Source organism: Castor canadensis, chromosome 4, assembly GCF_047511655.1.
Source record: "Castor canadensis chromosome 4, mCasCan1.hap1v2, whole genome shotgun sequence".
Taxonomy (NCBI): domain Eukaryota; kingdom Metazoa; phylum Chordata; class Mammalia; order Rodentia; family Castoridae; genus Castor; species Castor canadensis.
In genome coordinates, this window is record NC_133389.1 from 51,347,345 (window position 1) to 51,418,572 (window position 71,228).

The following is a 71,228-nucleotide window of genomic DNA, read 5'->3' on the forward strand; positions in this document are numbered from 1 at the left end:
CCAAAAACCCCAACCTCTGTGAAATTTCTGATGTGGAGTCGGATTCTTATTTCCCGGTAGAGTTAGGCAGCACAGGTAACAGAGAAGCGTTAGAACACGATTCTTAAAGACCTATTTAAACTTCTGCTACCTCATGTTTACCTTAATTAGAAGAGAATTTTTATTTCTTTTGTGGTGCTGGGGATCAAATCCAAGACCTCAAGCATGCTAAGCATGCATTCTACCACTGAGCCAACCTAGAAAGCTGTGATGGTTGAAAATAAATGAAAACATGAACTCATAGAGAAGAACAAATATGAAATTCTCACCAGGTGTCATACTGAGTGTAAAGTGTTCGTCCTTGGTAATTGCTTCTGGTCAGTGTTCTGTGGTTTTGTGAACTTACATTTATAGGCAAGGAATACATGATTTAGATAGCATTTTCCCTCAAAAGACATTCAGTGGTTTGAGAACTTGCACGTGAGTTAACCGTCCAGCCTCTGGCGATGAATCAGTCCTTTTGTTTAACCCACTGCTACAGAATTTAGATTAATGTCTAAGTTTGTGTTTAACCTGTCAGAAACCAAAGAGCTGGATAGATATATGCACACGGTCTCCCTGGAGCCCCCCGCCAGAAGGCGTGCGAGAAAAGGACCAAGTCATTAGTGCGTGATTAATGTTGGTAGAAAGTAATATTTCTACCATTTTATGGATGGAGCCACTGAGGCACCGAGAGGTTAAGTGTCCTGCCCTCCAGCCGAAGGCTGCTTAGGAAAACCCAGCACTCAGGCAGCTTGCCTATGGTTTGCACCTGATTCTAGCCAAGTCTACATGTTGCAAGTGACGGTCAGCTCACACGGGGACGATGCTCATCTCTGTGGAGGGAAGGGAGAGCTAGCTTCCCCTGTCGCCATGGCCCCGACTCTCTTGGACCTGCTGGCTCTCTGCTGATCGCTGATGGCTTCAGTCCATGAGGATTCAATCAGCCTCGGGCGGGCCGGGGTGGGGGAAGGAGGACTGTAAATCTGGGGGAGCTCCAAGTACTCGGGGTCTTGAACTTTATCAGGTTTGAATGTGTGATTGTGAAAGTAAAGAGCAGAGAAATGACAGCACTCAGTAAATCAAACGTAGAGAAGATCAGGACTGTCAAAGACCAGAAAAAAACAGGCTGGGGGCACAAACCCGCTGAAAACCCGCAGGACAGAGGAGACTTTTATGTTCCCTCCAGACTCTGTCTTTTGGAAAACAAATCTCTTTCCCTGTCATTTAATCTAGAGAACAGTATTCTTTGTTAGGTCCCATAGATTTCTTTAAAAAAAATATTCATTGTTCAAATTTAGATCTTGTCTTAGAAGACAGGGTGGAAGGAGGAGGAGAACCAGAAGGAAAGTGAGATGGAAAATGCTGGATTTTCCTCTCTAGCGTGTTTCAGGCTTTGGAGGCACGGCTTGGCGGTAGTGCGTTTGCCTAGCATGTGTGAGGCTCTGGACTCTGTCCCCAAGACTCTCCCTCCCCCTCCAGTGAAGCTAGTAAAGTGGACTAATTCCTGCATATATGGCAAAACCAAATTGAAAGGCAAAAGCATGAGAGCAGCATAAAGTTAGCTGGCCAGGTCAGTTTAATTGGTTTTTTCTCTGAGTAGCTAAGACCACTAGCAGAGGCCGGCTGCCTGTGACTCCTTCCTGTCTACTGGCAGAAAGGAGTTCACAGGGAGGACTGGGACTCTCCTTGGAATGAGGAGAAGCCTCCAGGTTATTATCTGTGTCCTGGAGAAGACGGTGCAGTCTGCTGCTGGCATTTGTAAGGGGAACCAGGAAATGTTTCCTCTTCAAAGGAACCAAACAAGTAGAGGACCTATGTCTGCCTCGCCCCCACCCCTTCCTACCATAATGCAATAAATTCAAGTCCTCGCTGCTTCTATGCCAGTGACAGGTCCCAAAGTCATATAGCTCTGGGGACAGTTAGTTCACACAAGAAATTGAAATTTGGTGGAGTAAATGCAAGTCCGTTAGCAACAACAGTTCACACTTACACAGTGCTTTTTAGGTAGGAGGTACTATTAGCACTTTATATAAGAAACCTTTTTTTTTAGGGCTGGCGGAGTGGCTCAAGTGGTAGAGTGCCACCTAGCAAGCGTGAAGCCCTGAGTTCAAAACCCCAGTACATCAAAAACAAAACAAAAAAACCCAAAACAAAACTTTTTTGGTTTTCTTTCTGGGGTTGGAACTCAGCCAGGGCCTCACGCTTGCTAGGCAGCCACTCTACCACTTGAACCATGCTTCCCATCCTTTCTGCTTTAGTTATTTTTCAGATGGAGTCTCCTGCTTTTTGCCTGGGGCTGGCCTGGGACAATAATCCTTCAGAGTAGCTGGGATTATAATGTGCACCTCTACACCTGGCTTGTTTATTGAGATGGGGTTTCACTAACTCCTTTTCCCCCATGACCTCAAACCTCAAATGTTCAGATCTCCATCTCATGATTAGTAGGGATTACAGACCTGTACCACCCCTCCTAGCTCTAAAAAAATCTTTTAATCCTTGTAACAATCCCAATCTGTAATCCCTGTTACAAATGAGGAAATTGTGCCAGTGAGAAATGGGGCAATTTGTGCTGTTCACACAGCAAGTGGTGCAGCAGGATTCAAAGCCAGGCATACTGGCCTAGGGGCTCCTCAAAATTCTCTCAGTGTGTGAACTGGAGCGACTCCCATGTTTTCAAACCCTCTATGAAGCCTAGTGGACGATCTTGAGTACTTTCCTGGAGAAAAGGAAAAAGACTCAGCCATCTCCTTCCATGTTGGAAGCTGTCTGTGGGACTCTGCTTAACTGGCTTTACAGAGCTGCCAACCTTCTAGACTGTAAACACTTCAAAACTAGGAGCCACTGACTCTTCTATTTCTTCTAGGTGCAGAGCACACTCAGTGCGTGTTGTGTCGGGCAAGGGACAGGAAGCCAGAGGGCTGCGCACTGGTAGACAACCCTTCCGTCCTAGTTCTCTGCATATTTGCAACATAGCTGAATGGAGAGGTCATATTTCTGAGCATTGAATGTAGTAACTTTTAAAATTTCATGGGCACTTCCCTCCTCCTGCTTTAACTGACTCAAGGCAGGGTCTTTGTAACTCAGCAAATCTCCAAAAGTCTATTTCTTCCGTTTTCCAGGTTCCCTTCAGCAAACTCAGCTGTGCCTCTCTGAAATAACAAAAGCAAACTCTACTGTGCAGAGAGCAAGGTCTCTGCACTGAGACAGCTCTGGGGCAGTGGTATCTGGCCTAGCCTGGGTGCCCACGGGACCCAGGTCCTGCCCTTCCAGAGCACTGGAAATCTGCCTTGCTTTCTTGGGAGCAGAAATGATTTCCTTCTCTTCTGACACCCTAACTGGATTAGGAGTAAGGGTTAGAAAAAGTGAATACTTTGCACCTTACTTGGAGGGGATGAGGAAAGAGTGGGTCTTTGACTTCCCATCCCAGCATAAGGTGACAGAGAGAAGATCCTGGATTGCTGTTTGGAATTGGGAGTCCTGTCTGCCAGAAAACAGATTGGGGAGGCAGAAGAGTGGGAAGAAACGCCACCATAGGAGACCCCAAGAAATCTCATCTGCACCTCTCCCCTCCCCCAGCTTCTCAGCCTGTCCTATTTCAAAAAGGGAGAAAAGACAGATGGGCCTGCTTGATTCCCCAAGCCCACTTCAGAGTTCCGAAAACTAGATACTCAGTCCCTTTGTGGAGAGGAAAGCCATTGCTCCAGGAGCAGGGACTCAGCCCAGCTGGCAGCCCTAGACGTTATGTTAGCGATACCAGTAGTAATTAATAATGATAATAATTATCGCACTTTCCTCACCCAACCCAACCTGAGGATGACTGATGAGTGGACCCATGCCTCCCGCCTGCACCTCAGAGTCCTCACCCAGTTAGCCTGGGTCTAAGCCAGCTGTCCAGTTCCACCCAGCAGGTTAAGCTGGGGTTTAAAGGAAGCAAGCCCCCCCAAGAGATACGGGGCATCTCTCTGCCCCTAGGAAGGGGGCAGGTGGCAGGGGCGGTTTATTACTGAGTATTAGAAAAGAATATAAAAATGGAACGGTGCTTTAGGCCCCACTGACCTTGGTTTAGTTTTTCGGGCCAAGGGCAGGCAGCAACGTTTTAGGAACCCCCCCCCCCCCCACACACAGCTCCGACCCCAGGGCCCTCCCCGCCCCGCCCCACAGGCCTGGCCCTCCCAGGCCCGGCAGGGACCTCCTCGTTTCCCGGATGGCGGTCACGGGTCCCGCTGGGCCGCCGAAGTCGCGATCTCTGGGTGTCAGGGCGCAAGCAGGCCGCGGGCAGGGAGGCCGGCGCCGGGGAGGAATTTCTTTATCGGGATTTGAGAGTCGCAAGCTTCTCCTTCGCTTCTTTAAGCGATCCCAGAAAGACACCTTTCGATCTTTTGTCAGACATCTTGGCCCTTAATAGCTAAATTTATTTGGTTTAAAGCGGCCATAGACGCAGGGAGGGAAAAATCTTTCGTCGGTCAATGGGTGGCCCAGATAACGAGCTTTAAAAGAGGGAAGAAGAAAGTAGAAAGGTTAATGGATGAGGGGGGCAGGAGGCGCCCAGCGTGGGGCTTTTACAGCGACCCTCTCCCGGCCGCCCCCTTATCGCGGCCCTAACTTACCCGCGGCGTATGAAGTACATTAAGTCACGTAAACAGCGCGCCGAGAATGCCACCGCGGTGACCTTTCGTGCGCCGCCGCCGCCGCGCGCCCACCTCTGCGCCGTGCTGGCGACCGGCGGCCTGAGGCTCCCCGGGCTGCGCCCTCGGTCCCTGCTTCCCGCGGCCCAGGGGGCGGGGAGCCCGGCGACCTTCGCGCTTCCGCCACCACCTGACAGCCCCGGACGAACTGCGGGCCTCCCAGCACTGAAAATGGAAGGGAGGGGACGGAGGGAGAAAAAGGAAAGAAAAGGCAGAAAAAGGGAAGGAAGCGAAGTCAGCATGGAAAGGAGGAGAGAGGAGAAGGAGGAAGCAAAAAAGAAAGGGAAGATGAAGGAAAAGTAAAGAAGGGAGGGAGGGAAAGAAAGAAAAGGGAGAAAGCAAAGAAGGGAAGGAAGGAGGAATGAAAGGAAAGATGAAGGGAAAGAGAAGGAAGAAATCAAAGGAAGGGAGAGAGAAGAAAGAAAAGGAAGAAAAATGAAAAGTAAAGAAGGAAGGGAGGGAAAGAAGGAAGAAGGAAAGAAGGAAGGGAGGGAAAGAAGGAAGGACAAAGAAGGAAGGGAGGAAGGAAGGAAAGAAAGGAGAGGAAGGGGGGAGGAAAATCGCGGCAAGTCAGTCTTCTGGTGGCCTGCATTGGACTGACCGCCGCTGAATGGGGCACATGTCTATTGGGCCTGGACGCTTGGCGGGAATGAGGGGGTGCCAAGGTCACTGTGACAGCGTCCCCGGAGACAGAAAATATGGAATAAGCGAGAGGGCCCCATAAATCTGTTCTTTAAAAGACTATGTTTTAAGCCAGAAATTGTATTCCTTTTTCTTTCTGTAACGTCTCCGGAGCAGGCAAGAGCTTTGTGAAATGACAATGACAATATAGTGAGCTCGAGTTTGCGGGGGTAAAGGTGTGTGGTGACGCAGGGGTCTGCCGCTCCTCTGGAAGCCGCACGCCACCCAGTCCCCAAACACCCCTTGAGTTTGGGCAGCAGAACCCCGCCCCTTGCCCAATTGGCTACTGTGCTCTGGCTGGATTCGAATGTCGATGTGGCCGAATAAATGAGCCCTGGGGACAGGCCGCGCCCCGGAACCAACCCTCTCTAAGGACGAAGAGGACTGCTTGTCTCCAAGGGGCCTCACCTTGGATCTAAATAATCCCGAGAGAAACGGTTTCGTTCAAGATTAGCAAATCCCAAAAGAGGAGATGGGAGGAGAGAGAAAAGAAAAAGAAATTAAAGAAGAAAAAACGCTTAGGAAAACAAAACAAAACAAGAGCCTGAAAGAGAACATCTGTCTACTTGAAACACTATGGGGACCTTCTCTAGCTCCCGGGTGTCTCCCCAGGTTAGGACACGTCTTTCTCCCCCGCACCCCGGATCCGGCTGGCGCTCCAGACCAGGGAAGGCGCAGGGAGGAAGCGCAGTGAGCGGGCCTGGGGCCCTTGGAAAACGTGCCTCTGTCGCGGGGGCGTCGTTTCCAGCAACAGAGCCCCCGCCTCGGAAAAAAGGCAAATCGGAGCAGTGAGGCATTTGGTTTTCTCTCCTAATCAGTAGTGCAGGTTAAACAGTTTTGTTTTTAAATCAACTGACATGAAAAACACTTTATCCATTCCCTCGTTTAGTTGGAAAACCAGTCTTAAAAAAAAAAAAGTAGCAATTTTTGGTCCTGAAAAGGAACAATTGCCTAGTTTTCTCCTTTGTTTTGGACACTATTACAGTGATTGGGAATCTGGAAGGTAAAATACTGGGTCCCTTTCCCGAGCCCTTAGAGCCCGAATGTTGTCGAATCCGTCAGCGTCCGTCCTGCCGCGCACCTCTGTCCCCGCGGCGCCAGGGCCAGCGTGCCCTCCTAAAGGGGCTGCCAAGCTGCGGGAAGGGCAGGTCAATGGGGTTCGTTATTGTCCCAGAAAGGCCACTCAGACACCCTCATAGTTGCAAACAGAAAGCGACACACTGGACAGGAACCAGGCTCGCGCCGAGGCTCGATTTTCTCGGGGGTCAGGCTTAGAGGCCATTCACAGCCTGGACGCAAACGCTCCCGGCATTTATTATATTATCATCATCGTCATCATTATTTTAAGCAAATATGAGCTTTAAATTTTTTCTTTTAATAGCAAACTTAAGAACATTTCAAAACCAGTTGGATTCAAAGGAAATGAAGTGTCCAGAAGATTAATGTAACTGCTTACAAATATGCTTTGTAGAACCCAGTCCACTAAAAATTTCGGTCGGAACTCACCAAAAAACCAAAAGCAAGATATTTGAAGCCAAAGTGGGAATTTAGGGGCGGGCCGACGCCGGATATCTCTTCTGGTAGTTGCATTCGATCGAAGTCGGGTTAAAATTTAAAACCTCTGGATCCTGTTCCAGTCGTCCGCCTCTCCATTCCAGAGTTTTCTACCTTCAGCCTTTCGGAAATGCGGCCACACTGAAACTGGGAGCCGCCGCAGTGATTGGGGAAAGCAAAGAGGAATGTAATAAAAGTGACTAAATTGGACGAGAACGGTTTATGGACCTTCTCAGTAGCAATTTAAAATTCAGAAGTGTTCAGCAGCATTTTACAACGAAGAAAGAAAAAAAAAGGGAATTCTCGCCAAGTTCCTGGATTCCGCGCCCCCTCCCCCGCACAGCCAAGCCCTTTCCCCTTCCCCACCTCCCCACCCCGGGATCCCCAGGTTCACAACTCAGGGTGCCCTTCGCTACATGGTCTCCGTCTCCCGAAATCACACTTCACAAAGCAGCAACCTACCCCCGTTCAACTCTGCTGAGGCGCCTCTTCCTTCCCCTACGGGAAAAACCACAAAACGATCAAAACAAAACCAGAAACCAGAGCGCAAAGTTTTCAGAAAGACTGGCTTTTTAGAAAATAATTTACCTCGATTTACCTGGGGAAGGGGGGAGAAAAAGGTGTAAAAATCCATTCCTATAAGACAGCTGGTCCTGCCCTAGTTAAATCCTCTCTGGCAGCCTTCTGGGGTCACGCCTGTCGGAAGAAATCCTTTTTGTGAGCGAAAGGGAGCGAGACATATATCACAGCTCCTGCCGCGGACGAGCCGCGCGCGACTCTCTGCTGACAGATCGGCGCTGATAACCTCGCGATGTTCGTTTCCAGTCCCTTGGCCCGCTAAGGATCATATCAGTTTGTACACAGTTGTGATAACTGTTTGGAGAGAGCAAAGAAGGGGTGTGTATGTGACGGTGGGGGTGGGGACGCGGTAGTTCCTTCTGGCTCCAGGGAAGGCACCCCCCCCTTTTCCAACGACTTATCTATGACTTACCTGAAGTCCAGGGAAAGCTCAGAGGAACCGCGACAACAAAACTCAAGAGAGCGTCCCTGGACACGACTGGTATAGAGGAAGCCCTTTTCCATCCTGTGCCCATATACGCACCTCCGAGACTTAACCTCTGTGTACATGACGACCACGAGTTTAAAGTTCCCAAAGGTTAGCTGGGGAATGTCATCGTGAACTTCCCGAAACTTCCCAGAAATTTAGCATACGTTTTAACAACAAGAGAGAGGTAAGGCGTGGGCACCCGAACTTTTTTTTTTTTTTTTTCCAGATCGTAAGAGCCCCATCCCCGACGGCCACTGGGACCTGAGCCCTAGCGTCCCGAAATGGGATCGGGGAAAGTTTAAGGTCGGGGACACAACTGCGGAGCAAAAGGCTCATGTAATGTGGAGGAAGGAGCGAGGAGGGCCTACGGGACAAAGCACTTCCCTCCTTCGTTTTGGGGGCGCGCTGACCCTAGAGCTGGCGCGCCCCTCCGTCCGCGCGGCGAAGCGGGGCTGTCCACAGTGAACGCCTCCCTTGCCAAGGCTCCCTCCCCTTCCCCGGTGTGGGCGTGTGTGTAACTGGGGGCGCAAGAGGGTGCTCCTCGGCTGGATGGGTGTGGATAGCCAGCCAGGTCGGGCGTCCTGTCTCCGCCCCTCCCCCGTCGTCCCGGGGCTCGGCGCCCCCTGGGTGGACTCGCCCCCACTCCCCGGACAGTGCTAGAGGCTCAGCCCACGCCCGCAGGCTGCGCCGCGCTCATTGTCTGCTGGGGCGGCGCGCTCCCCTCCCCCTCGCTGTCCCCTCCCCACCACTTTTCTCTCCTCCCCTTGATCCCTCCTCCTCTTCACCTCCGCGCCCAGCTGCCCGCAGCGCGCAGTTCCGACCCACAGCCTGGCACCCTTCGGCGAGCGCTGTTTGTTTAGGGCTCGGTGAGTCCAATCAGGAGCGCAGGCTGCAGTTTTCCGGCAGAGCAGTAAGAGGCGCCTCCTCTCTCCTTTTTATTCACCAGCAGCGCGACGCAGACCCCGGACTCGCGCTCTCCCGCCGGCTCCCTCGGCCTCTCTCCGCGCCCGGGAGCACCCTCCGCCGCAGCCGTTCTCCATGCGCAGCGCTCATCCGAGGTTCGGCTGCTTCCTCCTTTGCTTGCTCTCCCTTCTCTACTCCCTTCCACCCCTACCAGTCGCGGGCCCCTTGGCCTCCGGCTTTCGGGCCCTTTCCCGGTCGCGATCGGCTCCGAGGGTGTCTCCCTCGTCCCCTCCTGGAGAGCTGCAGCGGCTCCCAGGTTCCCGGGACACCGCGTACCAACTTCTGGTGTCTTTTCCTCTCTCCTAAGTGCTTATCTGCGCGTAGCCTTATCTCCGAGTTATCTCAGCGCAAAGGGGCGGGAGCCGGTAGTCAGGCCGGCAGAGAAACTTCTTTCTTGCTATCTTGCCCAGGTCTGTGTGTGGGCATTAATTTTAGTGTGGTTATCTCCGATGAGCCGAAGCGATTTCGAAAAGCTGCCCGGAGGAGGCCCGCCCGGCTGCATTTTGCCTCCTTCCCCACCCCCTCCAAGTCTCCCTGTCATTCTTCCTGCTCTCCCCTTTGGGGTGGCCTCAGCTCTGGGGCGGTCTCACGCCCCCCCCTTGCGCTCCCCCCTCCTTTTCTCTGCGCTCTGCTCCACCCCGCTACGTCCGATTCCGGAACGGTCTGGCCTTTCCGCGGTTGGGGATGACCGTGGGGTGGGCCGGGGTGGCCCGGCCGGCGTGAGTGCGCGCGCGCTGGTGGCTGCAGGCGTGGGCTGAGTTTAAGGTGTGAGGCCCGCGGGGAATCGGGTGGGCGTGAGACTCCTGTCCCGCGGGTTTCCCGCACTACTCCTGTCCGGAAGATCCGGGACAGCCATCTCTGCCCTGGCACCCCGCTTTCCATGGGCTGAGTGGTACTTCTCTGGGGTTCGCGTTCGATCTGGGAGCACGGTCCGGAAGCTTGGGAAAACGCGGCGGTTTCGTTTTCGGGGACAGGTTGCCTTTGCTAACGATTTCACGCAGAGACTTCTCAGGCCGAGGCATTCGTGAGAGGGGCACTCACAGGGACCCGCACAGCTACTTAAATTCTTTTGTGTGTCATGGGCCCGAAGGGGGACATAATGGGGTGGAAGGAAAATTTCGGCGGACTTCGCCGTCACTCCTGGGATCTGGCGCGCGTGCGGAAGGAAGGATGCTGTCCAGGGGGTAGGCGGGGTGGGCGCAGGGATCCAAGCTTTGCGGGTGAGGAAGAGACGGGTATGTAGGACTTGCCTCCGAGGACCCAGTGACTGGTGCGTAGGCTCCGTTTTTGCCCCGCGCCCTGGGCAGAAACAGGACCGTTGAGTTTAAGAGGGTGTGGAGGTGAGGTGTGGCGGTCAGCCTGCGCTTTTGGTAAGCCTTTTTTATCTCTCTCCCCTTCCCTGACCGCCCCCCCCAACCCCGCCTCAGGAGCTAGAAGCCAGCTTGGAGCGGCGCCGGACGGTGGATGGCCTTGACTGACGGCGGCTGGTGCCTGCCGAAGCGCTTCGGGGCCGCGGCTGTGGACACAGGCGATTCCCGGCCCTTTTCAGCGCGGGAGCCCTCTTCGCCTCCTTCCCCTATCTCCTCCACGTCTTCCTCCTGCTCCCGGGGCGGAGAGCGCGGTCCCTGCGGCACCGGCAACTGCAGGACGCCGCAGCTCGACACAGAGGCGGTGGCGGGACCCCCGGCTCGCTCGCTGCTGCTCAGCCCCTACGCCTCGCATCCTTTCGGGGCTCCCCACGGACCTTCGGCGCCCGGGGTCGCCGGCCCCGGGAGCGCCCTGTCTAGTTGGGAGGACCTGTTGCTCTTCACTGACCTCGATCAGGCCGCGACCGCCAGCAAGCTGCTGTGGTCCAGCCGGGGCGCCAAGCTGAGCCCCTTCGCACCCGAGCAGCCGGAGGAGATGTACCAGACCCTCGCCGCCCTCTCCAGCCAGGGACCGGCCGCCTACGACGGCGCGCCCGGCGGCTTCGTGCACTCGGCGGCGGCGGCCGCGGCGGCCGCGGCGGCGGCCAGCTCCCCGGTCTACGTGCCCACCACCCGCGTGGGTTCCATGCTGCCGGGCCTGCCGTACCTGCAGGGCGCGGGCAGCGGGCCCGCCAACCACGCGGGGGGCGCGGCCACGCACCCCGGTTGGCCCCAGGCGTCCGCCGACAGCCCCCCGTACAGCAGCGGAGGCGGCACGGCTGGCGGCGGGGCCGCGGGACCTGGCAGTGCGGGTTCGGCCGCGGCGCACGCCTCGGCGCGCTTCCCCTACTCGCCCAGCCCGCCGATGGCCAATGGCGCGGCGCGGGACCCCGGGGGCTACGCGGCTGCGGGCGGCGGGGGCGCGGGCAGCGTGAGCGGCGGAGGGGGCGGCCTGGCGGCCATGGGCGGCCGGGAACACCAGTACAGCTCGCTGTCGGCGGCGCGGCCGCTGAATGGGACGTACCACCATCACCACCACCACCACCACCCGAGCCCTTATTCGCCCTACATGGGTGCACCGCTGACGCCCGCCTGGCCCGCGGGACCTTTCGAGACCCCCGTGCTACACAGTCTGCAGAGTCGTGCGGGAGCCCCGCTGCCCGTGCCGCGGGGCCCCAGCGCAGGTAAGGGTAGCGCCGCACTGGGGATGCTGGGGCGCGAGGGGGTGTGCAGCGGCTGGATTTGCGGGCGGGTGGCGCTGATGCGGTGATGCCTCGGTGCCTTGGAGAAATGGGGGGCTTGGTGAATAGCGACTGGGGATGGCAACTGGGAAAAGAGAGGAGTCTGGGAGGTTGCTGATTCGCTACTCATACTAGATTGGAAGAGAGGAAGAGTGAGATTACCACGGTGGGGTAAATTGGGGAGACTATCACCCTCTTTCCAGGGGCACAAAGTCTCATCCAGTTTCACTTCCAAAGACAAAGACTTGGTGTGTGTTTCAGGAGGACAGTATTTCATTTCACTCCACCACAGTAAAGGACCTAGGGCCTAGGGATCCAGTAGGTATCCTTCTCCCCTCAAGGGACAGAGGGAAAGCAAAGATAGGAGGACACCAGATTAGTCAGCCTCCTGACTATCCTGAGGGACGGTGGAGGGGCCTATAGGTTTAGCATCACGTTAGGCGGTGGTCTGGGGTTGCTGCTCTCGTGGCCAAGCTGGGACCCTGGGATCCTGGAGCTGGGCACTTCAGAGTTTAGCCAACCAGTTTTTCAGTTTCCAGTTCCACTTACACTTTCCTTCTGGTGTCTGGGGACCATTTGAGGCTAAACTGGGAAAACAAAATCGCCAAATACTTGGAAATACTTCATTTTGGAAAGTGTTGGATTCTGCTGTAGCAAGGAAGAGTGTGGGCCCTGTTTGGTTTCTTTTCTCTGCTGCAGCTTTCAAGTCTTCTTGGTGTGTTCACAGGTCTCTCTTACCTGATATTTTGCCTTTTTGACAACCTTTTGTCTAAGGAAAAGCAAAACTTTTTTGTTGTTTGAGGGGAATGTGGGGGAGAGCCCAGAGTCAATCACAGAAGTAGAAAGGAAAAGGGAGGCACATCAGTCCTACCCAGGTGTCTTTGTGCCCAGGTCTGGACTTACCCTGGGAGCCTCAATGTCCTTTTAGGGGCTTGATTAGTTAGGTATGATGGGGCGTTGCCCACCTTGTGTTCAGAAGAGTGCTAGAAGTGCTAGTGCCGGAAAGTGAAGGAACTGATTTGAACAGCTCCCTGCTAGTAACCTTGGGAGAAGACTGCGGACTAACTTGTATCTCAGATGTCACTCTTTTTCCTTCTGCTGCCCTAGAGAGCTCTAGAAGGATTTTCACCCTCTGTGCGTGGAGCCTGGGGCAGAGTTGATGTGCCCTGTTAGGATTTGAGAGAGCAGAGGACTGTCACTTTTTCCTCTATATAGTGACCCATGTTTGACTCCCAAGAGCAGAAGGTGGGAGACTAGAAATCTAGAATGGGAAGGGCGTAGTAGGTTGGGCTTTGAAGCTTTTGTCAGTTTAGGGGGTCCTTGTCAGGAATTCCACTGGCTGCATTGTGCATGTGCGAGGGGTGGGGGTACAGTTTGAGCTTGACCCTGCTCTGCTGTTCTCCACACACCTTAGCTTGACCTCCAGGTTCCTTTCCCCTAGGCTGACAGCTTGTTCAGTGACCTAGACCTAGTCTAAAGACGGAACCGAGGCTTCAGATGTTGACAGTAACGGTTCTGTTTGAGAAATCCTTTTAAAGCATGATACCGATGCAGGCAGGGTGGAAGTTTTCTTTTACTTTACATGCAGCCCATGCTATCCTTCTTTCATCTTCTGGGCACAACACTGCAAATTTGGAAAATCTTCTTTTGTAGACTCAGTGTGCTTAAAAATAGGATAGGTGGTGAAGGTATTTGGGGTTATACAGATTTTGCGTGAAGAGCTTGTTAAGAAAGCCTGGTATTTGGGGCGAGAGGGTGAGGTACCCTAACTTTGATTGTCCACACAGGTGTTCTAATGCCAGCTTGTAGCTAGATTTCCTGGTTTTTCACTTGCATTTGTTTTTCTTCTAACACACCATTTTTGAAGGCAGACTCTTTAATTGATTTGAGCAAACACCAGCACTAAAACCCGTGTGCTGTGCTTTATCAACCCAGAGGCTTCTGGAAACTCACTGCTGCCCCTCTCCCTCACTGGATGGGTGGGGTGGACTCACTCCCTGCCCTGATGTTCTCCTAAGTGCACAAAGAACTGCTCCATTTGCTGGCCCCTGGGACCACACTCCCAGGGACAACTCATGCAGCCACTTAGGACAGAGTCAACCTTCTAGCACAATCACTTTTTGTCACTTTTATAAAACTGTTTTTCCCCCCTCCCATTTAGAGTTAGAGAGTTGTTACTGGCCAGCGTGGGGGAGAAGTAGAAAAAGAATGAGAAAACTTATTGTCTTAGATTTTGTTTGTCCAAATAAGTGGACTTTAAATTTTGTCTTTGGGTTTTCAGATGTCTAAGAAGTTCTACCTGGGGCCCTCACTGTCTTCTCCTGGGAGCCTGCCCTTATTTTCCCTGCAGAGGGGAAGCAGGCCAGGGACAGAGCTGGGATTTCCAGGGAATGCCCCACTCTAGGAGAGGGGCTCTGCTAGGTAACATTTTAAAGTCAACAACAAAGACAAATACCTTGTTTAACTTCAGTGTCCTTGAAGTCCTGAGCGTTTTTACTGATTGCCCAGTCAATAGTGGCTTTTAGGGAGGAGAAGAATAAATCTTTGTGAAGTGTTGTAAGTTGCAGTGTCCCCATGACAACTTTGAACTCCACTCCGTGTAGGATGCTAGTTTCTTTTAAACCTAAGAAATAACTCAAGAAAATGAGGAAGGACACTTGTTTTGTAGGGTAAATGTTTTCAATAGATTAAAGCATTTTAATGCTAAACTCATACTTAAATAGCTTTGCCATACTGTTGATGGTAGACACAAACTTTAAACTGAGAAGAAAAAGGGATAGAAAGGTTTGCTGGCATACCTAATCTTGAAATAAACCGCTAAAGTGTAATGTTTATTTACTTTAAAATGTGATTCAGAAATACCTCCTCAAAAATACCAAATTAGAATGTTTAAACCCTCTATAACAGAAACAGTCTTAAATAGTAGGAGACATTTATTTTTTAAGTCTATATTTAATAAGTACCTATCTCATTTTAGAGAATCAGACACTTATTTTTTCATATTTAATCTTGAGGGGAAGTAATAAATGTTATAACCATTTGTTCTTATTTAGGATGTTTTTTAGTAGGTTTAGGTTAGTTGTGAGTTCTAAAAATGAACTAAAACAACTAAAAGATGTAAAACAAACATATTTAAAATAGATCAGAAATAAAAATTTTAGTGTAGGGAAACAGATGTATTTTATGTGTTGCTAGGAAGGTCTTAGTAATTTTTGAAATCAGTAAAGTATCAACCTTTGATAAAGCCTTTACAGATAGAAATCAGAATATTTTAGTTTGATCCTTGAGGCATGAAAATAAAACAATCTGTGTGCTTAATAGTGTTAGTATTTTCTCCTCATTTCTAATTAATTGACGCAAGTGCTCCAAACAGTCGTTTTAATTTCACTTGTCTATTTTTTTAATTGGAGAAAGTAGCATAAGAAGGAAAGGTGGTGGAGATAGAAAATCCTTGGGCAAATGACTTGAGACAAAAGTTTGGAATAAGGCAGGGTGTCCTGGGATGTCTGTGGGTCGCAGCGGGGGTCAGTAGTCAGTGTTAATATTGTGTGGCGCGCTCGGTTTTGGCAAGCGATGTACTGTAATTATGATGGATTTCAGTTTTAAAAGCCTGGGGACAGCCTGAGAGGGGTCAGGGGACCACGTTGACATCCCCAGAGCTCATCTCTGGATTCGGAGGTACTCTCTTGCAGCACTGCCATGGAGTTTTCCTAGGCTTTCTACTGGGGGTGCCCTGGAAGGGGTGTGTGTGTGCAGGAGCGTGGGAAAGAAGGACAGCAGACCACAGGGACACGGTTCATCCAGGGGACTCTGGGCTTGGAAGAGGGAAAGAGGAGGAAGAGGGGGACGGGACGTTGGGGTGCCCTGCGCGGCCTCACCGGTCCTTCATCCTTGCTGTCGCCACAGACCTGCTGGAGGACCTGTCCGAGAGCCGCGAGTGCGTGAACTGCGGCTCCATCCAGACGCCGCTGTGGCGGCGGGACGGCACCGGCCACTACCTGTGCAACGCCTGCGGCCTCTACAGCAAGATGAACGGCCTCAGCCGGCCCCTCATCAAGCCGCAGAAGCGCGTGGTGAGTGCGGCCGCGCGCGGGGACGCACCGCGCTGGCCCTCGGGGACACACCGCGCGCGCGGCGCGTGGCTCCTCTTTCTAAAGTACAAAAGCTGCATCTGTGTCTCTCGCCGTGCGCGTGGCGCACGCGCGGAACTAATTCTGGAAGGATGCGCAGGTGGGGAATAGGGGTGACACTGTACCCAGCTATTGCGGGAGAAAACCGGGTCCGGTAGGTCTGTCGGGGACTCTGTGGCTCCCTTTCTCTGCCCTCGGTACATGATAGCCTCGTTCAGAGTTACTTTGTCCTTCCTACCTGGGGGTCCCTCGCCACTCCACTCCCAGGGACGATAGGTGTAGCCCCAAACTTTTGCCCCTGAATCTGATGAAAATGTATTTACTCTAACCTGGGTTATTTTGGAACTGACTGTTCAGAGAACCACAGAGAAGTTCAAATTGAGGACGTTCACAAATCTGAACACATTCTACCATCTTTTGGAAATTATTTTCGTCAGGAATCACTCTCACGTTGTCTTTGTTATGTGTGCTTATTATTAGCAAGAGACAGTATTTACAAACTAAAGCTTTCTCCACCCCTGCTCTAAGGCTAACATTTGTTTAGCCTGAATACTCACACTCTACATATCTTTTAAAGCCAAATATTTTACAGTTTTATGCCAGACATCTTAAGTATCCAAGTAATTTATTTAATTGTTACACTCTAATTAGCAGAACAAATGCTACACATGTTGGTTGTGTTAAACAGATTAGAATGAAATTGCATCACAATATAAGTCTGACACCTTAAAGAGAAGCAATTAGTTTTATGGTTGTTTTGTTTTTAATGCATTTAAAATAAAGTGGCCAAGGTTAATTTAATGTCTTAAACTTGTTCCAACCTCCCACAACTTAGATTTTTCTTTAAAAGAATTCTTAACTTCTGTGTGTAACTCTGGTTTTTCTTCTTTTTTTTTTTTCCCTCCTTTTGAGGCAGGGTCTGACTGTGTAGCCGAGGCAGGCCTTGAACTCTTATCTTTCTGAGTGCTAGGATTATAGACATGCCCACCATTGCCCAGGCATGCCCACCATGCCTGACTGTTTTTCATTATTATTATTATTTGAGGTACTAGGATTTGACCTCAGGGCCTACACCTTGAGCTATTCTATCAGCGCTTTTTTGTGCTGGGTATTTTTGAGATAGGGTCTCAAGGGGCTGGCTTCAAACCACAATCTTCCTGATTGAGCTCTACCTTTGAGTAGCTAGGATTACAGGTATGAGTCACCAGCGTCCGGCTTCAGTATTCTTATATGCATCATATTAAAAAAACCGAAAAAGTAGTAAGTAGGGAAATGTTCCAAGGAAGTTCCTTGTTTCATGATTGCCTGAACAATGAAATTACTATTTTTTTTTTAAAAAAAAGGCACATTGAACGGAGTACTAGTGAGCTCTCAAGATTGAGCAAAAACTTGGGGTAATAAAGGTAGCCATTTAAGTTCCAATTGAATTATAAATTTGACCTGGTAACATTCATATTTAGATAGTGCCATTTATTTTGTGTACTTGCCAGTAAAAAGAATTGTTACTGACAAGAACAGTTTTTAACATTTCTGAATCAATAAGTTTTCTTTCTGTGTGGCAGGTGTCTTGACTGTAACCAGGGTCAGCCAATATGCTTCGTAAATGAGTTATAAATGATACCAATTATAGGGTGTGTTACTATCAGTTAGTTCTCTTGTGGGCTTCTTATTTATGGTTTTGATGGAACTGGCTTAGTTTTCAGAAACAGAATATTGAACCCAAGTTTGTTTAGCCAGCAGTACAGAACCAATCACTGTGAATTTGAACTTTCAATCCATCGCAAGATAGGAGACTTATGGTGTAACTTGAATTCCTTGTCAGTGAGGAATATAACTGAGATCACTTGTTACAAGGAACTTTTATAACCCGTTCACCTTCATTTCACATGTTTATGAGGACTGGCTTCACTTATGATTTGCAGTTGACAGTCATAAAATTCTTTGTTATAATGGCAAATTCTGATAACAAGTTTGTTTCACGTCGGCTCCAAATTCCACTGGAAAATGTCATAAATGTCCTATTTATAAATGAATCTCTCCATCCCTCATTAACTGAGTTCACATTTATGGAGACAAAGAAGTGCTTACCCAGAAAATTATTTTCTTTTAACCACAACAGGGGGGGCGGGAAGGAAAAGAAAAAAAGTGGCCTTAATGTAAAAAGTTTTGTAATGTTTCTATCTTTTTAGCAGAGCATTTCCCTAAGTAGATATATTTGCCGAACGAATTCATTTCAGCCATATTTTAAGAAGCGATTGCTAAGAATTGTTAGCACTGACTCTCTAGAAGTGTGGAGCTAAAAGGCTTGCTAGTGTCTGTTTTTACAGCATAGGTAAGATAACAGGATATGAACTGTAAATGCGAAATTCAGTTTCATCATTTAGATTTTCCAGCCAAGAATTTAGAAATATCTGTCCTCTGATCTGGGAATATTTAATACGTGCCCAGTTTATATTTTCTTCATTCTTTACCATTTCTTCTCTTAAGTTAAACAGTCTAGCTAACTGAAAATTTGCTTTGGTCCCTGAATTTTCCTAATAAGTTTTTCTTTTTAAACTGAAGTTATGGCATTTTTTTTTTTTTGTAATTTAAAACATTTGAAAGAAATGTAAATTTGGTCATTTAAAAGCAAATGTTAACTTCTGCCCTTCTGGGGAGGGAGTTGTATTGTCTTAAGTTCTCATTCTTTATTATTCACATGTAGCAATTTGAAGGAAATTTATTCCTTTTAAGGAGGTTATGGGCATAAAGGGAACGTGGAAATGGGAGTGTCACTCCAGATAAGTGGCCTGTCCTGGTAAGACCAGTTAAAAGTTGTATATGATACCGACAGGGTAAATACATTACGTTTGTATAATCACTGAACATGAAGAAATGTTAGCATCAAGGAAAGCTGTAAAGCTTGCTTGTGCCCTTTGTAAAATGGATAAAACAATTTCAGGCAGTGGGAAATCAGGGCGATAATTTTGGACTGTATTTCTTCCTTTGCCAAAAGTTTTATACCTTTCCTGAGATCCGTTTCGGCTCATCTATACAGGCCCTTCTAAAGTTTCTATTTCATTCCTCTGTCTGAGAAGCAGATCTGTTTATCTCCAGTGTTCAGGTGGAGACTACCCAAAACCACTTAGCACATTGGTAGCTTGTGGTGGCATTTCATGACTCGCACATCTCAGATTTGCAACAACAGAGCTCGGATGTCCATGGTGGGGGGCGGGTTGGAGACACTCATGTTGTATTGCTATTTCTGATATGTTTCAGAATGTAACTCTATGTGACCAGCTTTTAGAAAAATCTCCTAATCCCTCTTAAAAAGTAACAGCAATAAGTGGAAACTTTTTTTTTTTTTTTGGCGGTACTGGGGTTGGAATAAGTGGAAAACTTAAGAAACCACTGGTGAACCTCTCCATGCTAGATGCTGTTGAGAGTTTTGCGTGGTCAGCACGTGACTGTTTGCCAGTTACCCTGTAAACCAAAAGCAATGGGCTGGAGGAGCGAATCAAATGTGTGTGATCGAGCACACTAGCAGACCCTCAGTTTCTTGGTCCACCTAATTAAGTTCCCCCTCCTCCAAGGACAGCTCATATATAACAGGAGACTAGGGACATGCTGGCTGACAACAGGGACACGATACATTAGTGTACGTGTGTAACGTCCATATAAAAATCATGTTTTCTGTTTTCTTGTGCTCTATTCTAGCCTTCGTCACGGCGGCTTGGATTATCTTGTGCCAACTGTCATACCACCACCACCACCCTATGGCGCAGAAATGCGGAGGGTGAACCTGTGTGTAACGCTTGCGGACTCTACATGAAACTCCACGGGGTGCGCCATTTATTCTACTCATTAGCGCACACATTTAGTGTTTGCTTTGTGCACAGTGGACCAGTTACAAAATGGCAAGCGAGAGGGCATGAGTGAACAATTTTGGCCAGGCAGCAATGAAACAAAAAAATGCTACCCATAATGTGGAACTGTGACACATTACACTTTAGAAATGGTGGTAACCATTTAAAAAAGCTGTACCCAAGGAAAACAACTAGAAATGCACAATGATTACTGCAGATCTTAAGTTTAAAAATTTGGAATGCAATCAGATATTTGTACAACTGACTAATGTGTTAGAAGGATTCTGTACTTCATGTTTAAATCTCACAGAAAAATACCCGTGTTACAGGTAGGAGATCTCTTTAAAATAAAGATATTTATCCAGTAATCTAATAAATATTTACTCTAATTTCTAACAAAAATTGAGTTGAAAAAATTAACTTCTTGGCATATCACTCCATTTTCTCTGAAGGAAGGGATCTCTATGTTTGATGGTTAAAGTGTAATCTTTGTATATGTGGAAAAATTGGATTGAAATTTCTGCCAAGATCTTTGGGGTTTTTTGGTAGAATTTCACCATGTAGCCCAGCTGGCCTTGTCTCCTACCTCAGTGAGTGCTGGGATTATAGTGTGTCTGTCTCACCATGCCTGGCTCCAAGTGTTTTTCTTTTTCATTTTTTGGCAGGACTAGGGTTTGAACTCAAGACTTCATGCCCGCAAGGCAAGCAGTCTACCACTTGAGCCACAGGTCCAAGTTCTTTTGAACTTTTTTTCTTTTGGCAGTACTGGGGTTTGAACTTAGGCCTCAGGCTTTGCTAGGCAGGTGCTCTTGCTTGAGCCACTCCACCAGCTCTCCAAGTTCTTTCAGTGCCGATGTCTTCAGTTTAGTTTTTCTTCAATATAATACTTAATAAACTTAAGGCCTATGTGAACATTTTTTTAGGTGCCTCGACCACTTGCTATGAAAAAAGAGGGAATTCAAACCAGGAAACGAAAACCTAAAAACATAAATAAGTCAAAGACTTGCTCTGGTAAATATATAATAAAATGCCATTTGATTGTGAAGTATTTGTCAACTTTAACAGTAGTGTATGTATATTTATAAGGTTCGTTTTGACTTTTACAGGTAACAGCAGTAATTCCGTTCCTATGACTCCAACTTCCACCTCTTCTAACTCAGATGATTGCAGCAAAAATACTTCCCCTCCGACACAACCAACAGCCTCAGGGGTAAGTGCTAAAAAGCAATTAGACTTCTAACTCTAGTAAATTATCTTAAATTTCATCTTATCTGGCAGTACAGTAACCTAGTTAGTTGATATCTAATAATAGTTTTCGGGAGGAAATTACGTTTAAATGTTAACAAAGTAATACACTTAAGTACTTTACAAACTTCTTAATTACCATCTCTACCATTTTTATGGTTAAATTAACCCAAGGGGAAGAAACTTTTGAATAGCTTTAGACAGAGTTTCTATGTACATGCATTTCTAATGAAGATCAAAAGACTACCCGATGCCTGGTTCTGTAGATCCCAGGGCCCACGACATTGAACTTGGTTTTGCTTATTACATCCTCTCCAGTTTTGTTTTTCTTTATTATCAGCACCCAAAGCAAAGCGCCTCTTAATGTGCTCTGGGCTGCTGTGTCCATGGATTTTTCTTCTCTCAAATGTCCACTTGCTAGGAGACCCTGCTGCCTTCCAAGGGTCAAACCCTTGGGACAAACCTGACAGCATGTGTGAGATACCAAGGTCTTTGTGAAGATCACAGGGCTAGTTTCTGTCAAGCTGTGATCAAAACTGTTTTCCTCAGCTGGAGGAAATTCACCTGGGGAATGCTCTTAGAAAGCAAAACCAAAAAACTTTAATACCTGGCTTTACTTTGGACCTTAGTGCAAGTCCAGGGCAGCACCCCTCGCACCCCTAGCGGGACTTCACATTTCTTTTTTGCAACGCTAGGGATGGAGTAGAGGGCCTTTGCATATATTACCAGAGCTAAGTCCCCAGCCCTCAGGCAGGATTCTAAAATGTGCCCCAGTCATGCCTTTTAGGTTTATGCTGAGACTAGTATAGGGCTGAACACTGGCATTTCAATTCTACTTACTTAGTAATTGTTTTCTGCATTTGGTTTTGTCTTGGAATTGTTGGAGGGGGGTGTCTTTAGATTACTACAGATTCCTGAGCCCCACCCTGGATTTTTGAGTCAAAGTCTCTGGGTGTGTAGCCTGGAAATTTGTGCCCCAGGTGAAACTGAAATTGCTGCCCTGGAGGTCTTTGGACCTCCAGGAAACCAAAGACCTGGTTTTAGTCATGGTTTTACTGACTCGCACAGCCAAAATTAAATGCTTAAAACAAAATACTTAAATTGCTTAAAATCATATTTGAGATTTCTGTTAGTCCCCTGGCCCAAATTCTTTTGAGCATTTTCTTTAGTGAAGTAAGTGGTTGATTCATTTTCACAAGGGAAAAAGAGTTGTTTTTGTTACAAATGTTACATGTTAAAGAATGCCTCCAGCTTTTCAAAGGTGGATGCTGGTGTGTGATGTTTTGCTTGTTATTTTTAAATAGGATTACATGCAACTTTAAAGAATCTAAAGTGGTAAATGACCATGAGAAGGTTCAAAATTATTGAATTATTCTTTCTTCTGTTCTAAGTCCTCAGAAGCAATTATATGGCTAAAAGAGACAAAACAATGTTTGGTTTTCCAAGGCACTGAGGAGCCTTCAGGGTTTTGGCTAGTGTCTGCATCTTGTCTCCCAGCCTAAATGAGGCTTTCTGCCAGCTCCCAGTCACAGTGTGGGTGATGTGTCCAGCCTAAGTGTGGCAAAAGCCTAATTTGAATGATAAACGGCAGAGAAATGGAGATCATTTGCCCAACAATGGGCTTTTTGGTGATTGGGAGCTGTTGTGGAAGGATTCAGGTTTGGGCTTGTGGTTTTGTGATGTAAAATTTCAAAATTGGCTTTTAGTAAGTCCAATTAGTTGCCCTCCAGGGAAAGGAGAATGAAAAAGGAATCTAGATGGACCCTGGTCTGGCTGGAAGTGGGTCCCTGGAATTGTAGGCTGGTCCTGAGCTGCGGGTGTCCTGGACTCTCTCACCTGGGACTGAGCTCGTGCAGATGGCTGGCTAGCCCGAGCCCTTCAGCTTCTGGCTAGAGGGCAGGAAGGCAGAGCAATAAGGGTTTTGAAGGTTGGGGAGTTTGAGAGGTTTCCACACAAGGTCATTTTGCTGCAAGCTCCCATCCCTCTTCTAGCCTGGTCAGCCTCCGTGAGATGTGGGAAGCAGTGATGGCTGGTGGGAGCTGCAGCTCCTGGAGATAAGGCTGGGTTGCAGAAATTTTTGGCCACATTCCCCAGGTCAGGGGGTGGAGTCACCCCCTCCCTTCTCCTGGCCTCACTTAGAGAACACAGGGCTGGGACCTAGGCTGGCAGGTTTCCTCTGAATGGTGACTCCATCATGCATGTCTCCATAGGCTGCTACCTGACTTGGCAGAAGCCTGTCTGCTGGCTCCCTTTGGACGCTGACCTCCTTCAAAGTATTTGTAGGAAGCTTGAGTGGTTTCCTCAGGTTGTTACCAAGGAGTGCCTGAGTGTGCCTGTTGGGCTCTTAACACTTTCCAGTGCCTTCTCTGGGTGGGCTGAGGCTTTGTGCATGTGGCATGGCTAGTGTGGCAGCTAAGGAGCTATGAAGAGGATGCTGGAGGAGTCATCTGTCAGCAGCTGGCAGAAGCAGTTTTAAAAGTGGCTGTGTTGACAAAGGTGTGTCATTTTCCCAAGGAAGCCAGCTCTGATTGCCTACAAGATTTTGTGAAATGCTATAGGTGAAACTATCAGATCCCCATAGCAAGGTTGAATCTGGTGTTTAGAAACTATGCATTGCATGCTGCCCTCTGCTCGGGACTTAAGTCTTCCAAGATAAGAGGACCACAATGCTGATTTCCAGTGCTTCCCTGGCAACTTGTAAAAGTTAGCAAGGCAGAGCTGCCCTAGTTTAATGGGGCAATTGAACAGCAAAACACAGGGCAATCTCAGGCCCACTCTCCAGAGAAGATGGGGACTGTAGGCCACCCATCATTCATTGAGAGATGTAAGTGGCAACATGTTTTCCTTTCTTCAGTGGTGGTGAGTCCCTACAAGGAAGTCACGGAGGTACATGCCACAGGCCCTGGTCATTTTAGTCCCGTCTTGAAGATTCAGTTGCAGGAGCTCACCAGTAGGCATTCCCAGCAGACTTCTTGCCCATGGCATTTGCATGGGGCACCAGGTTCCTGTGTTCTCTTGGCCCAGATAAAAGGGGCCCACAGGAGCTGGGGACCCTCACCTGGAGGGAGACCATGGTAGTTGTCTGCTCCTGGGAGCCTGGGCTCCAGGGCTTACCTCCCCAGAAGGAACAGAGGTGTGGACAGGACTCCCTAGCCTCTGGCATTGCTCCAGACAAGCATTGAGGAGCCAGGAAGATGATTTTTTGCCCTGCTTGAAGCTTCATTTCTCTAATTAAATTTTGTGTCTTAGCTTTATGTACTTGCTGCTAGTTTGTGCTTTAATGAGACCTCTGTCGGGAGAGGAGGCATTCTGGCCTGCCTGCTTTATGACTCAGTTTCTCTTTCTTTGTTATAATCTGTGCTTGTGTGGTGTGTACAGATTGGAAGAAGAAGGAGGGCAGTTTTTTTTTTTCCCCGTGCTTGGCAGTAGGAAGACTCATTGCCACCCAGCCTGTATTAAAATATTGCCTGCTTTATTTCTTTGGAATTCCTTGTGTTTGTTAAGAAACATGTTAAACATTATATATATATGTTTTGGTGGTGCTGGGCTTTGAACTCAGCTTGTGAGGCAGGCACTCTACCAATTCAGCCATGCCTCTGGCCCAAGAATAATTTTTGATAGACAATAGTCTTTCATTCTGGCTAATTTTTTTTCTCATAGATTTACTGAAAAAAATGTATTTAATTGAACTGAATAAACAGATAACAGATTTCTTTGGCATTTATTCTCTATGGTGTATATAAATAAAGTCTTTGAATTCTACTTGTTGACTGAGTTGTATTTTCTAGCTTTCTTTGTTACTGCTATTTAGGGAAAAATGTAGTAACGTTCTATTTCAGTTTTCAAGTGAGATTTGATAAACAGCTCATGATTGATCTTATCCCATTTATGACTTAAAACTCTAAAACTGGATATTTTATATAAACTTTGTAGCTCATCCCCAAATTTTGTAGATAAAGTTTATTTTTTTCTCCTTAATTTTCTTTGGGATAGAAAGGATTCATTTGGGTACAAAATCAGCAATAAGACCTAATGTCTGAGAATAAGGAACCATTGAACATAATTTGTCTGCCTTAAAAGAGTTTTATATAAACGATTACTTTATTTTTGTTTTTATTTTACCTTTTGGCGGCACTGGGATTGGAACTCGGGACCTTATGCTTGCTAGGCAGGCACTCTACCACTTGAGCCCCAACAACTTACTTAAAAGAAAACCTACTTAGGTCCCTACTAAAATTTCAAATGTGCATGGAAGTTAAACTTTAAATACTGAAGTAAACAGAGATGGCAGCTATTCTGCTATCCCGGGCTTTGTGGGCTGCTGTTCACAGCATTGCTCTGTGGGAGGGACTGTTGTCAACTGAGAAAAACAAGGTCTCACACCTGGAATTAGTTGTTCATGATGTAGTGGCCGTGGAGGTGGCAGTGGTGGTGGTGGGGGCAGGTATGGACGTGCATCTTATGGAAGGTCAGATTTGGAAGTGCCGTAAGTGAATGACAAACAAAATACTGTAGGAGGCAGAATGGCGGGAATGACTTCATGGAGTAGAGGAAATCTGAATTATTGGGAAGGATTTTTGCAGGGAAAAATAGGGGTAGAAATGTGTGGGAAAGAAGAGAGTAGGAATACGCGTAGCCACGCGTAGCCGAAGGGAAAGGGTTTTAGGAGCTCCCTGTGGCTGGAGTGCTGGGTGTAAGATGGCAGAGGCAGGAAATGAGGTTAAGTAAAACAGGTGGAAGTTGGTATTTGAAAATATTTCAGCTTCCTAGCAAGGTAGCTGTAGGCAGGGCTCAAACGACGCTCAGGATGATGGACTTTTTCTAACCCCCCACTTCAGTGAGAAATCAGTTACAGCTTCTTGATTGGGAGCATTTCCATAACTGATGTCAACAAAGCCAGCATGCTCCATGCGTCTACTCATATGCCTGCTTACCATTAGTGTCTGCTCAGAGCTGGTGACTCGCCCTTGTGGTGTGGGCTATGGTTTCTCTGCCTCCGGGGTCAGGCTGCCTTGCTTACCTCTCCTCTTCGAGATAGGAAAGAGATATCACTCACCTTGGTGGTTCTGGGTGCTACACAACTTCCACAAGGAGAGAGACTTAATCTTAGATTCAGGCTGGCTTGGTCTATGCCTTTGTGAATGGGCCATAACCACTGTTGGTCCATTTCCTGCTGTGAAATACAGGTGTCGTCATCCCCGTCTCCCTGTGCTTCTGCGATGCTCTGCACCTCCTGTCCTACTTTCCTATTGAAGTCACCCTTGAGCTGTGTGAGCATTTCAAAGAATCCTCAGTGCTTGTGGCCAGCAGTGGTGTTCTAGAGACTGACTTGTTAGGATTAATCTGAATGGGTGTGCTTTATGGGGCCGTCTAGAAAGCTTAGGCACTTAGGTAGGTTGATACTTAAATCCTGTTTATAGGCTTCATTTTCTATGTGGACATTTGCAACCGGTGGTGGAAAACATCACTTTAGTGCTCTAGTTTACTATTTGATTTTCACTTGAGGGGGCTAGCAGATTTCTACTCTACCGTCTGTGTCCAAGGTTTGGAATCACTTTGGGTTCACTGTGGCATATGATTATGATTAGCAACCGTAGTTCCTGCTAAAGAACTGACGGGTACTCATGAAAGTCTTAAGTTGTTCTGACAGTTATTTTGGCTGGGTCTGGGGCAGGAGAATTACTGCCTCACTCCCCAAAATGCTAGGAATCAAACCCAGGGCATTGAGCTCTGCCACTGAGCCACACCCCAGCCCTGCTTGTTTTGAAATAGGGTGTGGTCTCTGCCCAGGCTGGCCTTGAACTCCTGGGCTCCAACAATCCTATCAGCTTTTTAAGTGGCTAGGACTATAAGTGGAGTGTCAGCACACCAAGCTCCTGCTTCATTTCATTTTTTTCCCCATTCATAAAGATGTATTTTATTTTTAATTTAAATCAAGCTTATTTTAAGTGTTATATAGAAACAAATTGTGGCTGTTTGTATTTATGGGGTGTCCCATGTTTACACTGTGTAATGTTCAGATCACAGAGAACATCTGTCATCTAGAGTACAGAGAGTATGTTCCATACCGACCACAACACATTTTTCTTTAACCTCACAGTTTTGGCATGAATTATCTGGACTTTGAAAAAGACTTGAATTTTTAAAAAATTGGGTTTCTTTTCTTAAAGCAGTGCGTAGTCTAAGAGTGGGAATTATTTATCACTGAGATGGAAAGCAGAAATAATGCTCTCACCAACTGGAAAAGTATCATAATATACTCTTCCTAAGGCTGGGAACTGCCATTGCTTTGCATTGTTTTTGCTTACCATGGCATTTTCTGCATATCAGAAAATCAGTGTGTTAATATATATCTGAATAAATGAACAAGTGCCTCATTTCTTCCAGATGTATGTCCTGGTCGACATTACATGGACCCACATGGCTTTTTTTGGTTGTCCTGTGTTCTTGCGCTTTCTAGGCAGGCATTACACCACTTGAGCCATGCCACCAGCCTCTACATGGCTCTAGAAGCTTCCATTTAGCACTGTATTGTGAGCAGCCACTTATTACAATTTAAAAAACCTTTTTTGCCACCTGTTTCATGCTCCTCCACCATGTGTCTTTTATTTCATGGTTTCTCTCCAGGCAGGAGAGCGTTCTGCAAATAGTCTAGAGTCTGACTGAGCAGGGGAGCAGGGATCTGCTCTGTTTCCCTTTTAGAAGAGACTGGAGACACTTTTTTTTTTTTATCGGAACTGGGGTTTGAACTGCAAAACAGGTACTCTACCACTTGAATCACACCTCCTCATTCTTAATTTAAATAATGCACAAGAGCCTTCATAGTACTTTGGAGCAAACTCTCAAAGGATTAGTTTTGTATTTTATCATCCATTTTCTTATTTTTTTCAGGTGGAACTAGAGTTTGAAATCAGGGCTCTGCCACTTGAGCCGCACTTCCAGTCCATTTTGCTCTGGTTATTTTGTTTCATTTTTTTTTTTTTTTTTTTTTTTGTGGGACTGGGGTTTCTTTTTTTGTTTGGTGGTACTGGGGTTTGAACTTAGGGCCTCACACTTGTGAGGCAGGTGCTTTACTACTTGAACCATTTTGCCAGCCCAAGAAAAGGGAACTCTTTAAAATCTTTAAAAAGAATAGTTTTCTTAGATTTGATTAAATTTGATTAATAATTTCAATATCAAATATCCTCCCACTATAACAGGTGAGAAAACAGTGACCAAGTATGTAAGGCTCTTAATTAAAATTTTCTTCCATATTATATTTAGAATTTCTTCAGTGTTATACTTAGAAATACATTTTAAGACTCAGAATATGGCAGGTGGGTAATATTAGGTAGAAACATTTTATTCATAAGATTAATAAAATTATTAGTGTTATTAAGCACTAATAAAAATGACTGCTTATAAAAATTCTGTTTAATATGACCATACAAGTTTCTTTTAAACTACCAAATAGAATACTGTAATACTAAAATCCTTCTAATGGTTTGTTTTAAATCCATCCAGTGATGATGGATTTAACTTTTATAACTTCAGAATGTTCAAACTGCCTTCAGTTAATTTTTATAAAATTATTGAACAAGCATTCCTCCATAGGCAAGTGCCCTTTTCCCCTCAAGAATTTATAGTTGAAAACACTCTTTTCTAAATGAATAAAACAGTTTTAAAAAAATCGTTAATCTTCCACAAGGATTGCGGTTAGCTATTATTATTGCCTCATTTATAAACCAGGATCTCTAGTGACTCCAGAAGGTCACAAAACACGCCCATGTTGAAGCCGGGACTGGAACCGACGTCTCCTGCCTCCCGGGCCAGCCTTTCCTCCTCCCAGGGAGTTGACCAATCATCACAGTTATTAATATCCCGCTTGCCACATGCTACAAGCTAGGAGCATAAATATTTCGTTGGCGTTTTATCTTCATGCTCCCTGAGTGCCAGGTTCCCCTTCTCTCTGTGTCCACAGCCTCTTCTAATAACTCACCATCCTGGCTGACCACATCGGCCTTCCCGGGAAAGTCACACGGCACCCAGACAGGGAATGTTTCTGTGAGCCGAGTTCACGTACTTTCATTTCTATCTCAGACTTTTTTTTTCTACACTTCCGTATTTCTTTCCGCGCGCGTTTGTGTGTGTGAATGTGTGTGTGCGCGCGTGTGCGTGTGTGTGAGCGCGTGTGTGTGCGTGTGTGTGTGCGTGTGTGTGTAAGTGTGAGTGTGATGGGGAGGATGGCGAGGAGGAATAAGTAAAGAAAATACACTGTTCTGCATTAATATCACATGCCTTCCTATGTATATTAGGAAATGGTAAAACTATATTGCTCTTTAAATAAATAATTTGTAATATATGTGTCCACCCAGTTTATCACAGAACTATTTATTTAATAAGTGACTCATTATTGCTCAGTAGTCTATGACAGCCAGAATAGTAGTCAAAGAATAAGTGTAGGCAGAGATATTTGCCTTTTTGTGTGGCCTCATCTCAGGACACAGCTTTTCTTTGCAAATTACTCTTTGCAGTTTTTTTTTTTCTTGCTTGTATAAAAATATACAAAATTGTCACAAAACATGAAATAATGTTACGGGAAAACATGGCCAAATTTAAGAAATCTGGCTTAGAATGCTCTGAAATGTTATTGCTAAATGAATCTTTGAAGAAAATTAATTCCTTTACTGGAACCAAAGTAATTTATTATGCATTTCATGGGTGTTTGCCAAAAGAGTCACTAGCAATATGAAGATGTGGCGGGAGGAGTTAAACACAGCCACTTGTTCACGTGTACACCTACCTGTTAATTTTCTTTGAAATGTCAATAATCAAAGAAGACACTTTCCAAGTCACATTGTCAGTGTGATACTTCGTAATTCCAGCTACCTCGCATCTCGGGTTTTCTAAAGCCCCAATACTCAGAATTTGTGAGAGAACACAAAAAGTCTATTTTATTGACTTCAGATTTTCAGAACCACGTAAATGAATAAATAACAAGGCATCTATTTTCAGTGTCCTGTTGGGGTCTTGTGAGTAAACTGGGGCACATATTTCAGAGTTCTGTTTTTCTTCTATTAAGCACAAAGACTTTGTACTTAAAGCTGCCATTAAATTGAGTTGCTTGTTTTAGTGAAGCCTGGATTATGGTCCGAAGTTTCTTCTGGAGTTCATGGATTGATTAGCATCTCAGGCACTATAGCCGGCTGCCGAGATGTTATAAAAAGTCCCCATGTTGCTCCTCCTCACGGGGCAAAGTAATTCCTGCCATGTGGTCCTCAGGGGTACTGGTCCTGGGTGGCTAAGTGGGAGCTACTTGCAGACCGCCTTGAGTCTTGGGAAGGACAGCACCACTTCAGTGTGATCGTGGAAGGCAGTAGTCATGAGTTTCATCTGCATAGTGATTTCTTTTTTTCATGTAAAGACACTAGAATTTTATCTGTACTTTCTTAAAGGGGAAATTTAGAGAGGCAGGGGTTTGAAGGGCCTACACCTTGAGTCACTCCCAGCGTGTGTGTGTGTGTGTGTGTGTGTGTGTGTGTGTGTGTGTGTGTGTGTGTGTGTGTGTGTGTGTAGGATTTTTTCCAGATAGGGTCTGGAGAACTGTTTGCCCAGGCTGGCTTCGAACTGCAATCCTCTTCATCTCTGCCTCCTGAGTAGCTAGGATGACTAGCATGAGCCACCAGCTCAGACAGGTTTTTATTTCTCCAATTGCAGCAGGCTCTCATTTTTTGTTCCTTCTGATACTCAGTACTTTCCAGTGCTCTCTGTGGACAGAGCGCATTGGCCATGCTCATTGACGTGAAGACACCGAGAAACTTGTCCAGTCAGTTTTCTTGTAAGAAAGGTAAGATCAAATTCACCAGGTTGAAAATCTTGCCCAGGATTCTATACCCACTTCGTTTGAAGACTAAAATACAGCAAGCTGTTGTGGTTCATTTCGGGAGATAAGCCTTTTCTCTAGAATGCTCCTTGCTTCAAGCCATGGACCAGCCTCCCCTAGCAGCTTATATTTTTGCTGCGGTGTTTGTAAATGCCATGTACTCATCAACTCCAAGGGACACCTTCCCAAGTGTGCTTGCTGTTTGAGTGTGCACACATTCATAAAATAATTTACTTCTTTGCCCAGAACAGATTGTGGGTACAGACTTGTTTCCCCCTTCTGAAAAGGGCAGCATCCCAAGGTGGGAAGAATTGTGGCTGGAGGCCCAGGGGCGGCCAGTGAAATTCCAGTAAAGAATCTGCTAGAAACTGAGTTAGATCAACAGTTAAGGTGACCGCGACTCTTGTGGGAGAGAACGTGGTCACTCTCTGACTTTATTGTGCTGTTAGGGGAGAATTCCAGGGTTTTGTTGGGCTTGGCGTTCTATGTCCTGGTGGAGGAAACAGAGTCTGTGTCCTGAATCTTTCATGTGTCACCTTCTAAATTTACTGAATCACTTTCGTGTCTGGTCCTATTTTGTTTCCATGCACACTGAAATGAGTGATACATTTATAATGGAGGGAAGATTTTCATGCAACTTGCTTTCCCTTTGCTGGAATCCGTGCAGTTTATTTTTTTCCTATAGGTCATAAAAGCAGAGACGAGCTTTGACAGTGAAGGACAACTGCCTTCCCCTCCCACAAGAAAGTGCCTTGATCACAAACTCACTTTGGTGTGTAGGGAGGACAGACGAGAGGGGGAGAGGCCGTGGCTGACTTGGAGCTCAGAGGGCTGCGTTATCAGTCACAGCCCTGGGCATGCCCACCCTTCTTACACCCTGTGTGGGGTGTGGTGTATGTTTTCTGAAGGAGCAAGACTGCATTAGGAGATGACACCATGGCCACACACCCTTTGGCATTTTCTTCCCAGACCATGCATGTGCCGTAATCCTGTATTCCTAGCACTGGGGAAAGTGGATGAGGGAAGATGGGAGGTTGGAGATCAGCCTGGGTACATAGAGAGACCCTATCTCAATTAAAAAAAAAAAATTCACAGGCCAGGGAACTTAGGTTATTTGTCTGCTAAGGCTAGTCTCTTTGTAGATTTCCTTTTCTGAAGTGCCTTTCCATTGCTGTGTATGTGGGCACCCATGAAGGCTGTTTGTAGCTTCCTTCATGGAAGATGTAAAGTCAAGGAAAAGAAAGAGGAGTGATTCTTGGGAACTTTCCAGGAGCCAGCTGGGCCTTTGACTACACAGTGTGCCAGATCAGAAGTCTGACTTTTCAGATAAATGTGCAAAACCAGTAAAGACTTAATTCAGGGGAAAAAATCCGGGTGATCTAAAGATGAACTAGACCTGATTCACAGGCCAGTAGGTATTTTCCATGCCCCAATCTGCAGCAGCCCGAGTTCTCCCTGAAGTCATCTCTTCCTTTCACAGGGAGTTTTCCAGCCTGGCGGCACTGCCTGTCTCCCACCTCCCCTGGCCTGTGTGCAGTGCTAAGCCCAGGCTGGGTCTGGTGCTGATAACACATTCTTTCAACAGGAAGTGCCTCCATTTTCAGTTGTCTGTGGAGGGTGGAGGGCAGATAAGCTGTGAATGGAAACACAGAACAGATTTCTGCTCCACCCTCATAGCACTTTGATCGGGGACAGCGCGAGGACCTCTGCCTGGCCCCCTGGTCAGCAGGGTGGCCTGCAGAGAGAGCAGGGAAAGGATGGCTTAGCTGGGGGCATTCCCAGGCACCCTTCTCTGCCTTTGTTCAGGAACGTTTGTTTAGCTTGGTTTAGGTGCGTGAAGTGCCTGCTTATGTTGAGATGTCTGCCATTGAACTAAAGTCCTTTGAAGGGTTTAATTAGATGTGGGAAGACACTTTAACCAGGGTTAAAAGTGTTAAAGACTTCATAGGATGTGTGTATGTGTACTGGCTCCAAAATCCGTCATCCTGATTTTCCCTCTAAGATGGAACTGATTCTCATAGGACCTCTTGGGTATCACACATAAGGGAAAGGGACTTAGGATGGAAAACTAAGTGCGGGTGTTTTTATTTATTTATTTCTTTGTGCGGTACTTAGGGCCTACCCCTTGAGCCACCCCACCAGCTGCCTCCTGAGTAGCTAGGATTATAGGTGTGAGCCACTGGCGCTGCCATGAGCGAGCGTTTTTAGGAGAGGGTGTTGGCTGCATCCTGCATTGAAGGTGCCAGTTCTGAGGGCTCGAGCTACTCCAGTCTTTAGCCCCTGCAGAGTTGTGTGTTTCACAGGGATGCGGCTCGTCAGGTCCAAGCCTATGGCAGGAGGCGTGGAGGTGATTTTAGTAGTTCATGGGGTACCTCCTGTTCTCCCCTCATTAGTGCCCTTGCTCTGATTTCCCCCCTAGGTTTTTTTTTTTTTTTCCTTGTGGTACTGGGGCTTGAACTCAGGGTCTTCATCTTGAGCTATTCCACCAGCCCTATTTTTGTGAAGGGTTTTTTGGGATAGGGTCTCATGGAACTGTTTGCCTGGGCTGGCTTCGAACCTCCTGATCTCTGCCTCCTCAGTAGCTAGGATTACAGGCTGGAGCTGCTGGCGCCCAGCTCAACTGGGATATAGTCCCTTTTTAAATTTTGTTGTTGTTGTTGTTGTTTTGCTGTACTGGGGTTTGAACTCAGGGCCTTGCACTTGCTAGGCAGGCACTCTACCACTTGAACCACTCTACCAGCTCTTCCTCCCTAGTTTTCAAGCTACTCTATGACCCCGTCCTGGCTGGTTGGACCCTTACATGCTTGTGCCTGGTACTTCTGGTACCAGTGTCTTCTGTTCTTCCCCCAGTTAGATTCTACCATGCCGATCTGTGAAAATACTCAAAGAAAGATAGAAATCGCTTGGCCACCCCAGAGGTCCCCTCCCAAATTCCCTTTTAATACTTATGTCTGGGCTTGACACAGAGAACTCATGTCCTGCTGTTTCTCACGTACAGTGCATGACAGAGTTTTTTCCATCTTACTACACGATCTTATTATTTTTAATAATTGCATAATAGTTCACGAAGCGGATGTGCCCTGGTTTTCCAAACCATTCCTATATTATTAGACGTTAGATCGTTGCCATGGTTTCCACTATGAGAAGTAACCCTGAAAATGGATGGCTTCCTTTGTGGGGGCCTTTCCTTTCTTTTGAATCATTTCCTTATAATACATTTCCAGAAGTAAAAGATTAAGTGGGGTCTTTATGGTTCTGGACCCTACCTCTTACTGCCTCTTCTAAGGTGTGAGCCAGAATATATTCCACGGGCCACGGACAAGGGGACTGGTATGATCACCTGACACCAGAACTTTCTCTTTTCTTTCTTTTCCTCTTTCTGTCTTTCTCTCTTCCTCCTCATCCTCCTTTTTTTTTAAATACTGGGCACTGAATCCAGGACCTTGTACGTGTCAGGTATGTGATCTACCACTGAGCTACCTCCCCAACCTGTAAAATATTTTTAATTTGTAGTGTTTTGTGCTTATATTTCCTCATTTAAGATTATCAAGCTTGGGCACAAGTTCTTATCTCTTTCTCATGGACTCAGCTGTTGCTGTTTAGGGACAGAGTCTCACTATGTAGCCCAGATTGGCGCTGAACCTGTGATCCTCCTGCCTCACCCTCCCATGTGCTGGGATTACAGGTGTGCACCACTCTTCCCGGTCATAGCTGTTGCTTTTGATTTCACTGGAGCTGATGTTCAGAGCACATGACTCATGTAATTTAGGGTTTGTTTGGCCCTTTTTCTAGGAAATAAAAAAAAGACAATTGTTATTTCAGTAGGAGCTTTAGAGATTGTTGCTCAGATTTAAAAATAGCATTCAAAGTGTTGAGATTTTTTTAGGGTTGAGGATGTAGCTCAGTGGGAGAGCACTTGTCCAGCATGCACAGAGCTCTTGCCAGCACTGCTTACAAACAAAAATAAAAAACAGCCAAATTAAATGGGAATTTTAAGTGAATATTGCATTTTAGAATAAAAACCAGCTGGGTGCTGTTGGCTCACATCTGTAATCCTAGCTGCTTGGGAGGCTGAGATCGGGAAGATCAAAGTTCAAGTCCAGCTTGGGCAATGATTTGCAAGACCCCATTTCCAAAAGTAACCAGAGCAGAATGGACTGGGGGTGTGGCTCAAATGGTAGAACACCTGCTTTGTGAGAGCAAAGCCCTGAGTTCAAACCCCAGTCCCACCAAAAACAAAAAACAGTTGAAAAGGACATTTAAAAGATTTTTTTCTTTCTTTGAGACAGAGTCTCACTATGTAGACCAGGCTGGCCTTGAATTTTCCATCCTTAGCCTTCAAAATGCTGGATATACAGGCCTGTACCACCATGTCCACCCAAGGGAGCTTTCGAATGCTGCTGTGTGCCTCGATTTCTTTATAAAGACTTGCCAGTAGCAGTTAGAATAGGGCGATCCTTGAGGTAGTTTTGACTCTGGATGAGTTCCTCCTGCTTTTGCTCCTGGCTTATGATGGCAGTAAGTCACTTGGGCTGAGGGATCGAATTGGAGAGAATAAATAGGGGAAAGCTGCTGGTGCTTTAATTTTTTTTGGTGGGAGTGGGATTTGAACTCAGGGCCTCACACGTGCTAGAAGGCACTCTTGACCCACTCCTAGTCATTTTCTCTGGTTATTTTGGGATCTCAAGAACTGTTTGCCCATGCTGGCCTCCAGCTGTGATCCTTCTGATCTCAGTCTTCCAAGTAGCTAAGATTACAGGTGTGAGCCACTGGCGCCTGACTAGGGCAAAGCTTCTTAACTTTACCTATAATAAAGTAATACTAGCAGCTTATATGGATATAATCTCTATGATTGTCAGGCACTATTAATGGCTTTACATACAGGGATGGTAACTCATTTAATTCTTACAACAACCTTGTAACACAGATGTCTTGATTATTTCCATTTTATAGGTGAGGAAAAACTGAGGTCCAGACAGTTGGACGCTAGGACTTCTAGTTTACCATTCCCACCTGATTTCTTTTCGTGCCTTTGCTGAATCTGACTGTTTCAGCCGGTTTCTCTTCTGATCGGCCAGGCCAGGCCACTGCTGCCCCGTGTCCTGCTTGCCCCCTCTTTGGGACACCCAGTAATGATGTTCTTAGCAGTAATAGTGGCTTCCTGTGTGGAACAGTGAACACGGCAAGGTATCATTCTGGCGTTACAGACACAATCTCATTGAGTTGCTGGGACCACACCTGAGGCAGGTAATGTGAGGAGGCTGAAGGAGGTGTCTGCAGCCTGTAGCACTTTGGAGGCCAAGCTCATCCCCTCCACACAAGGCTGCCTTTTGCTTCTGCAGTTCCTTTTCTGACTTTTGCCCTACTAGTTCCTGGTCTTAGCCACTCAGTTGTCATTCACAACGGGCAGCTGAACTGGCTGGCTGGCTGATTGGGCATGTCCTGGCTCTTTTTCCACATAGCCTGGGAGCCCCTACACCCAGCCCTAGGCTCTCGTGGGGCCAGGGGTGTGGGCATTGCTAACTTTACTGACTCTGGTGACCGCAGAGTCCTCTGCTGTCTCTATGTCCAGGCATTGGAGGTGGGCTGCTACCTGGGCAATCCAGATACCCTCTCCATTTTTCAGGAAATAGCTCTTGCTGTGGCCACATTAGGTGCAGCCAGACCTGGAGATTTGCCTTTTTTGGAGGAATGGATTGATGCAAAGTTGGGTGTGACATAAGAGAAATTGTTCTTTCAATCATACGATAATTCCCTTCTAAAAGAAACAAGTTTGTCACAACTGAGTATCACTTTTTGTTGTATTTCTTTGGGGATTAAATCAGAATTAACATTAGATTTGCTTATTTTGGCAGTTAAGGGCCAGAATTAATCACTTTATCTATCTATCATCTATCGATCGATCTATCAATCAACTGTCTATTCTATTGGGGTTGAGCTAAGTGCCTTATGTTTGCTAGGCAGACACTTTCAGCCCTTTTTTGGCATTGGTTGTTTTGAGAAAGGGTCTCACTTTACGTTCAGGCCTGCCTGGACCTCGACCCTCCTATTTGTGCTTCCTTGCATAGAAGGGGTATGATAGGCACTCACCACCATGCTAGTTTTCATTGGTTGGGTGGTGTCTTATGCACTTTTTGCCTAGGGCTAATCTTGAACTCCAGTCCTCCTGATCTCTGCCTTCCAAGTCGTTAGTGTATGGCTTGAGCCACTGTTCCATACTAATCACCGTATTTATAAGTGTGACCATATCTGTAGCATTCGGTAAGACGCGTCTTAAATTTTAGGCATCTCAATGACTTTGTAAAATTGGCTTTTTTTGGGTGCATCCAAAGCTCTCAGTTTTAGGCCTGTGTTTGTGTTATTTAAACCAAAGTTTGGGTATGGAGGTATTGTTGCTGGGTTTTCATAAACTGTCACTCTTGCTGGGAAAGGGCAGGTTTGGGACCGTGGAGGGGCTGGGTTTGGTCTGTCTGGTCGGGAAGTTTCAGTGGACAAGGGCAAAACTAGACCCAGGAGGACTGCTCTTCTAGAGCCATGCCTCCCTGCTTCCTGCAGGTGTTGTGATGGGCAGAGACCAAACCAGATCTTGCTTGAGAGAAGGAGTCTAGGGGGACCACGCCTGCTTCCAGCACACTGACGTCTCCTTCCAGTTTAGCTTTTGTCTGGTTCTCTGAAGTGGTTGGAACAGAAGTGTGGTCAGATAAATGACTGTCTGAAGGATTTATGAGATCACATAAGCAAGATTATTTGGGAAAAAAAGGCTCTACCTGTTTGAAATAACAAGTATACAGTAATGTAAGCTTGAGAGAAATGAGGGGCTTCGGGGCTGGGGGTGTTGCTCAAGCAATAGAGTGCTTGCCTAACAAGTGCATAGCCCTGAGTTCAAATCCCAGTATCGCTAAAAACAAACGAATAAATAAAATTAGGGGCTTCTGAGTTTTAGGAAGGTAAAGGGTATGACCAAAAAAGTACATGTTTGTGGCACGATTTTTGAGAAAGTCTTTAATGCAATTGTTTATCTAACTGTAGTCCTAGACAAATCCCAGTTACAGTGGTTTGATTCTATTAAATTATATGCTGTTTTTTATTTGACCATCTCACTTGGATGGGAGGAATGAAGGAAACAGAAAAGGGGAACTTTAGTCTCAAGAAATAATGTCCACATTCATGGCAGAGATAGAGGACATTAGCATTTTTCTTATGATGTGGCATGTTATGAACATGGCCTGTTCTTGTAAAGGCTTAAGATAAATGAGGTAGATATTAAAACCTGTGTATGAGATGGGTGTGGTGGCATATACCTGTAATCCTAGCACTCAGGAGGATCAAGAGTTTGAGACTTGCCTGCACAAGACATTACCTCAGACAAAACTATGAGAAACCCAAAAAACCTGCATACCCAACCTGTGTGTGTATGGGTTTATTTCCATGAAGTCAGTTCTTAAAAACTCATGTATCAGGGGGTGTTGAGCTGTGTCACTTTCCTTTTTACATGTGGACATACCTGGCACAATGACTGGGCTGTGTGAACATCACGTAGGCCCATGTGGTGTTACCCATGCGTTGTGATTAGTTTCGTTGTCAGAGATTTCAATGATTGGCACATTTACAAATGGGATTCCTCCAGTACCCCTTCCGTTGTCCAGATCTGCATCTTGCTGGGTGGTGACTGAATTCTGAAGTTAACAGGATGGGGTTTTTAAGAGTTGCCAGGGTCAGGTCCATGGCACAGGGGAACCACGTGCAGCCCAGTGAAAGGTCCTGCTTGCTGAGGGCAGGGAAGGGCAAGGCACTGACCATCTTGTTTGCTCCCAGCTGTTGGCCAGGTGACAAAGTGATGGATAACCATCTCTCCTTCTCTCTCTGTGCCCCTATTCTGCCAGGCGGGTGCCCCGGTGATGTCCAGTGCGGGAGAGGGCACTAACCCCGAGAACAGCGAGCTCAAGTATTCAGGTCAAGATGGGCTCTACATCGGCGTCAGTCTGTCTTCTCCAGCCGAAGTCACATCCTCTGTGCGACAGGATTCCTGGTGTGCTCTGGCCCTGGCCTGAGCTGGTGCTGCCAGGAGGCAGAGAGGGCTCTGCTGAGGGCATCGAACCACTTGTGTCTCATTTTGTCCAGCAGTCCAGACGGGGGCGACGATGCAGACAGAACATTCCTCTGATGCGTGATTTTCGTGCCTTGGTTTTGAAAGAGATGTATTTCCCAAGAGGCTTGGGGAAGGGCCAGCGGCAGCAGGCGGGCTTTGTGCCCCCCAGCCAGCCTGCGTTCAGGGGCTGGCCCCCGCATCACCAGTCGGAAACTGGGACTGGGACGGGGCCTTGCCTGCGAAGGAAGATTGAGAGATTTTTGATAATGTGTATTGCCCCAATCATGTGCTTCTTCTGATCGGTTTTGGTTAGTCCAGAATTCTTCATAGCTGTTCCACATGCAGATTTCACACGAGTTCATGGAGATCACTGGAGGCCCTTCGGTACCCAGCCTGGCGGCGAAGTGGCTTTCTGAGCTGTCTTGTCAAGGACATCCACCAGTTTGCAAGACTGCGTCATAACTCGGACGGACACGGTGACTGGCGTGTCTCAAAGATCACTTTTCGGGACTGATCTGAGGTCACTCAGAATTTGTAAACAGGGTAGCAAACAAGATATTTTTCTTCCATGTATACAATAATTTTTTTTAAAGTGCAATTTGCGTTGCAGCAATCAGTGTTAAATCATTTGCATAAGATTTAACAGCATTTTATAATGAATGTAAACATTTTAACTTAATGGTACTTAAAATAATTTAAAAGAAAATGTTAACTTAGACATTCTTACGCTTCTTTGACAACTACATCCCATTTTCTAGATTCCCAATTGTTGAAGAAAACGGTTGCAAGAACAAATCTTCTCTCAGGAAAAATGCCTTTGTCCATTTGTTAAGGATTTTTATACAAGAACACCAACCCCCCCCCCTTTTCTTTTACTGTGGAATATGTGCTGGAAAAAAATTGCAACAAAACCTTACTACCTAACAGATAGCATTTGTAAATAGCCTAGGCACCTGTAAACACTGATGAAGTCTGTATAGTGTGACTAACCCACAGGTTGGTTTACATTAAATTTTTTTTTAAATGGGATGTCATATGGAAACCTATTTCACCAGAGTTTTAAAAATAAAAAGGGTATTGTTTTGTCTTCTGTACAGTGAGTTCCTTCCTACTTTGCTTCACTTTGATGCTATCCTGGCTATATATGTATCTTCATACAAAGCAAGTGCAGACTGCTGATGTATACCTTGATTTGTTTGAAGTTGGCACATGGGATTAGTTACCACATCCCATTTGCATTAGGGATGGGTGGGCACTGGGATTTGAACTCAGGGCCCAGAGCTTGCTAGGCAGGCACTCTTATCACTTGAAACATGCTGCCAGCTCTTTTTCCTTTAGTTATTTTTTAGATAGGGTCATTTTTTTTTTGCCCAGGGCCCAACGTTAGATCAAACTCCTCCTATTTATGCTTCCCTACAGCTATGATCACAGGTGCATGCCAGCATGCTTGCTTATTAGTTGAGATGAAGTCTTGCTACCTTTTTGCCTGGGCTGGCCTAGAACCCTGATCCTCTTGATCTCTGCTTCTGAGTAGCTGGGATTTTACAACGTGAGCCACTGTGCTGATGTGTCAAACTTTTTATAAGTGAAAAGGATTCAGTACTGAATGACATTGCCTCATGTTATAAACATTCTGTTTTGGAACAGTATTTAAAAACATGTAGCAAGTACACAACTTCTTTCCTAGGAAAGGAAATACACTCTTGTGTTCTTAAGAACAGAATGGTTTCCTTTTGCAAAGTGCAGCAGTCTCAAAACTCACCTGAGGTTGCTGACCTCACACTCACCACAGAAATGATCTCTCAGGCTCTTTGATTTTTTCTTCATTATTGGATGGATTTTAGGAAATAAGGAGGCTGTTCCACAGCATGAAATGGTGGTATTTAACTGACTCCTTGAATGTGTGCATTTGGACTTTTTTCATGTGCTTATTACAGCCAGTCTGGGACTCAGACTGAATCTTTAAGAGAAGGGCAGGCTTCCTTAGTGGTGGGTGTCTTTCCACAGTAGGCTGTGCTGGGAGTGACCCAGGGCTGGTGTGTGTTTGCATGCGGATCTGGGGGATTCATGGGAGCCCACGTGCACCCTGCCATCAGATGGAGGGCTGGAGCCAAGGGTAAGAATGCTGGGTTATGGAATCAGACCATGGGGCTTGAGTCTGCAAGTCTAGCTCCTAGCCTTGGGCAAGTTATCCAACCCTCATTTTCCTAATCTACAAAATAAACCAAACAGCATAAAACTCAATGGGTGCTGCATGAGATTGTTGGTGTGAAGTGCCGAGAACTGTGCAGAGTGAGCGTCAAGTGTTTATTTGGTTTAGAAAGAGGGTGGTATGAGCTCCTACATGTTGGGTGCTTTGAATCGCATCTTACTTCTTGTGTAGTGTCAGAAGTTTATGACTGATGTCCTGAGGGTCACCTGGACTTTTTTTTTGGTGGCATTGGGTTTTGAACTCAGGGCTTCTTGCTTGCTAGGCAGGCACTCTACCACTTGAGACACTCCACTAACCCTGTTTTGTATTGGGTTTTTTCAAAATACGGTCTCTCTTTTGCCTAGGGCTGGCTTCAAACCACAATTCTGATCTCTGCCTCCTGAGTGGCTGGGATTATAGGCATGAGTTACCAGTGTGTGGCTCGCCGGTATTAATTGAACAAGGCTGAGGAGAAATGAGGAACTCCCCCATTCCAGGGGCAATGTAGATGCAGGGAGAGTGTGTGAGAGAGTCCAGTCTGACTTGGGCTGATTGTTTTATAGAACAGGGCTGCTTTGACAGGAGAAAATTATTACCCTCCCTTACTGATTCCTGTCTCCTCCAGCCCCCACCCCTCTACGGTCCTTATTACTTAAGAGTGTTTTCTGGTGGATTGGGAATTGTTAATATGCTTTGATCACAAAATGGATTTTTCTTAACGTTGCTTCCAGATGATCTTTTTGTTTTGGTGTGGGGGGGGTCTCAGATACTCCTTCTAATCCTAAGAGTTCATTCAGTTCTTAATCTCCCCCCACCTTTTTTTTAAGGATACAAAGTGGAAAGAATTCTAGTTATGAAATAAATTACAAGGAGCAGAAGAAAGGGAAGTGGCTTCTTGCAGCCTGTTTTAACACAACAAACTACTCATCTGGGCCTTTTAAATGAGCACTTTCTTACTTGTGATTGGGAAAGCAGAAGTTTGATGACTTGCTTCAATACAGTCTTGATACTCCTCCTCTAAATATGGCATACAGAAAACCCCATATCCACCAAAACCGAAATCACTTCTCAGTAGGGAATGCATTCAAATAGATGGTGGTCCTTGGCCTAAAGGATCCTCAGACTTATTACCACGGGTTGCAGAATTTATGTCCTCTGTCACCCTTGGCTGAGTTTTGGGCCATCATATATAAAGGAAGGCTCTGTCTGGGGGCTCTCTTCAGGGTCGCTTCATGTTGCTTCCTGGTGCCTATGGGAGGGTCAGGAAAGCAAAAGAGAGCCATTCATTTTCCTCTGCAAATAAATTAACCAGTGTGCCTCATGGGAAATGTTTTCCCTGGGCCTTGGAAATTTGGTGTCATTTTAGATTATAGATAAATTAGTTGCTGGGAGTTAGCAAGACTTCGGTGGCTATGCCAGGTCCCGGTCTAGGGCAGTCTGATGGCTGTGGTGTATTAAGCTCTATGTGTCGCTGAAGGTGTGGCTCAAGCAGTAAAGCACATGCCTAGTGAGTTCTGTATTTGTGGATTCTCTGGGTCCTTATGACTGAGAAGGAAATATTAGGCCGTGAGCAGAATGCTCTGTCTAATGTAATGCATCTTGTTTTGGGGTTGGAACAAATCGTTCTGGAAATACTACTTATCTCCTGTTGCTTGGAAGCTCTTGCTGTAGTCAGAAGTTTGATTATTTTAACTGGGAAACACATAGTAAATTTGGTAGACCAAGTCTTTTGAAACAGAGTCTGTGGGTCAAAATTTGTTACCTACAGCTCTGTCTGCTTGAGACAATGGAGTTTGTGTGACTGAACATCCAGCAGCTGTTTCTGAGCATGCTGCTTTGCTCATGACCTCTGTTTGGGATTGGGGGTGGGTGGAGTCCAGGCACAAGAAAGTGCTAGACACTGTAGGACACGCAGAGGAGAAGATGTAGTGTTTTAGTTGGCTCAAATGCAAGCTGTAGGTGGGCTGAAGGCCTGAGGTCATTCCTACGGACTGAGGAGAAAGCGACTGAGCGCTAGTTCCAAATAGCTCAAGTTAGGAAGTTGTCAGCATGTTGAACCCCTGAGACTCACACCAGAGCGAGCATCCACACTCCCCCAAGTATTCTGTTGTACCCCCACATCTGCTGTAGGGCACTAGCATGACAACAGGTACCACATTGTTCTTTCTGCTCAGTAACTGTCATGGGGACATGAGTGTCACTTTTTTTTTTTTTAAGAATGAACATTGGAAAAATGGCTAAACTATAGCAATTAAAGATGAAATAATGTTTTCTTAGTAGAGTGCTTACATTTCGGTTATCAGTGTCCCCCTGTGTTAAGATAGTTATCTAGACATCCTGCAGCTTTGGGGTAAGTTAATTCTTCTCTTTGGGCCTCAGTCTCCGTGAAATGGAGAAACTGGACAGTGTGGTCTCGAAGGTTCCTTTCAGATTGTATCTGGGGTGATGGGAGTGGTCTGTGGCTAGGTCTGGGTTCCCCGAGTTTGAGGGGCCCTCACTACTTAGGGAAGCTAGTGGAATTCTTTTTGCCGCTTCAACTCAGGCACTGGTCTATAGATACCAAGCCTGCCGAGGGTGAGGTCTAAACACAGGAACGGTTCCATGTGCCATTGCCCCCAACACTAAACCTGTTTGGTCTGGGGCCCCTGATAGGAAACATACAGCAATATGAACCCAGATCGGAAAAATGGAAAAGTCTGACAGCTGAGCAGTCAGCAGAGCAAGGAAAAACCACCTTTGCTTTGTTTGACCCATTGGCTCAATGTCTTGTAGTGGGTTTTTTATTTCTTGAAAACAACCAGCTTTCATTGCTTCTCTTCTGTGTTTTTTCTTTAGCTACTATCCAGCTTTCCTCTCTGTCTCTCTACCCCTTTTCCTGGCTTTGCCCATATTTTTGTGAATTCTGTTCTTTTTAACTCTCCAAGAGTAGTCTGAGATGATATTAGCAAATATTTATATAGCACTGCTATACAAAGGGTGTCACATACACCAATTTATCTAGTCCTCACTGGAGGCGGCACTACCTCATTCTACAGATGTGTTCATTGAGGCACAAGAAGTGAAATAACTTACCCAAACTTCCACAGAGTGCTCCCCCAATCTACTGCACTTAATCACTACACCATATTGTCTTTTTCATGTTCATTTAAAAGTGCAACAGGAGTCCTGGCATGGTGGTGCATGGCTGTAATCCTAGCACTTGGGAGGCAGAGGCAGGAGGATCGAGAATTTGAAGCTAGCCTGGTCCACACAGCAAGACCCTGTCTCAAAAAAATAGATGATGACATGGAAGGACACAGAGGGAAAGCCTGCACTGTCTGCAATTAAGGATTTGCCCTTTCTCTCCCTGGCATCTCTGAGTGTACAGGTGTGATCTGACATAGGGCTGCCTAGACAGAAGACTCCTAGGACATGGAGATGTTTACCCAGTTACATCTTTGACTTTTTTTTCTCGTTTTTTGTTTTTGCAGCGTTGTCCAGGCTGGTTTTGAACTCCTGAGCTCAAGTGATCCTTCTTCCTCAGCTTCTGGAGTGGCTGGGACATGAGGCGTGTGCCACCATGCACGGTTAGGTATTCGTTTAGAACATACAGGGTAAGGTCTGGTTGTTAGCAGGAAAGTAGTGAGTTTAAGGATATCATGCTATCTTTGGAGCAATTCCTTTCTTCTCTTGACAGAATTTTTAGTGAGGCTTGTTACATGTACCCTTCTTAGGTTGAAAGATTAGGGGGAAAGATTTGCAAAGTATAAAATGCCAGTGAAATTATTAGTAGTGGTTAGAAGCAAACACCAGAGAGCACAAGAAATACCTCATGGTGCAAAACCTTTCTGTGCTTAGCTGTGCCAAAGAATTCTTTTTCAGGAAAAGTTGCACAAGACTTTGGCAGCAGTGTCTCGGGCTTTATCTTCTTTGGTGAGTGTTCGTTGCTGCTTACATCACTGTTGCTATTATTACTTTGATAAGCGTGCATTACCAATGATGCTCGCTGTCAGGGGCGCTCCTGTGTGCACAAGAATCACATGGTGCTTGTTGAAATCACACAGTCCCTCCCCAGAGAATCTGGACTTACAGGTCCCATGTAAGGCTAAAGAAGCTATGCTCTTCGGTCTTGGCATTCATTAAGTTCTCTTGCCTACACCATATGCATTGCCAGCGATGCACACAAGCATGTAAAAGTATCGTTTCGCTTTATTTTTGCACAAGTGGTAGGGGCTCTAAACATTACTTTGTGTTTTGCTTTATTCACTCAGTATACTTATGATCATTATTGCACTCAGTGCCCTGCTCCAGTCTCTTGCTAGTCAGGCAATGCTGTCATTAATATCCTGTACCTGTGTCATCTAGGTGCATATGCAAATGTACCCATAAAATGAATTTCTACAGGTAGCATTGCTGAGTCAAGGGTAGAGACAGTAGTTTTCACTTTGACAGTTATTGGCACATTGGTCTCGTGGAGGGTGTCCTAATTTGTTCTCCCACTGGCAATGGCAAGGGTCTATTTTTCTCTTAGTCAAGTGACTGTTACCAAACATTCTGATCTTTGTCAGTCTTGTATCGCTGAGTTTTGTTTTGCATTTATCTTATTGTGAATGGGGTTGAACATTTTTTCCTATGATTAAGAGCCATGTCTAGTTCCTTTTATGGGAACTATTTACCCACGGTTTATATTGCAAACCTATTTTTGGGGGGCTGGGATTTCAGGCATGTACTACTATGCTTTGCTGATTAATTCTTTCCTTCCCTCCCTTCCTTCTTTCCTTTTTCCTCCTTCCCTCCCTTCCTTCTTTCCTTTTTTCTTACCTCCCTCCCTTCCTTCTTTCTTTTTCTCCTTCCTTCCTTCCTCCCTTCCTTCTTTTCTTCCTCCCTTCCTCCCTCTGTCACTCTCTCCCTTCTTTCCTTCTTTCCTCTTTTCCTCCCTTCCTTCCCTTCTTTCTTTTCTTCCCTTTCTTTCACAATGATGGGGATTGAACCCAGCGCTTCAGAATGCCACAGCAAGCAATCTACCACTGAGCCACACTCCAGCCCCCATCTTTTCTTCTGTTAAGGTCGTTAATTCCTTGGTTTTCTATGCTTCATGGTTTTGTGTAATGTTGTGAAGGTCTTCCCCACTGTTAGCATTATTTTTAAATCCCATTTTCTTCTAGTGTTTTTATTTTGAGGTTTATATTTTTTCTTATATGGAATTTTTGTTGTCTGTAGTTATAACATGGAGAGCATATATCCAACCTAATGCTTTTCCAAACAGCAGCCTAATTATCCCAGCATTAGTCCTTTAATAATACATTGCTCTCTATTGATTCAAAATGCAAATTAAAAATATGTAACTTGTCATGTATGTGTTCTTGTATAGATTCATATGTACATATTTTAAAGTTCTTTTTTATTATCATATTCTTATTGTACTGGGTTCATATATATGTATATTACAATTTATATATATTTTAGGATACTTCCAAATATTCTATTCTGACAAATGATTTATTTGTTTAAAGCTTCAGTACCATATTCTATTGGTTATACGTTGTAATACTTTTTAATATTTGGAGGGTTAGTCACTTCTTGTTAGTCTTTGTTTTTACAAAGAATTTAATCATAATTCTTGCTTATTTTTTCCATACAAACATTGTGTATTTTTTTGTTTTATTTTTGCAGTGCTGGGGATGGAACCCAGGACCTTGTGCTTGCTAAACAAGTGTACTCCAGCCATCCATGTAAACTTTCTACCCAACGTGTTCACCTTAAAAAAATCCTTTTGGATGCTGGTGGCTCACACCTATAATCCTAGCTACTCAGGAGGCAGAGATCAGGAGGATCGACGTTTGAAGCCAGCCTGGGAAAACAGTTAAAAAAAAAACCCTACACAAAAAAGGGCTGGTGAAATGGCTCAAGGTGTATGCCTTGAGTTCAAACCCCAATGCTGCAGAAAAAAAAAGAAAAAGAAATCCTATTGGTATTTTTATGGGAACAATATTAAAATTTTAGATTAGCTTGGGGAGAATGAATATTTTTATTTTGTTGAATCTTCCTATCCAAGAATAAGTAGGCCTTTTCACCTATTTAAATCTTTTTCTGTGTCCTTCAGTATTTTCACCTTTTTACACAGAGGTCTGATGCATGTTTCTGGTTAGGTTTCTTTCTAGATGTTGGAATAACTTCTAATTCATTGCTATGCTTATTAAGAGTGTATTGAGTTTCTTTCTCAGAAACATTCTGAATTCTCATATCTTTTTTTGGGGGGGGTGCTTATTCTCCTGGGTTTTCTTAGGAAATCTAGCTTTACTCATATGGCTGGAGGTTCAGGTGTTGGTAGAAACCATGCTGATTGGTTGGCTGTCATCTGATTAAGGAAATGTACGTACCTTATAATGCACTTATTCATTTAAATAATGAACTCATATAACTTGAGAGATGGAACGGACCTTACTGAGTCCAGCTGAGGAAAGTGAACCTTAGAGCAGTCAAGTCCTGGCTGGTTAGTGTAGAGTCTGGTTTCTAGACTTGTGGCTCATTGTCCTTGGCTCTGGCCTAGACTGAGAGGTTACTGCTTGAAACTCAAGAACCAAACACTGTGAGCAAAAGCTTGGACTTTGACAGAGGCTGGTACCTTACTTACTATGCTGAGCAATGTTTCATCAATCAGTTTAGGAATTAACGTGATTCCGAAACGTGGACCAGTGTGAATTTTCAGAGATGGTGTGTGTCTCTAAAGCCCAGCTCTGGGTTATCTCCAGGGAGCAGCACAAATGACCATTGGTCTCCAGTGACTCACCAGGCTGCATTTGCTGGAGTAAATGAAAGCAGTGAGAGCCGGAAATCAGGACCAACACCTACTCTTGCTAAATCAAACAGCTTCCCTTCTGAGCCCCTGGAGATCAGTTATCACCAAATGGACAGAGACACTCGACAAAGTTTTCACAGGCTTCACAGCTTGTAAATAAGGCTCATTCTTCATGTCTCTCTCTCCTTGAATCTAGCAGAGCGAAGACTTGTGGCTACTGGTAATGACAAGTAGCCGAGTCAGCTGGGAGAGAGTGATGACTCTATTTGAATAAACTTTGTAAACCCACATGGAGACCCTGTATGTTTATAATACTCTTTTATTCATGGAAAATAATGTTGGAAGCACCTGCATATCACCTGCCATCTATATACCAAATACACATTGTGGAATATGTGGGCATAAATTACACAATATTTAACATTTCTGTAACTTGTTATTCCACTTACTGTTTCTTGTACTTTTTTGTTATGTGTTACTGGGATCAAGCCCAGAGTCTTGTGCTCGCTAGGGAAGTGCTACCCACTGAACTATGTCCCAGCCCTCTTTCCTGTACTCTTGTTATCCTTTGTACTTTTACCAGGACTTCATTTTTGTGGCTTTGTTTAATCTATTCTTCTTCCACTTAAGGTTTGTCCATTTCTTGAGTCTCCAACAAAAAATTGTCAGTCTTTGGTAGCAGTCATTTCAGTGGTATGATTTCCACTTGGGTCCTTTCTGGGAGAGATTCCTGCAGTTGCTTCTTTTCTTTCTCGAATGAGTTAGAGACATTTTTATTATGAAACTGACCATAGGAAGCCTTTGGCTGAATCCAGGCAGCAGATGGGTCCCCCTCCCCCAGCTCAACCTTCTTCTCTTGACCTCCTTGGGGCATTTGACATGGAGGCTCATTCCATCTTTCTTGAAACCCTCTCTCCCTTTGACTTTCATGACGTGATAATTGAATCTGGGGTGGAATGAGGTGAAAAGACAATGACTTTGGAGTCATGCAAATGTGGATTTGAATTTTGGCTCCACACACCTGGTCTGAGGTTCGAATCCTCCCCCTCACCCAGCATCAGTGTTCTCACTTCAGAAAAAGGAGACCACCGTCCTAATCAACCTCGAAGCTCTATGCAAAGTCAGCTTGGTGAGGGCCAGAGTGGTATTTGTAACTCACTTTGTCTCCCATAAAATCAGGTGCTCAGTAATTTGGCTGCTTTCTGCTTTCCATGTGCAATCTACAATGACATCATTTATTCACACTTCAAGTATTAGTCAGGGTTCTCTGGAATCAGAACAAAGGAGACATTATGTGTATTATATATAATTGTACATGCAAATGCACACATACAGAAGTGCACATAAATATGTACACATACAGACATATAGAGCTACTTATTGTAAAGACGGCTCATGGGAGTCTGTAGGGCAGGCCAGCAGGCTGGTGACTCAGGTGAGAGTTGGTGATGGAGTTTGGAGTCTAAATTCTGCTGGCTGTAGTCTGAAGGCTCAGGAAGAATTTCTATGCAGCAGGCTTGAGGAGAATTTCTTTTTGGGGAAACCTCCATCTTTGCTCGTAAGGCCTTCTACTGATTGCATGCAGCCCATCCACGTGACGGAGGACAATCTGCTTTCTTCTGATTTGAGCTGGGTATGGGGGCACATGCCTGTTAATCCCCAGGACTGGGGAGGCTCAGTCAGGAGGATTGGTAGCTCAAGGTCAGCCTGGGCTACATAGCAAGACCCTGCCTGAAAAAACAAAACAAAGCAAACAAATCCTAAAAATACTGATTTGTATGCTAATCTCATCTAGAAAATACCTTTACAGCAAACATCAAACAACTGGTCATGACACGTAAAGTTATCTCACACTCTGCAAGCCAAGCTGGGTCCGTGGTCCTTAGCACCTGGTGCTGGACACTGTGATGGGATAATTTTGACAGAGCTTTCAGGGTTTCTAGTAAAGCCAACTCAGGACTGCAGTTCTGTGCTGTTTCTTAGTGAGAGGAAGTTGTGTAGAAGGGGTGCTATCTTGAAGTCCAGAAACTGTCCACTCTGATCAACTCAGGTCTGGGCAAGTTCTGCCATGTGTGACCACTGATCCTTGGCAAGTTACTGAGCTCTTCTGGGCCTCAGTTAATTGTCTATAAAGAGGGACATTTAGATTGGATGCATTTTAAGTTCCTTTCTCACTTTTTTTTTTTTTTTGGTTTGTTTTTTGAGATAGGTTCTCTGTGTAGCCCAGGTTGCCTTCGAACTCATGATTCTCTTGCCTCATCCTACTAGGTGTTGGGACTACAGGCATGTACCACCATGCCTCACTTCCTTTTTTAACACTTCATTTCTCTGTCATTCTTTAGTATGAGATTTACAGAGACTTGTTAGAAAGTCTCATGGTTGTAATTGTTTCACTTTTTTGGAGATAGCCCTTCGTTGTCAAGCTACATTAAAAATTGACATCACTTATTTCTGGCTAAAAAGGTGATGCCTTTTTATTGCTGTGATGTAATGATGTCATTCATGTAGTGAGTGTTCAATACATCTGTTTTGGATTAAAAAATATTTTTTAAATGTATGCTTCATTAAGAAGACATAAGCAACCGGGCACCAGTGGCTCACGCTGCCTGTAATCCCAGCTACTCAGGAGGAAGAGTTCAGGAGGATCATGGTTTGAAGCCAGCTTGGGCAAATAGTTCACAAGACCCTCTTTTGAAAAATCTACCACAAAAAAAGGGCTGGTGGAGTGGGTTAAGGTGTAGGTCCTGAGTTTAAATCCCAGTACCACAAAAAAACAAAAACAAACAAACAAAAAAACAACATAAGCAAAAGTTTCCGGGCAATATTAGAGAGACCCGTTCTCTGCATTAGCAGTCTTGTAGATTAGGGAACTTCTGAGCATATGGTTGTGTTAGCTTTGTGTCACTGTAACTGAATACCTGGTATCATCAATTTAACAGGGAAGAAGGTTGAATTTGGCTCATGGTCTCAGAGGTTTCAGTCCATGGACACTTGGTTCTGTTGCTTTGGACCTATGGCAGCCCAGTACATCATGGTGGGAGCACATAGAGGAGGACTGTTCATCTCATGACAGCTGGGAAGAAAAAAAGAGAGAGAGGAAGGGGCTGGGGTCCCAATATCCCCTTCAAGGACACGTCCCCTGTATTGTAACTTCCTCCCACTGGGCCCCACTGCCTAAAGCTCCGCCACCTCAACACCTCTGGAGGATATTCAGGATTGGAAACAAAACATTTGGAACCAAGACATTGTACTAAGACAGATCAGGACTTAAATCTTGGCTTTTCTACTTAACCAGCTATAGGAACGTGACTATACATTTTAATTTCCCTGAGTCTCAGTTTTCTCATCTGCAAAATGGGAGTAATGAGATATTTCAGAGTGGGTGATCGTGTAGCTAAATGAAACACCCTCTGTGAACTGCCAGGCATAATGCTTGACAGAGTAAACCTGAAATAGAAATGAGCTCCTTTCTCTTCCCTGGGATTTTTTTTCTGGAGTCTTGGAGTACTGTGGTGCCATCAAGTAGTTTGACGCAAGAGGCTCATTTTTCTGGGTGACAAAGAACTTACCTGCCTTTAAAATAAACCACAACAGGGTGTGTTCACCCATGGAGAGCATTACATCTGAAAGGGGAGGGCTTGGCTGTTTTGCTTTTTAAAACCCAGTCGGTACTCTAGGAATCAATTGTTCTTCCCTTGTAGGAAGAAATGATGAATCATTACAGGAAATATTTTTTTTCTCAAGTACCTCACCAATAAAGGTCATTAAAAATAGAACGTTCAGTTGAGAACAATTTTGGGAGGAGCCAGAATGGAAAGAGGTTTACTAGGGTTGAAGTCAACCTCTTTGAGAGTGTAATCCTGGGCCTGAATCCCTGCCATTCTCCCCAAGGCCTCAAAAGACATGCAAAGGATATTGAAAAAAAATTAATTAAAAGAATGCTACTTTATAACACATATGAAGCCCTGGGATTGATCTTCAGCACATATGCTACCTTACATTAAAAGATTTAGAATACTATCAATAACAGAGGAAATGACAAATAACTTTCTAGATAACTAACTATAGACATGGGTGGACAGCTGAAGAAAGCCCTTTCACTTCCAAAGAGCATGGAACAGGTGAGTTGGTGACGGATATATTTGTTAATTTGTGCTAGTCGTGGCACAGTGAATGCACGTATGGAATGGTGTTGTACACCTTGCATATATTCTTTGCCAATTACATAGTTTCACATAAGAAAATAAATAAAAGGAAACAGCATGGGAATTAGAGGGCCTTCTTGGGAGGCTGAGACTGGTTCACACTGCCAAAGCCAGCAGGACTGAGACCAGCATCCTTTGTGATGGGTCGGAATATACTTACTCTCTCTCTCCACTGGGTTACTTTCAAATCCCAAATGACTGCTAATTACCAGTTTCTGTCAATTATTTTGCTCTTCAAAGAAAATAGGCTCTTTGTCTCTCTTTTAATGATTACTGCCAGAGGTTACTTTACTACAGTCTATGGATTTTTATTTTTTACTTGTTTTTGTGGTCCTGGGGAATAGAAACCAGGGCCTTGCTCATGCCAGGCAAGTGCTTTACCACTGCGCTCCACACCCAGTCCCAAATGCCTACAGTTGGGGTGTGGTGTCATGCATGCCCTTTGACCCCTTAACTCTTCTTCTCTTCTCTTGGTTGGTTAGGACCAACCAGCTCAACTAACATGGCTTCTGGTCTCGATTTCATTTGTACATGGAGAGTCAAGCTGTTCCAACAGGGCTGATTTTCTCCAAGGGTGAGAGAACCTGGGCTCCCTGCCCTTTATCCCAAAGTAAGAAGTCGGGGTCCTTCTTCACCTCCCTCTGGGCCTCTCCCTGTGTTGGATGCTTCCTTGACCCTCCAGCCTAACCAACTCTTTCAAGACTGATGCTGTCATTTATGGAGAGAGAGAGAGAGAGAGAGAGAGAGAGCGATTTGGACAGTCTGCTCCCTAGATCTCCCTTCAGAGACAGTGGGGCTGGAAGGGACCACAACCTGTAAAATGCTTCTTGTCTCTGTCCTCTGTAGGGGTGCTTTGTCCTGCTCTTCTGCCTTGTCTTCTGTGGCTAGTGTCACACCTGAACACACCAGTGTTGAATCCTGCAGCAGAGAAGAACAGTTCACAAGTTCTGGTCCTGGAGGGTTGCCCTCACATTCCAGCAGGGTCAGGAAACAGGAAGACAGACAAAGGAAAGAAACACAGAGGAGGAAGAGACCAGCAGGGAAGACACACTTGTAAGTCAGAGCTAGTAGCCATCCTCCTGACTCTGCAGAGCAGGCAATGGAAATCAAGAGGACCCCCAAAGCTTTTCTTTTTTCTTTTTTGTGGTACCGGGAATTGAACCCAGGACCTTGGGTATGCTGAGGAAAGCATTCTATCACTAAGCTACACCCCATCCCTCCATATTTTTATTTTAATGACATCTATAAACAAAATAAGATATAGCTCCCATAGGCACATTTAACCTTTTTTTTACTTTTTTTTTTTTTTGGTGCTGGAATGGAATCCAGGACCTTGCATGCTAGGCAGGCACTCTACTGCTGCACTACATCCCAGCCCCACAGGTACAGTTTAAAGAATAATAACAGGGGTCTGGCAGAGCGGCTCAAGTGGTAGAGCACTTGCCTAGCAAGCACAGGGCCCCGAGTTCAAACCCCAGTATTATCAAAAATCAAACCAAAACAGAACAAGGCAGGAGTGCGCATGCGTGCCCCCCTCCCTACCCATCTCCCTCCCTTCCCGACCATGGACTGACATATCAGCACTGAGCTGCTTAGAGAGAAGTAAGTTTAAAAAAATAATGCAACTATCCACCAAGCTTAGGCCATAGAGTGGTCTTTGACCTCCTTGTGGGTCTGAAGGGTGGTTTTTAGGAATCTGTGATGGTTTAATCCACTACTCATTCACATTTAAATATGTCAAATTATCACCTCTTAGTCTCCAGATAACAACTGGTTTTAGTGATTTGAATTCCCCAAAGCCTTCTCATTAGTCCCTCTACCCTAGTCACCAGTAAGGACTTTCCCCAACCTTTGTCTGCAAAAAAGGCTTGAAAATCCCCACAGGGAGACCTAGTCCTGTTAATGTCTCTAGCTGCCTCATTCTTCCTTAGTTTTGAGGATATTGGAGCCAGGAATCTTTATAGGCTTAAGGAAGCAGCAATCACCTTCCCTGGCAACACAGATAAGGTGGTCTGTATTTTAAGGAGTGAGGGTGGGGAAGGAGACATGTAGATTACAAGCATTATTTTCTTTTCTTCTTCTTCTTCTTCCTCTTCCTCTTCCTCTTCTTCCTTTTTTTTTTTTGCCTGGGCTGGCCTGATATCCTGATCTCTGCCTTCAGAGTAGCTCGGATTACAGGCATAAACCACCTGCACCTGGCCAGATTTTTTTTTTTTTGGGTGGGACTAGTGTTTGATCTCAGGGCTTTGCATTTGCAAAGTAGGCACTCTACCACTCAAACCACACCTCTAGTCCATTTTGTTCTAGTTATTTTAGAGATGGGGATCTCTCCAAGTATGTACCCAGGATGGCCTCAAAATGCAGTCCTCCCCATCTCAGCCTCCCAAGTGGCTAAGTAAGATTACAGGCATGAGCCACTGACACCTGGCCCTGGAGTTCCCTTTCTTTACTCTGCAGGTGTTGAAGCTTGCAACACTTCTTCCTTGTTCTACAGTTTCTAGAGGATATTGTGGGATGATTTCATTTGTTCCAGGGTGACGTGATGGTGCAGGTTGGAGTAGGTGGGAGCTGTCATAAGACCCAGGCTGCTGAGATGCCTTTCTGAGCGGTCCTGAAAGTCCACCCACAGTTGATGATCAAGGTGCATCTTACCCTGGTACTTCACTCAGAAGCAGGCTACGGCCAGGAGCTGGTGGCTCACACCTGTAATCCTAGCTACTCAGGAGGCAGAGATCCGGAGGATCGAAGTTCAAAGCCATCCTGGGCAAATAGAGATACCCTATCTCAAAGAAACCCACCATGAAACAGGGCTGTGGAGTGGCTCAAGGTGTAGGCCCTGAGTTCAAATGCCATGTCAAAAAAAAAAAAAGGAAGCAGGTTGCAATGATGTCACTCACGTATGTCATGGCATGTGCGCTTGGCAGCCCTCACTTCTTGTTGCCTGGATCTTTAGGTAAGTTCCACCCAGTCCTAGAGCTCCCCACTTTTCCTGGCTCTTCACCTGGGCCTGCAGAGTAAATGTATGAAACCAGAGTGGCTCACCATCTCCTCTGTCTTGTTGCCCAGAATTCCCACCATTCAACATCACTGAGAAGAACTTCTTCATCCTGGATCCAGATGATTTGTTGCGGGCTTGGGGCTGTTTTTTAAAATTAATTTATTTTAAAAAATTTAAAAATCTTTTTGGTAATATCACTGATGGTCAGGTCTGGCAGAAGCAGCTCCTACCTGTTTTTTTTTTAATTGCTGTGCTGGGTGGGGGTACATTGTGGCATTTACAGAAGTTCTTACAGTGTATCAAATACATCCTACTTGAATCCACCCCCTCCACCATTATTCTCCTTTTTCCCCCTTCCCCCATTCCTGGAATAGCAGGTCTCGTTTTTGTATTTACGTACACGTGTACACAGTATTTGCACTGTATCTTCATATTCTTCTTTACGAAGATGCATGCCACTGTGGCTGGCATTGTGGGGCATGCCTGTGATCTTAGCACTAGGGAGGCTGCGGCAGGAGGATCGAAGTTTCCAGCTACACTGAGTTCCATAGGGAGACCCTGTCAAAAAAGAAGGAAGGAAGGAAGAATGAATGAATGAATGGAAGAAGAGAAAAGAAAAGAAACCAGTAAGTGTCACTGCAGAAAGTGAAGCCTGGTCCTCAGACTCCTATAGTTGGTAGAGGACCTGGAGCCATTATCAATGCCCAGAGGGGAATGTCGTGGCCAGTTAGGCGGAGGTGAAGTCGTTATCAGCTAACCGAGGGTGATCTTGACCCAGGACCTGCAAATGCCGGACTGACTGGTGAATTTTGTACAGAAATAGCTCTGCTCACTTTTCTGGGGGAAGAGTCCATTGCTTTCACCAGATTCTCAAAGGCACTTGTGACCCAAAGTAGATGAAGTGCTCGATTCTGTCCGTGTCTTGTGCTAAAATGAGAAATGAGTTTTTTTTAAATGGACCTAGCTAAAATCATAAAAATATTCTTTATCTGGTATTACACCCATTTTAATTTTTCTAATATTAAAATATTCTTTCCTTTTATGGGATGGTGGTGTTTGCTAATGAATGTAATTGCAAAAAAAATGTTTCTCTCTTAACAAAACGTTATTAACACCTCCAGTTATAATTTCTTTCTTTTTATCCCTGGCTATGAAATAGCAAACTCTGGGAGCCCTGGATGCAGCAGGATGGCACAATGCTGCTGTGCGTTATTCCCCTGTACACGAGAGTTTATTTTGCGCAAAGCTCTCTTAAAGAAAGTGATGTAAATGCAGCTTCTCCCGGTTCCAAGAGAATGTAGCTGTGACTGTGAGCAAATCACCTCATCTTCCTGGGCCTTAATTTTCTTATGAAAATGAGGGCTTGTGCTGGGACCGCTCAAGGTTCTATCCAAGTCTAACATGTGTAATTGAAATGAACACGCGTGAGGCCAGGCAAGAAGGCTCAAGTACACATCAGAGCCTTGAGGGACAAGGTCAAGGGCAAAGAGGGCCCTGCCTCTTGATTGTCCTTAAAAGCCAGAGTGGCTGGAAAAAAATTTGGAGGCTACTTAAAAAGCTAGATATTGATCTACCATTTGATCCAGCAATACCACTTTTGGGGATATACCCAAAAGAATGTGACACAGGTTACTCCAGAGGCACCTGCACACCCATGTTTATTGCGGCACTATTCACAATAGCCAAGTTATGGAAACAGCCAAGATGCCCCACCACTGACGAATGGATTAAGAAAATGTGGTATCTATACACAATGGAATTTTATGCAGCCATGAAGAAGAACGAAATGTTATCATTCGCTGGTAAATGGATGGAATTGGAGAACATCATTCTGAGTGAGGTTAGCCTGGCTCAAAAGACCAAAAATCGTATGTTCTCCCTCATATGTGGACATTAGATCAAGGGCAAACACAACAAGGGGATTGGACTTTGAGCACATGATAAAAGCGAGAGCACACAAGGGAGGGGTGAGGATAGGTAAGACACCTAAAAAACTAGCTAGCATTTGTTGCCCTTAATGCAGAGAAACTAAAGCAGATACCTTAAAGCAACTGAGGCCAATAGGAAAAGGGGACCAGGGACTAGAGAAAAGGTGAGATCAAAAAGAATTAACCTAGAAGATAACACACATGCACAGGAAATCAATGTGAGTCAATGCCCTGTATAGCTATCCTTATCTCAACCAGCAAAACCCCTTGTTCCTTCCTATTATTGCTTATACTCTCTCTACAACAAAATTAGAAATAAGGGCAAAATAGTTTCTGCTGGGTATTGAGGGGGTGGGGGGTAGAGGGAGGGGGCAGAGTGGGTGGTAAGGGAGGGGGTGGGGGCAGGAGGGAGAAATGACCCAAGCCTTGTATGCACATATGAATAAAAAAAAAAAGGACTTACAGAAAAAAAAAAAAGCCAGAGTGGAAGAAAAACTTTTGGAATGTATATACAGCATTTAAAATGCTGGGCTGTGATTTTTATTAACCCATATGCTGTACTTGTTTTATGAAGTGTTCTTAATGAGTTTGAATGTGAAAATTTTGCAAAATGTATGGCTTTTGGCCAAAAGTAGGTAATATAATATAATATATATATATATATATATAATTTCTTTTTTTTCTTGTACTGAGGTTTGAACTCAAGGCCTACATCTTGAGACACTCCACCAGCCCTTTTTTCGCGATGGCTTTTTTGAAGTTAGGGTCTTATAAACTATTTGCCTAGGCTGGCTTTGAACTGAGATCCTCCTGAGTAGCTAGAATTATAAATGTGAACCATTGGTGCCCAGCAATAATGTACTTTTTATGTAAAGACCGGTAAAGGAGAAGTGAGCCAAAATCAGATAAAATAATAACAATGATAATAGCAGCAAAACATTGGTCACTGCTCAGGTCCCTGAGTGCCAGCTGTGACCTATACTTTGTCTTCTACATTTCCTTGAGTCAGGCCAGGTAGCTTGATCTTTGCGTTTCATGGATTAACCATTGACCTGATACCTTGTCCCTGGCTGCTTCTTGGAGGCAGAGGCTTGTTGGCAAGGTGTGGTCTCCTGGCTGCAAATATGGGCATTGTCTTGTCTAGGAGCATCTTGGGACCCATGCCACACCTATTAATGCCAAATCTGGATTTAGCAGGACACTCAAGGGACGTGTATGCATGAGACAGTTTCAGAAGCCACTAGTTTGAATGAATTTTTAAAAGACATTGTTCCATATGTTTACACACGTGTATTTCGTACTTAGGATGGGAGGAAGGGCATTCTGTTGGAGGAGAGTAGAATCCTTGCTCTCCTGATGGCTTGTGAATTTCTGACCCCTCTTGTCTGTTTCCTTTTGTGTCATAGAATGCACAAAATCAAGAGTGAACCCTAATATAAACTTGGGTTTTGGGAGAGAAAGATGGGTCAATGTCGGTTCCATTGTACTGTTCTGGTGTGGGGTGCTGGTTGTGGGAGGCTGTGTGTGTGTGTGTGTGTGTGTGTGTGTGTGTGTGTGTGTGTAAGGGAACTCTACTTTCTGCTCAGTGTTGCTGGGAAACTAAAGCTGCTTAAGAAATGAAGTCTGTTCAACCCGGAGTATGTGAACTCCAAGCCTTGCCACAGATGGGACAGTGCGTGTAAGATAATGCCTGTTAAATTCTTTTTTTAACCATTTGGATCAAAGTTGTTTTGCAAAGAGAGAGTTTAGTCAAGTATGAACTCACCATCTGGCAGCACCTGTGGGAGAGGCGTCCAAGGGAAGCCCAGGGTGTTGACGTGTGGGTGACTCAGGTGCCACCCTGTGACAGCGGCTGCCTGGTTGGAAGGGGTGGGCGGGGCCAAAGTGCTGGGCCCTTTCTGGTGCCTGGTGAGCCCCAGGGCCTGAGCCTCAGGCTGTGCCCTCCTGCTGGCCCTCCCGAGCTCCCGATGCCTGGCCTTTTGCTTCTGTCTGGTTTTCCGGGCTGCATTTCCCCTTTGTCCGCAAATACATGGTTGTGAACTGTGGTGACTCCTTGAGGACTCTGCTAACACCCAGCAGCCCTGGATCTCATTTTATAGTGATTCTGTACTCTTGCTCTCACTTGCCTCTTGTGCATTTCCCCATTTTAAAACTTTCTGAGATAGGGTCTTTCTGTGTAGCCCAGGCTGGCCTTGAACTTGTAGTCCTCCTACCTCAGCACCCCCTCCCCCTTTAAAAAACTCTTTTTATTCCCATTATCTCATTTGACTCTCAAGCCAGTGGCTGGTGAATGGATGGGTAATAAGTATTAGGGAGGGAGGAGGTGGTGACTTCAGATGATGCAGAAGCGTGGACTGAGTGAAGTGACTAGCCCCAGATCACACAGCTCTGAGCTGGTGGAAGCCCTGGGCAAAGGCTTCAGGAATTCTTCCTCACAAATCCCAAAGTCTTGTTGTTTTTTGGTACTGGGGTTTGAACTCAGGGCCTACAACTTGATTCACTCCACCCGCCCTTTTTTTTGATGGTGTTTTATGAGATAGGGTCTCACAAACTATTTCCCTGGGCTGGCTTTGAACTGCCATCCTCCTGATCTCTGCCTCTTGAGTAGCTAGGATCACAGGTGTGAAGGTGTGAACCACCAGTGCCCAGCTTTTTTTTTAGGTACTTGGGATTGAAGTCTTGAGCATGACAGGCCAAGCTGCCACCTGACCTGTGCTCCCAGCCCTTTTGTTTGTATTTGGTTTTTGAGGTAGAGTCTCCTTATCTTTATTTACCTGGGTTGACCTTGATTCTCTTGATCCTCCTGCCTCCATCTCCTGAGTAGCTGGTATTACAGACATGTCCAACCATGCTGGCTATTCCTAAGGTCTTGAACTGCTTGGATACTAACTAGATCAGCAAAATAGATGATGCTTTACTTATTTGTCACGTTAAACCTGTGTTTGTGTTATGGGATCCTTCTTGAGTCAGCACTTTTACAGGGACGTTAGGATGGGGTGGAAAGCAATATGGCAAGGTGATTCATTAAAATGTCATTTTCCTTATTGGGCTGTGTTGTTGAGTTCCTAACAGAGCCTTCTTTATTTTTATCTATGGTTTCTAAGTTTTAAGAAACAAAATATAGGGCTGGTGGAGTGGCTCAAGTGGTAGAATGCCTGTCTAGCAAGCATGAGGCCTTGAGTTCAAACCCCAGTACCACCAAAACACAAAACAAAAACAAAATCTGGGAAAATAACTGAGTGAAATGGTTAGGCTTGGCTTAGCCATGCCATGGGGTGCTCATATGAAGAATGAGGAAACCCATGGAAACACAATGCCCTAGGCTAGCTGTGACCTTTGCTGACCAGACCAGCTAGCAGAATTTGAGGCAAATGGTCCCAGAAGCTGCCTCAGTGTCTTTGGCTTTTACAGCTTCCATTGCAAGCCAGTAATTCACTTCTGGGCCCCCAAGTGACACCTCCCTCAGTTTTGCTTATTCATTAGCAAATGTGAGCGCCCTTTTGCCTGTTAAAGCAGCTGGATTATTGGTGGGTGTTTAAAAAAGGAAAACAGCTTCTCCCTTCCTTTTCCTTTTTGAGGTCTTGGATTAGCACAAGGAGGATGACTCTATTAATGAACCCACCAGAGTACTTCGTAAATGCTTAAAAAATAAATTAAACCTCACACACCGCCATCCTAATATAATTGTAGTTTTTTTTTTTGGTTTTGCTTTTTGGCAGTACTGGGGTTTGCTAGGCAGGTGCTCTACCACTTGAGCCACTCCACCAGCCTTATTTAGTGTTGAATATTTTCAAGATAAGGTCTCATGAACTATTTGCCTATGCTGGCTTTGAACTGTGATCCTCCTCATCTCTGCCTCTCAAGTAGTTAGGATTACAGGTGTGACTCACCAGTGCCTGGCTTGCAGTATTTTTATATTTGCATGATTTTAGTCTTTCTCAAAAAAAACCCCAAGAAACCCACCATGTTTATTTGGAACCATGGCAAGTCCATTGTAACATCATTTAGTATCAGTGCTTTTTCTAGCTGGTACTATATCCTACATATTCCTCTGTTTATGTATTTCTCTATAATTATCATTTTTAGTGACTACAGAATATTTGTCATGTTGACACCCTGAATGTACTAACCAATTTCTTATTTAAAAAAATTAAAAACACGATATCTGTCAGGTATGGTGGCACATGTCTGTAATCCCAGCACTCAGAAGGCTGAGGCAGGAGAATGGAGAGTTTGAAGACAACCTGAACTATAGGAGAGCCTGTCTCAAAAAAGAACCCTAACCCTCCCAAACCCCAGCATTTATTGCAGATCATGGATAAAATGTAAAATATATGTCAGTGAAATTAAATAAAATACAGTTAGAGAAATGTGCTATGTGCTCATTCTCTCTCTCTTTTTCTTTTCTTTCCTTTTTTACTTCCTCTCTTTTTCTTTTGGTAGGACTGGGATTTGAACTCAGGGCTTCACGCTTACAAAGCAGGCCCTCTACCACTTGAGCCACTCCTCCAGTCTGTTTTGCTCTGCTTATTTTGAAGATGGGGTCTTGAGAACTATTTGCTTGGGTTGGCCTGGAACCTCCCAAATTGCTAGGATTACAGGTGTGAGCCACTGGCACCTGACTTGTTCATTCTCTTTTTAAAGTTTTTTTCTTTTTGTTTGTATTTAAGACATTTTACCTTTTACTTGATACATATGTATATAGTGAAATGATTGTCACAAGCAAATTATTATAGCCTTCATCCCTTGAAGGCTTCCTTTCTTCTTTGCTTCCAGTAACAGCACCTAAAATCTATTCTCCAGGCAAATTACCAGAATATACTACAATCTTATTAACTATAGTCCTCATGCCATACAGCAAAATTTACATATCCTATGTAACTGAAACTTTGTACACTTTGACCAAAGAAGTGAAACCTCCATCTCTCAAAACATCTGCATTGGGCTTGGTTGCAGATACCAGTAGTCTGTAGGTTGAGGCAGGAGGATCCAGAGCTGGAGGGTAGCCTAGGCTACATAGCCAGGTAATGTCTCAAAAACAACAACAACAAAAAAAACTAAACAAAACAAAAAACCCAAAAACCATCATGATCATTGCAGCATTATTCACAATAGTCAAGACATGGAACCAAGCTAAGCGTACATCTACAGATGAATAGAAATAGACATCGTGGAAGAAGGGCTGGGGGTTATGGTGTATTCACACATACAGCATGGATGAACCCGGAGAACATTACACTAATGAAACAAGCCACTCACAGAAAGACAAATACTGCATGATCTCACCTGTATGTGGGAATCTAAAAGAAAAAAAATTAATTGTATACATAGAAGTAGAGCAAAACAGTGCTTGCCACAGTCCAGCTCTAGGCCAGTGGAAATGGGAGGATGTCTAACCAATCCTTTGGTGGACAATTTGGTAGGTTCTAGATTTTCCATTATTGATGTGGCCAGAAACGTTTTTCTATGTAGACACTTTGAAATTGTGTTCTTAAGGGGATATTAGCAGAGACCACTGCAGAAGGGGCTTTAGGGGGGTTCACACCATTGTTCCACCTCTGTCCCCTCTGGGGGATATGCTCACTGTTTCCAAGCCATCACAAGAGGCTGCTGTTGAAAGCCTTCTCCTTCCAGTTAAGATGTCCTCCTCTGTCCTTCTGTGCTCTGCCTTCAATGTCTCCCCCTCTTCTCACTCTCTTCTCTCAGCCTTCCATCTCCCCATCCCTGGGTGGGTCTCAGCTGAATGATCATCTGTTCGCTCCTGGCTCCTTTCAGAAGATCTGCCCTTGGGGGAGGGGTAGCAGGGGACCAGCACACATCTCAGTCATATCAGCCTCTTGATCTGGTGACTCATCCAAATATTATTTCTTGTACTGCTTACATCACAAGCCCTCAAGGCACGGACCATGCCTTCACATGTACCAATTTGCTGTTGACACTTGGCAAATGTATGATGTTGTTGGATGGTGTAAATAATAAGAAGATGGGAGTAGATGTTCTGAGGAGGGAAAACCAGGGCTAGAAAAGGGGGTGGGCTGGGGGAGGGGCTTCCTGGGAAGACCATTAACAACAGAATCTTCACAGGAATGGGGAGATTCTGAAATTTCACTCATGTTTGCAGGAAAGTGCCCTGGACATACTGGCATAGGAGTGAATGCTCCTTCATGGAGCAATTTGAGTCTGCCATGGACAGGGCAGTGACAAGCAAGTGCCTCTAGAATTATCCTTCAATGACATTGGGTGATGGAACTGGAGGTGCTTTACAATATCTGCTTTTTTTTGTGGAACTAGTGTTTGAATCAGGGCTTCACACTTGCAAAGCAGGTGCTCTACTGCTTGAACTAAACCTCCAGTACATTTTGCTCTGGTTATTTTGGAGATGGGGTCTTGAGAACTAGTTCCCCAGGCTGGTCTCAAACCCCAGTTCTCCCCATTTCAGTCTCCCAAGTAGCTAGGATTACAGGCATTAGCCCCTGGCACTTGGCCAATGATAAGTGGCAAATGCATTTTTTTTTTGGTGGGACTGGAATTTGAGCTCAGGGTTTTGTGCTTGCAGAGGGGGAGCTCTACCACTTGAGCCTCACCTCCAGTTCCAATATACCCTATTTAGTTTGGGAATGGAGGGTGAGAGGATTTTTCAAGTACAAAAATGTCCTGTGGGGTCAAGCAGAAGGTGGACCATCTGTTCTCCATGGCATCAATAAGGGTACAGAATTTGTCCTTTTTGACCTTATCCTAAGATATTGGCGATGCACACCTAACCTCCCTTAAAAACTTCAGCTAAGGTCTTCCGTTAGTAACTACAAATCACATCAAGTAAGGGCCTTCACATCAGCACTCAAACAATTTGGAAGCTGGGCATGATGGCTCACACCTGTAGTCCTCGGGATACAGAGATTAGGAAGATGGAGGTTCCAGGCCAGCTTGGGAAAAAACTTAACGACAGCCCCATCTCAACCAACAAAATCTGGGGGAGGTGGCACTTGCCTGTCATCCCAGCTATGAGGGAAGCATAAATAGGAGGATCGCTGTGTAGTCTGGCCCAGTCATAAATGCGAGACCCTGGCCCTATTCTCAAAACAACCAAAGTAAAAAGGCCTGGTGGTGTGGCTCAAGTGGTAGAGCGTCTGCCTAGCGAGCTCCAGGCCCTGAGTCCAAACCCCAGTACTGCCAAAGACAAGCAAAGAAACAATTTAGAGGGGTAGGCTGTTTCTACAATTGGGTTCTTTCTAATGCATGTAGAGTCTGTTTTTATATCTGAATGTGGTGATGCTTTTTAATTTATTACTTACTGACTTTTTACCTATTGCATAGGAGGGATGCCTGTAACTGCACTTACTGCCCTAGTAGCTTAACAAGCACTTAAACATGCACATGCTTCTCTTTACTCTCATAAAGACGTGTGAAATAGCCCCAGGTCTCCTTCCATATTACAGAGGAGGCAGAGGAGGGCACTGAGGCAAATGCAGACACGTGATGTGGTGAGGTGTGTTGTTGAGTCAGAATCCTAACTCATCATTAGATATTTATCCATAACTATCTCTCTGATGTGGCAAATTATGGTAATTCCAGCTTTCAATTTTTCAAAAAATTTGATCCTGTTGGTCTCTTTGTCTATCTGTTTTTCTGTCTGTCTCATGTGCTATTAAAATTCCAGAGAAACAATTGGACTTTGAACTAGTCAATAAATGAGGCCCAGAAATGGCAGCCTCAGGTATTTTCATGAAACCCAGAGCTGGAGGAGGGAAGGGAAGGAGGCCCAATCAGCTAAAAACACCCATCAGGTACCACGTGAAGCCCACGTGAGGCATTTATGTGCCTTCATGGGAGGGTTGAGGGAGAAATTGCAATGCTGTAAGCACTCCATTTTTGCTGGAAAGCTGCAGTAGCGATGCTGATTGCAGGGCCTTTAGGAGGAATTGTCATTTCCAATCTTTGATAAATTGACAGTGGGGCAAACAGAAGCGTTTAAATTGCATTTTAGCTAAATTATACAAATGTCCCCCTATGTCTTTAGGGTCTCTTGATACAATTATTATTATTTTACATTATCATTATATTATATTATATTTTTATTATTTTATATTATGTGTATTATTACTTCATAATAATTATTATTACTTGAGGCAAATGAATTCATCTCTCTGTGCCTTAGCTTCATTATATTTGTTTAATGGGGGTATTATTAGAATCTATCATATAGGATACTCACATAGATTGAATGTGTTGAAATAACACTAGTGAGAACTCAACAAATGCTATTATTGTTATTAGAAAGGCTAACTCATCCTGTAACACATCATAATTGCTAGGTTTGCCCTTCGGCTGGTAAAGAGTACAGTTCTTTTCATTTTCTTATTGTGGCAAAATATGCATAACATAGAACATACCATTTTAACCATTTGGGGAGGCACAATTCAATTCATATTGAATTCCTATTCAGACACATTCATATTGTGTGGAATACATATTTAAGTAGGAAGGTGGATCCAGGAAGGGATGGATGTGGTGGGAGCTGTGTGTGCAGTGTTTGGATGGTGCGTCTTGGCTACTTCTGCTGTCCTGGTGCAGTGCAAGATGAGGGGTAAGTGGCCATGCCAGTCGTGCAACTGGTATCTGGCTGTTCTGTGACCAACAGAGAGGTGCAGACTCATGCTTTTACACAATGTCATCTACTTTGGTTTTTATTCACTTCACTGACTTTTTGTATGTCCATCCATATTTTGTCCCTGGGAAGGAAGAGCCTGGGTTCTTATCCATTTTGTTGATGTAATTCTTTTGCTATCATCAGATCAGTGACTGAGAGAAACATTCAGAAGTCCTAAGTGCCTTGATCAGAAATTCATGACTCAGGTCTTCAAGAAGTTCCAGATTACATGTCAGCAATTCTTCTGCATTCCTTGAAATGGGTAAGGCCAGAAGTTGCAAAGGCCACTTTCTAAGAGTCAATAATAAGAAGTCCCCACCTCTTGCTCCCTGAGATTGTTTCCTCAAGCTTCTGGTGGCACTTGTCATTAATGGTGCCAATGCCATGAAGCTGGTAAGCATGAGAATAGCTGGAAAAGGGACTGATCCAAACATTGGCACACGTGTCTGCAAATTCAGCCTTGGAGAGATGCTTCAAAGTGCATTCACTTGCTCATTTGTTCCTTCAACAAACATCCAGACTTGGACATATGCAAGAACTGTAGTGGTCACTGGAGGATGTCATCTTCCCCAGAAAAGGTTTCAGGCAAATGCCTATTAGTCTTAATTCTGAATTTTTTCTTTTTTTGTGGTACTGGTGTTTGAACTCAGCCAGGGCCTTCTGGTTGCTAGGCAAGTGCTTCACCACTTGATCCACGTCCCCAGACCTTTTTGCTTAGTTATTTCTGGGACAGGCTCCCCCATTTTTGCTCAGGCTGGCCTGAACCCAGAACCTTTTCTTTATGCTTTCTGTGAAGCTGGAATGACAAGTGTGCCACTGTTGGTTAAGATGGGATCTCACTAACTTCTTGCCTGGGCGGCCTCGAACTGCAATCCTGATTGTTACCTCTCAAGTAGCTGGGGTTACTGTGCTGACTCCAAAGATCAGATTTTTGTGTGTGTGTGTGGTACTAGGGTTTGAACTCAGGGCTTTGCATTTGCTAGGCAGGCACTCTAGTGTTTGAGTCACATCGCCAGCTCCCTAATTCTGAATTTTTAATTCAACTCTTCCTGTCTTGTTTAGCTTGCAGCTGCCCAACAGACACCAAAAGAGCATAGGCCAACTACTAAACATCAAAGGGTGTCAGATCTCTCTAAGCTGGCTGCCTCAAGAAGGTACTTAGAGCTCATAAACAAACCTAGAGATTTCAGGTGGGCACACCTACGTGCAACCACTTCAGGGCCAGAGATTTAACTTAGCCATCTACCCACCCATTCACCTGCCCATCCAGCCAATCATCAATCCACCCACCTACCCATCCATCCACCTGAGTTCACATCCATCCATCCATCCATTTACCAATTCATCCAACCATCTGCCAGTCCATCCACCCACCCTTCCACCCACCCACCCAACTACCCACCATCCACCATCCATTCATATGCCAATCTACCCACCCATCTACCCACCCATACCTACACCCATCCACCCACTGATCCACCCAACTACCTACTTACCCATACACCAATTCATCTATCCATTCCCACCCACCCATTCACCCAACTACCCATCCGTCCATCCAGCCAGCCAACATTGACTGTGCTCATAGGCGCTCAGAACTTTTATGAGGGAGAGTCATATCTAACATCTCCTGGTCTAGTCTGACTACAAAATCCCACATGCTCTCTGGAACAAAGAAACATTAAAGTGTGGTCTGCGCAATATTCTTGCATTCCCCTTGCCCCTTGGTCCTCCTCTCTAAAATCTTACCCTGCCAGCATTTATACCTCCTGGGTCATTCTGGGAAGAGTAAGATTTTTCTGAGTAGTGGCTGGAATCTGTTTTAGCCACGAGATGTTTGAAAGCCTACCTTTCTCCAAAGACTGAGGCGGTAAGTTTGAGTTTTAATGAGAAGAACAGAGAAACAGGTATCCTGAGCATACAGGCCCTCCCCTCCTGACTTTTCTAGACAAACAAAAACTGCCACCTTTCTTTCATGCTGAGCCACCTGGCCTCTGGCCTCACACCTGGGATGTTTCATCTCAGGCAAGGGCCAAGTATCTGATTGACCTGCCTTTCCACTCTGCTTCCCACTCCCAACTGGCAACCAGTGGTTGTGAATGTGCGTGTTTGGGGAGAAGGAAGGAATCGCACTACCACCTGGAGGTTTGGCAGTCACACCCCTGTGGTATTTGTGTTTGTATGATGGTGTCCAGGTCCTGGCTGGGTTTAAGATACAGACAATGCCTGGTGAAATCAGTCCCCTTTTCTCTGAAGTCACTTCCCTCATTTCACCCTAAATGTGGGAATGGGGTTGTGAAGGAGGGGCTGAGGAAGGGTATGTCCCTTTATGTGTTCCTGAAGGTCAAAGAGTCATAAAGGCCTGCTCCGCAGAGGAGCCTTGCTTCCTGACGCACTGCTGTCTTGCTATCGGGTTTCTTAGCAGGAAGAAGTGGCTGGCCCTCTCCTCCCACAGACACTCCAGTGCTCCAGTGCGTGGAGATGCTCAAGGTAGAAGCTATAGAGGAGAGAGCGGCTTCTGGCTTTTTCTGCCAATGGAGAGGAAGTAGAACAGCGACTTCCCCATAGATGTAAAAATTGTCTTAAGAAATACAAACAGCTTCAGGGTCTCCCATGGCAACGCGCTGAGTGCCACGCTAATGCCATTGGATTGCAAGGCTTATTTTGCACACATGCGTCATTGTCATGATCAAGATAAGGTAATATGTGAAAGAAGTACATGTATGAGTGTCTCCTTGTCACGGCCCCTAAATTCCCCATCATTTGTCAACCGGATGGGACAGCATCGGATACATGTTAATTGTCACATAGCTTATTTGAATACGTAGTGAGAGCAGACCTTTCAGGTGCTGGGGCAAAGGACACATGTGTTTGGGAGAGGGGAGGGAGAAAGGGAAGCAAATGATCAGAGGCTAGTGATATCATGCAGCTCTCGATGGTCATAGCGCTGCACATCAAAAAAAAAAAAAAAAAAGAAGGAGCAATAAATAAGGCCCTCACTTGTTCTGTGGTTTCCCCTGGTGTCCAACGTGGATGACTCATTCTTTCCATGAGAAGATTATGATCATGGGTACAGTAAAGCTATAGATATTTTAGATATTAACAAATACCTATGTTAAATAAAGTGTTTCCATATTTCCCTCTTCCAGTCCTAAGGCTGTTAGTCAGTAGCTGTTAGGGCGGAGACTCTGTCTTCATGTCCAGGGGGAGAGAGAACCAGAATCCAACAGGTCTTCTAGAAAAGCAAGGAAATTCCTGTCCCAGAAACTCTCAGAAAACTTCTCACTCTTCTTTGGTTCTAATGAGTTACGTGCCCAGCCCTGACCTAAACATTTGGGCAAGGGCAATGGGAGCACTCTGAGGGGTTCAGGTAATCAAGGACCACCCTGGAGCTGGGATGCAGGCCAGTTTCCAGTGACATATAGAACATCAGGGAGGAGGGAATACACTAGAGGGGGAAAGCGGAGCACGCTTGAAAAAGGGCAAAAGGATGCTCAGTGGGCAAGTATACCCACTATGGGATCCAAACATAATGCTTGGATGTAATGGGGAGAATTTCACTATCTGTAATGCTAGCTGCCTTCCAACAATGATGGATACCGTTAGATGCAAAACATCTTGTGGCGCCATCATTGGAAATGTACCAATTTTGGAATATGGTACATTTGAGGCAAGAATTTGAAGTTGGGGGGTTGGAAGAGGAAAAAATCCAACAGAGATAGAGAAAAGTCAGCTGTTCCAGGCATTTCGTGGGGTAGGAAGAGACAGCAACTGCTGGTGAGGTGGAGGTGGAGTGGGGAGGAGTGTTGATGAGAAGGGAGGAGAGACACGTGAAGAGTTTTAGAGTTGCTGTGGGCCAGGGCCCCAGAAACTCATCTTCCTGCAGATGCTGAGCCCTTGGGATGCTACGCCAAGTCTGCTTGTTTCAATAATCCATTTGCAAGAGGGAAATTTGTTCTTGGGAAATCTGATGAGATCCTTAGGGCTACACCTGGGTTGATGTGTGTCAGAGACCACTAGCGAGTAGAGGAATTAAAGGAACGGGGTAGGTGAAAAGGTTTTCACAGTTCCATCTTTGCACATGCCTCAGTATTAGTTTAGGAATGTCCTAATTCCCTCCCAGTAGACTTCCCTTCCCTTCCTTTTCCCTTCCCTTCCCTGCTCTATCCTTCCCCTTCCTAACCCTCCCCCTCTCCTCCCTTCTCTACCCTCCCCCTCTGCCACTGAGCTACATCCCAAGCAAGCCCTTGGTTTTTTTGAGACAGGGTCTCTCTATGTAGCCCAGGCCGTCCTAGAACTTGAGATTTTTATGCCTCAGAGAGTGCTGAGATTACAGGTGTGTGCAACCATGCCTGGCTTAGGTGTATTTCTTGGTAGACATGTGAACTGGCCCTTTCACTTTGAGGTTCTTTTTCTTTACACCTCTGGGCAAGTTAGCACACGCCTTCTCCAGGGACTTCACACTGTGGCTGGTGAGGGTAACTCTAATTCACTGAGTCGCCACCCCTGGGGGCCTTTCTGGCACCTTTAAAAGCCATGGCTTCGAAGCAGCTTCCTGATTTGTACCTCTATGAGAGAGAACAGAGGTGAGTCAGGAGCAGGAGAGGACAGAATAACGCCCAGCCCCTGCAACCGTGTTTCCCTCACACAGCCCAATTTTACTCTGTAAATTGCCATGTTTTGTGCGTTAAGTGTACTCTGTTAGCATCAGTGGTCACTTGGGCATCTCTACGTGCTGCACGCTGTTCTAGATGCTGAGGACACAGAGGTGCCCAAGAGACAAAACCTTCCGGTTCCACCTGAGTAGCTTGCTACACAGGAGCATCTTTCTGTTTTGTTTTGTTTGTTGAGATGGGGGGTCTCAACTATGTTGCCCAGTCTGGTCTTGAACTCCCAGGCTCAAGTGATTCTCCTGCCTCAGACTCCCAAGTAGCTGGAACTACAGGAATGTGCCTCTGTGCCTGGCTCACAGGAGCCTCTTTGGGGGCAAGGAAGGGAGAGTTTTCTGTAGCTAGCATTCTTCCCCTGCCTGCCCTGACACACTCTTATTCTTGGGGGAAGCTCAAACTCTTGTTTGCACTTGCTTACTTATCTTTCCTGCCATATAAGAACCTGGGAGCAGGAGAATTCACCTGCCATACTGCTTTCCTTAAAGAAAACCATGGCAACAAATCCTAATTCACAGGAGCGTTGAGAGGAAGCTGGCGGGAGAGGCCAGCAGCTCCTCTTCCCCACCGGCCCCTTGCACCACCCGGCGGTGACCTAGTAGGAATGAATGAATGAGCAGACGAACGAAGGCACCCATGCATCCACTCTTGACAGGGCCTAGCAGAAAGCAAGCTGATCCTCTTGTCTCAGCTTCCCAAGTGCTGGAATTACATGTATGAGCAACCATGCTTGTTTGACGGACTTTTATATTCCTCACAACTCATTTATATGTTCTCAGATTTTTGGAAATTTCAGGTATCCAGAGGTTTGTCGTGCTGTGGATCAAAGATTGAGTGATGACTTAATATAAAGGGTTTTTTTTGTTTGTACTTTCTCATTCACATCACCTCCTGCATGTTTTCCAATTATATGACCCAGTTCCTTCTATACTTTATGTGGCTTGACTCAGTTTACTTTCTGTAACTTACCTGATCTGATTCAGAGCAGCCTTCAGGAGAATGAGCACACACAGATTTAGATGTTCCCTATAGTATTTCCTCTTG

General features: G+C 45.4%; 1 protein-coding gene across 4 annotated transcripts; it reads left to right on the forward strand.

The window, feature by feature from the left end:
* The first annotated feature begins 8,784 nt into the window (after nucleotides 1-8,784).
* Nucleotides 8,785-38,879, forward strand: Gata6 (GATA binding protein 6). 4 transcript variants are annotated; one of them, XM_074070147.1, is made up of 7 exons: nucleotides 8,785-8,899; nucleotides 10,380-11,542; nucleotides 15,506-15,672; nucleotides 19,426-19,551; nucleotides 20,498-20,585; nucleotides 20,681-20,784; nucleotides 38,565-38,879. In XM_074070147.1, exons 2-7 carry the CDS (start codon nucleotides 10,417-10,419, stop codon nucleotides 38,730-38,732), a joined length of 1,779 nt encoding a protein of 592 aa, XP_073926248.1. In that variant the 5' UTR covers nucleotides 8,785-8,899; nucleotides 10,380-10,416; the 3' UTR covers nucleotides 38,733-38,879. The 4 variants fall into 4 exon arrangements, with proteins under 4 accessions (XP_073926248.1, XP_020043519.1, XP_073926246.1 ...); XM_020187930.2 differs by lacking the exon at nucleotides 8,785-8,899 and adding an exon at nucleotides 8,915-9,047; XM_074070145.1 differs by lacking the exon at nucleotides 8,785-8,899 and adding an exon at nucleotides 9,607-9,717.
* Nucleotides 38,880-71,228: the final 32,349 nt, after the last annotated feature.

Excerpts from the sequence above, each read along its gene's own strand:
- Gata6 (XM_074070147.1), top strand. The coding sequence starts at position 10,417 with ATGGCCTTGACTGACGGCGGCTGGTGCCTGCCGAAGCGCTTCGGGGCC. Across the intron at positions 20,586-20,680 it reads TAAGTCAAAGACTTGCTCTG|GTAACAGCAGTAATTCCGTT; the intron begins GTAAATATATAA and ends TGACTTTTACAG. Across the intron at positions 20,785-38,564 it reads CACAACCAACAGCCTCAGGG|GCGGGTGCCCCGGTGATGTC; the intron begins GTAAGTGCTAAA and ends CTATTCTGCCAG.